The 72089-nt window shown below is 32.8% G+C and overlaps 8 protein-coding genes across 8 annotated transcripts; 4 read left to right on the top strand and 4 right to left on the bottom strand.

Moving 5' to 3' along the window:
- The first annotated feature begins 3320 nt into the window (after positions 1-3320).
- On the top strand, positions 3321-6719 carry LOC122586837 (auxin-induced protein IAA6). The gene is made up of 3 exons (XM_043758835.1): positions 3321-3767; positions 4294-4390; positions 6276-6719. The coding sequence occupies exons 1-3, from the start codon at positions 3428-3430 to the stop codon at positions 6373-6375; spliced, it is 537 nt and encodes a 178-aa protein (XP_043614770.1). The 5' UTR covers positions 3321-3427; the 3' UTR covers positions 6376-6719.
- A 24522-nt stretch (positions 6720-31241) lies between these two features.
- LOC122587339 (protein CDI-like) lies at positions 31242-32461 on the top strand. The gene has a single exon (XM_043759473.1). It carries the CDS (start codon positions 31504-31506, stop codon positions 32269-32271), a length of 768 nt encoding a protein of 255 aa, XP_043615408.1. The 5' UTR covers positions 31242-31503; the 3' UTR covers positions 32272-32461.
- A 434-nt stretch (positions 32462-32895) lies between these two features.
- On the bottom strand, positions 32896-37001 carry LOC122589385 (cyclin-A2-1). The gene is made up of 12 exons (XM_043761678.1): positions 36947-37001; positions 35716-36046; positions 35382-35598; positions 35164-35297; positions 34990-35082; positions 34516-34649; positions 34350-34425; positions 34188-34264; positions 34076-34109; positions 33848-33997; positions 33363-33497; positions 32896-33278 (listed from the first exon to the last, which is right to left on the bottom strand). Exons 2-12 carry the CDS (start codon positions 35989-35991, stop codon positions 33201-33203), a joined length of 1404 nt encoding a protein of 467 aa, XP_043617613.1. The 5' UTR covers positions 35992-36046; positions 36947-37001; the 3' UTR covers positions 32896-33200.
- Positions 37002-44167: 7166 nt separating this feature from the next.
- On the top strand, positions 44168-48739 carry LOC122588475 (aromatic aminotransferase ISS1). Its single transcript, XM_043760601.1, has 9 exons — positions 44168-44411; positions 44612-44659; positions 45151-45279; positions 45353-45412; positions 45512-45668; positions 46420-46526; positions 46615-46673; positions 47485-47593; positions 48079-48739. The coding sequence occupies exons 1-9, from the start codon at positions 44349-44351 to the stop codon at positions 48526-48528; spliced, it is 1182 nt and encodes a 393-aa protein (XP_043616536.1). The 5' UTR covers positions 44168-44348; the 3' UTR covers positions 48529-48739.
- Positions 48740-49803: 1064 nt separating this feature from the next.
- On the top strand, positions 49804-50925 carry LOC122586570 (probable 2-oxoglutarate-dependent dioxygenase AOP1). The gene is made up of 3 exons (XM_043758553.1): positions 49804-50180; positions 50270-50591; positions 50671-50925. The coding sequence occupies exons 1-3, from the start codon at positions 49804-49806 to the stop codon at positions 50923-50925; spliced, it is 954 nt and encodes a 317-aa protein (XP_043614488.1).
- Positions 50926-51297: 372 nt separating this feature from the next.
- LOC122590235 (deoxypodophyllotoxin synthase-like) lies at positions 51298-52502 on the bottom strand. Its single transcript, XM_043762566.1, has 3 exons — positions 52132-52502; positions 51723-52044; positions 51298-51629 (listed from the first exon to the last, which is right to left on the bottom strand). The coding sequence occupies exons 1-3, from the start codon at positions 52500-52502 to the stop codon at positions 51384-51386; spliced, it is 939 nt and encodes a 312-aa protein (XP_043618501.1). The 3' UTR covers positions 51298-51383.
- A 1625-nt stretch (positions 52503-54127) lies between these two features.
- Positions 54128-55828, bottom strand: LOC122590240 (probable 2-oxoglutarate-dependent dioxygenase AOP1). Its single transcript, XM_043762570.1, has 3 exons — positions 55467-55828; positions 54764-55085; positions 54128-54536 (listed from the first exon to the last, which is right to left on the bottom strand). The coding sequence occupies exons 1-3, from the start codon at positions 55826-55828 to the stop codon at positions 54294-54296; spliced, it is 927 nt and encodes a 308-aa protein (XP_043618505.1). The 3' UTR covers positions 54128-54293.
- Positions 55829-56783: 955 nt separating this feature from the next.
- LOC122586821 (pleiotropic drug resistance protein 1-like) lies at positions 56784-65337 on the bottom strand. Its single transcript, XM_043758815.1, has 20 exons — positions 64784-65337; positions 64535-64655; positions 64346-64434; positions 64155-64239; positions 62323-62482; positions 62158-62234; positions 62016-62069; positions 61126-61518; positions 60735-61016; positions 60323-60636; positions 60055-60215; positions 59860-59963; positions 59606-59756; positions 59278-59462; positions 58854-59186; positions 58382-58672; positions 58090-58307; positions 57785-58012; positions 57258-57684; positions 56784-57167 (listed from the first exon to the last, which is right to left on the bottom strand). The coding sequence occupies exons 1-20, from the start codon at positions 65158-65160 to the stop codon at positions 56910-56912; spliced, it is 4308 nt and encodes a 1435-aa protein (XP_043614750.1). The 5' UTR covers positions 65161-65337; the 3' UTR covers positions 56784-56909.
- Positions 65338-72089: the final 6752 nt, after the last annotated feature.

Genomic DNA, 72089 nt, shown 5'->3' with positions numbered 1-72089 from the left:
AATGCTTTTGCGATAAAACCATAACAACCGCCTCAAAAAGTTTTTAATATGGAATACATATATTTCATTAGTTTGTGCATAAAAAACCAAAAATATTAAACGAAGAAAACAGATACAAAATATCATAATAAGAAGCTCATGTTTTAGATAAGTATGACTACATTTGAAATATGGAAAGGGTACATTAATCGGATACTTCATAATATAATCCATCAATACAATTCATATATAAAGCGGGCATCAAACTACCAATAACAAGGAATTATTGTTAGGCTAAATTAAATAAACCTCAATCCATCATCACGAAGGCCCTTGATAATTAAGTCATAAAAACACTAAGGGAAGTTGATGTGTCTAGACAGTATACACATTGAAGCAATTACATTTTTAGTCCAATCATTGCACATGCTCTAGAAAAATGTTCTACATGGTTCTTGTTAACTAGTACTACTGTATTATATGGACACATATATCTTAGACAGATTTCCACCTTTTCTGTTAATTAAACGACGTGGACGTGTTATTAATTTATTATATAGTATGTATATATATATATATGTGTGTGTATAAATAGTAATTTGATATGATGAAGATCGATGCGTGTGTTTTTAATTTTATTCCCTGTCACATTCATGCATTAAGAAAATATAGGGACGTGTTAATTTGACAAAAAGAACGTACATGAAAAAAACGACCGTTAATGAATGGTACTAAATTTTCCATTTTAATTTGTATCTCCAGACGATTAGATTTCAATTTTGAATTTCACTTTCAGGCTATATATCATGTTTTTTTTTAAGTATGCATATACATAGTTCATTAGGACGTCGGTAGGGTGGTGTAAGTTGAACATGTTATATGAGCTCTGTTATAGGAACACCTTAATTGAATATAAACACTCAAATATTTACCGTACAAGAACTATAAATTGATATTTTCCATTTGAAACTTTGACTTTTCTGGTCAAAGCAAATATACCTCTTATGTAAGAGCATATTCGTGTATAATAACTGATGGATGTGTATAGACGTTCCCTACATCAATAAACATCTTTACAACAACGAACTCTAAATATTTTCTAAAATGAACTGATATTATCAATCAATATCCACTGATATCATATGAAATATTTAGATTACATTATTGAAATGGAAGTGATCCCTATATATATAAGATATTTTAATAAAGTCATTCACAAAAAGTACGAACAACATACAATGTAAAGAGCAAGGATGTAATTGGTGTTTTTTTATCAGTTTGTTAATTAATCGGCACATTTTGATACATTAGTTTCCATACACCCTATTTTGTGACACATTTTGATCGGCCTAGTGGAGCCGATACACATAACCATTGGGAGCATGCAAAGTATTTTTTTTTTGTTTTGTTTTTGTTTTTTTGTTTTGTTTTTTGTTTGTGTTTTGTCCTTTTTTTTGGCAACTTATAAATAGGAGCACATACTTGTGTACTACACATTTTTATTAATACACCACACTATATAATTGATATAACAGACAATACAAATATGTAATGTATAATTGTGATACTTTTATAAATATGTAGTACGATTATTAATTCCCTTCATAAATTGGCTAGTTTTGGTACATTTTCGCAATGTTAAGTGTCAAGTTATCATTGGATGAAAGTTATTGCCAAAATTTACTAATTAATACGTAATGTACAACTCTATCATGCATAAGGTTTTATGTGTACTCAAAATATTTTTGTGAATGATCACATATTCTGATATTCACATCCCTTAACGAAATGATAGTTTTTTAAAAGTCGTATCTACGTTTAAAATAGTTTAAATCACCTTTAAATAACTTAGGTAACTCTGGTCTGTTAAAGGTAGAAAGAGGCAAGAACTTGGACGAGATGGGCTTATCCGTCATTGTCACATCCTAAGCTACAAGACGGAAAATTACACAAGAGTTCAATCGTACGTAAATAATCATCACGATCCCATTTGCTTTTGCTTTCTTTTGGTGAATCATGGTGTTTTGTATTTATACTACTTCCCTTTTCAACACTTGACAACTACAACTTTAATCTTATATTTTTGAATGACGGAACAAATAAATGGTGCAGCTAGCGGTTTATTATTTATAGTTACGCGCGTACATATAAGATATAACCATTCCATCATTTTGAATCTAACTACAATCTATCTTCTATATCTATATATCAATAACTAATCACATCCTCCTGTTGATTATTATATTTTTAAAATATGCGATTTTACCAAATTCTTCTAAATGATCTATCTTCTATACTATCAGTTGCTTATATATTAAAATATTTCTATTAACCTTTTTACATTAATTATATTACTACCACCAAATCGACGTTGTCACCAAATCGACGCTGTCACCAAATTACATTATTTGTGAATGATCACATATTCACATCACACACACACACACATATATATATATATGGGTTGGGTATTGCAAAATAAGTATTAAAGTAAAATAAATAAGACAACATCTTGATTTTTAGATCATGGTTAAATTGATGCATAAAGATTCACAAAGCACAATAAATTTGAGTAAAGGAAAACTTATTGTTTTATTTGTTTTACCTTAATACTTGTTTTATTTTACCTAAAACATATATATATATATATATATGGTAGAGTTATTTTGAAAATCTTTTTTTTTTCAAAACCTTTGAGAACTTTTCGAATCAAGCCCAACCGATGATTGTTCTTTACGTTAAAATTGTTTTTTGATTGTTTTCTGAATAAATTATGTGTAATTTTGAAGTTTATAATTGTGTGGAGCCATGGATTATCATCCGTTATACAATTATATAGAGATTTGGATTCTTGATCACACATGTGCACGAATATTGCTATGATCACATGTGATCATAGCAATATTCGTGCACATATGTGATCAAGAATCCAAATCTCCACATAATTGTATAACGGATGATAATCCATGGCTCCACACAATTATAAACTTCAAAATTACACATAATTTATTCAGAAAACAATCAAAAAATAATTTTAACGTAAAGAACAATCATCGGTTGGGCTTGATTCGAAAAGTTCTCAAAAATTCTTGAAAAAAAAAGGTTTTCAAAATAACTTTACCATATATATATATATATATATATATATATTATCTTAAATCTTTGCCGGCCTTTAATTAGTGTTAATGTGTTGTTGGTTGCAATTTAGTATAAGTGCACCCCCACCATCACCTTCATGTGACCGACCATCGACATGAATGACCCCCTTTGCTCTTTCCATGTCTAGCTCCTTTATATATGTGTGTGTGCATATATATATATATATATATATATAAGCAAACTATGCAAAAAAACATCTAGCTCAACCTCTCTAATTGTTTCTCTAAGAAGCAGAGAAAATATTATTTCATATATCTGTTGAGAAAAAAAAAAGATTAACAAAATAATAATGGGACCTCAAGGGCTAGGGCTCGAGATTACTACTGAACTTAGGCTTGGGCTACCAGGCACCGGTAGTCGAGAGACAAGCGACAAGAATAGGGTGTTTTCGGGTAAGCATGAAGGTGGTGAAAGGATGACTAGGAATAATGTGGACTTGTTAGTAGGGTGGCCACCGGTATGTGTGTATAGGAAGAATAGTAGTAGTGTACTACGCGATGTGACAAAAACGTACGTGAAAGTTAGCATGGATGGTGCACCAATTCTTCGTAAAATCGATTTGAGTTGTTTCAAAGGGTATTCGGATCTTGGAATGGCTCTAGAGAAGCTCTTTGATTGTTGTGGAATTGGTACGTACGTACGTATATATGTATGTACCCTTTTTATTAATTACTCGTATAACTTAATTAAAGCCCGGCCATTATATACCACTGATCAGAATGGACGTAAATTTCACCAATAAATCGGAAACTAAATTAATCGCGCGATATATGTGCTACTTACAAACAATTAAATGTTTACAAATGCGTGCAGTATGCACGTACTTCAGAGATGAAGAAAATGCTATTCACTTTACACATACGTACACTTTCCATAAGAAATTGACATTGCAAATTATAAGGTTTAATAAGTTCATTAATGGTACGTTGACATGCAACATTATAGTAGTTAAGACTTCAATTCAATCTTTCAAACAATATATATATATATATTTTTCCACAAGTCATAATGCATGAAGCTCTTAATTTTATAGCTAGGTATTAGTTATTACTTTAATTAACTTGTTTCTAATTATTTACTACTCGTATAAGATACTATAAATAATTAATTGGAAGGAAAAGGAAAATGAAAATGAAAAATGTATGTACCACGTAGGTGAAGCAATGATGGAAGAAAGTGAGAGTTGTGAATACGTAGCAATATATGAAGACAAAGATGGGGACTGGATGCTTGTTGGCGACGTCCCTTGGATGTAAGTGTAATTTCATATGATTCGTATTCAATATTCTCTTTATGATCATGATATATAATCATATATTTTTTGTTCTCAACCTTGCTACGTCCAAACAGTCTCGATCCCACTTTTGTACGCGAACATTATATTCGATTCCAGCCGTTGAAATCCTTAATAAATGATCACTACGTACCCTGGTATAGTGGTATAGTAGATAAGTTTTGAAACCCGGCCCGTTTATATATGGTTTTCATGAATAATGATCATGACCAAAATTTTTGTTAGTTTAATTGTACGTGTATATATATATATATATATATATATAGCTCGCACGAATATAATATCGTAATTGTAATTAATTAATAGGATATAAAAGTAATAGTATTACATCAATGATATGATAAAACTGGTATAATGAGATCGAGTTGGATTAAGAAATAGTGTGGTTGTTCTACGTACATATGACACAACATATATATGGATTAATATAAAGGAGTTTAATTAGTTACCATATAATGTGATGGATATATACAAGTACAATATATAAGTTTTAAGGCCTAATATACATACTTACATACAATCATGCAATGTACGGTTTGTGATAAATTAAATAATATATATGTGATCAATTCCCTTATATCTATTAATAAACTAAAACATGATTGATATATTTCTGAAATGATACGTGTCTTTTTAATTTATTTATTTTATAATTTAGTTTTTTTTATTTATATATAGATTCAATTTCATTATTAGACTTAGAATTAAACTCTAACTCTTTATTGGCTTATAGATACAAACACATTATAACCTTATTTGATTGATTGTTTTTCTCATTAATAAAATTGTTTTTTTCCCCTCAATTCTTCAACTCCTATTACTTATATTATTTATCGTCATCCACTATACTTATAAGTTCCGATTTTGATGTGACTGTAAAAATTTAAGATAAATCAAACACTCTAACTAAACATATATTATCTTTATCATTAATATTTATTAAAATTTATCTTCGATCATTAATTAGTTTAGTTTAACCACAATTTATTTGATACTCACGAAATCATGTACATAGTGTATTCGAATTTCCTTATCATATAATTTATATAACTATCATACATCATGCGAGTATTAGGACTAGTAAAACAATATATTGTTATAGCTACCTAGCTAGCTTGTGGAGATCGAGTTTGATTGAAAAGGGGTTTTAATTGCTTAAGAGGCTGGGCTTTAATGTCACTTACGTTTGCTTGTTTTTTTTTGCTCCCAACAATTCTCAATTGCTTGTTGCCGACAAACGACTAACGATAATTAAACGCCTAGCTAGCTAGTTAGTTGAAACATGGAAATATATTTTGCCCAAATGTCGCCCTCCACACCACCCCCTATTGCCGATTGAGCCCAAATTACCTTTCAAGCGGAAAATATATTTCGTTCAAAAATTTCTTGTGAGTGTATCTTGTTTTATGAGTGTGGCCAATCAAAATGCTAGTTTTGCCTCCATTTCACCCACTACACCATCCCCTTTTTTTTCTAACAAATTCTTGATAATGACATGACGCCACATGGCGGATATCCCCACCCTTTGAATATGCCCCATTTCAGATAGCCTAACTGAATTGACAAATTTGTCCCTTAATTTGTAGAATCATTAGTGGAGGTCACGAATATTCATGACTCGTTGGTGTGCGCAATCTAGCTGATTAACTTACAAAGTTACAATATATATACACTAGTGAGAAAACCAAAAAGTTTATATTAAGGTTTTGTTTTTTTAAAAAAAAAAAATCTTGGAGATCGACTAATCTAATATGCCATGAAATTCCTTTCTTTCGTTTCATCAATTATATATAATTCGACTGTGAATTCAAACAATTTAATTACCACCATGATGTAATTGCAGGATGTTTACAGAAACATGCCGAAGACTTAGGATAAAGAAATCGGCGGATGCCACAGGAATTGGATTGCATTCACATCGTGAAATGCCGAATACAGATTGAGAGTTAACGATGCGCGCTACTTTAATTAGATGAATGAAGCTTATTTGCCTCTAGCAACTTGCTCGAGTGCTTCATAAACAATTGATTGTTTGAAAAACAATGATGTCATATATAAGTAAGTTTATCGTGTATGTTTAAATTTTTCATCATTATTAATATCGATATAATTCCAAGATAATGAGCATCTTACCGATGTTCTTGTGGTTGAAGTTGGATGCACGTGAACCGTTGAATCCTAGAGATTGGGTATGATATTTGTACTTTTAGTATCCGATTTGTAGTCAAGCTCGATAATCACTATTGTCTTATTGATGGTTAATTATATTCATAATTAAGTTTTAGTATGTTACTAATTTCAAGATTTCTTATTTTCTGCTAATACTTACAAGATTTCTTATTTTCTGCTAATCGTTGACTACCGATTTTGATTGTTTAACACGTGTACATGAGTATTCAAAAATTATGTTTCTTATTTTGCTAGTGGCATCTATCTATAATATAAGGGTTGAAGGTATATTTGGCACCTTTAATCCCCTCCTTTAACTTAATACTTCTTTTTTATTAATCCTTTATTTTTTAAATATTTATTTAATAGAAAATAGCCGACTTTTAATAAAAAAATCTTATAAAAAAACTTTATTATTATTATCTATATATATATATATACCACCTAGAAAAAACCCTCACATATTCTTAACCCTAAGAAAAACCTTATGACAAAAAAAAAAAAAAACTACGATCGACTACCAAAAAGATTTTTTAATTATATACTTTGTTCATATTATTATTTATTTATTTATTTATTTATTTATTATTATTATTATTATTATTATTATTTAACATTGAATTCGTATGTTATTATTATTATTATTATTATTTAACATTGAATTCGTATGTTATTATTATTATTATCTCTTTTAATTTAATCTATTGTCCATTATAGGTTCATTATGACTTCTTCTTCAACAACAAAAAATAAGACCATATTAATTCATCTTGAAAATCTTATACCAACACATGTTAAACATGATCTACGACTCTGTGTTGTACATGTATGAATTGTTTCGGATTAGAACAACCCGAAGAAAAATCAAAACGTGTGAGATGGTCTTTGTTGATGAATTGGTATGTATTTTTCAAATTATATACTCTACACTTTTTGTTTCTCTTTTTTTTTTAAAAAGACTACAGTTGAAAAAAAAAAGGTAAACTGAAATCACTATTTATATGGAGTTAATTTTCATATGTTTCTTCTTTATCTTTCGTATTGATTAAGTTGTGATATTAATGATACACTTTTTGTTTCACAATTATTATAAGATTTATATATCTTAAGACTACTCGTCCAATGGACAGGCTTGAGCACTAGTATTTAGATATAAAAATGATTTGATAGAATAATCTAGACTTTTCACTATAATTTAAATATTTTAGAAATAAGACTTATTCAAATGCATCGTATTATATAAGATGTTTTAACTAACAGATACATCAATTATTCCATTTATTCATGTTTTATAATGCTATTCTTCAGATTTGAATTTTTAAGTTCGCATATATCTTTGTTAGTGATGGACGCATATAAATGGAGCAATAAGCAAGAGCATCTAATACAAGTGCATGCATTGTTTAGCCAATTCCGGAATGTGTTAAAAAGAAAATAAAACCATGTGCATTGTGACTGATTGATAAATCGAAAACCAGCATGTGTCATAACTAGTCTAATTTGGTCATGGCATGAATATATCCAAACATATTGAATCTCTCTTAAGAAAAACTTGTTGAATCGATTCAACTCTTTGTAAATTTATGGTTCATCAAGTTGGTGTGCGGTTAAAAGCTCAAATAATTATTAGAAGCAAATGTCTATGGAGTGTTTTCTTTTCTTGTTACTGACCTACGTCCATGTGATCCAATTCACTTGATTAGTCCCTCATGAATGCTATCAAGTTTATGTTACAAACTGTGCCTTTCTTTAAAAGGAACTTGCAAAAAAGTATACTTATTGCATGTGTACTGTTTTTTTCACCGTTTGAAATAGGAGTGTCTATGACAATTTATAAGGTTATATATATGTTTTACACACGGATGTTTAGGATTGAGTTTTAAAGTGATTACTTGGTTATTACGTTTACATAATAAAATTAATGAAAAAATGTTTGGCAAAAAAGATGATTATTAACATTTCACAAAAACAAAATGTAGTTTAAAAAAAATATATTAATACATGCTTTTTTCAAAACGCAATTTTTAAACGTTAAATCTATTTTAAATAATCAATCCCAAACACTTTCAAAGCTAAAATTTCAACAATGCAAAATAAATTGTTTGTATATTTTGGATTATAATATGTGAATTTACAAAATGTTTATGTATAAATCATTTATTAATACATGTACTCTTGAAAAGAATTTGAGCTGCTATGTTTATTAACTGTGTAAATTTATTTAAAGGAACGTCTATACACATCCAACAATTCAACATAAACACTCATTATATTAGGGGTGTTCACGGACCGGTTTGGTCCGGTTTTGACTAAATCTCAAACCATACCGGTATTCCCGGTTTTAATATACATTAAACCAAGTCAGACCAACTATGTTGTCAAACCGAACCAGACCAGACCATGTGAGCCGGTCCAGTTTGGTCGGTTTGACGGTTTTAAATTCTTATTTCCCTTTCTTCTATTTCCATATAATCTTTGTGTATATTTATGACAAAGAGTCATAACAAACACTTAAAATTAGGACATTTATGAAACTATTAAAACATAATATATGTTTGAGTCAGCAATTAAAAGACATTCGATCATATAATATTTTCATATAGATTCCACATCATTTAATATACATGAGAAAGATTAATTTCTTTAAAAACATACAAGATCGAAACAAAATATTTACATAATGTATATTATATTCATTGTAGTACAACACATTATCGTAAAAATACATGTATATGTATATGATTCCTTTTATTAATGGCTAGATATCATCAAAAGTCATATACTTTTGGTCTGGTCCGGTTTATGGCGGTTTTTTCTTTGTTGAAACTGTAACCGAACCGATGAACCCGGTTTTTCAAAACTTGAATTGTCAGACCAGACTTTAGTAACTCAATCCGACCAAACCAATCCATACATCCCGGATTGGTCCGGTTTTTGCAGTTTGACGGTTTGATGAAAACCCTTACATTATATGCTTGTATGTTCTTATACGGGATGGATACTCGCTTTGAACAGAAAAGTTAAAATACCATACAGGAAGTATCAATGTAAACTCTATGTATGTATGGTGAGTGTTACCATATATCATACTGTATACTTTCCGTATGATGGATGTTCAAATAGTCGTAAATTATAAATCCGTTGGAGTATCTGTGTGTGAAATGTTAGCCATTTACCCGCCGGTGTGTTGGAAAAAAAAAAAAACTAAAATTCTCCCAGCTTACCTTAAAAATCACCGGCTTTACCACAATCAAAATTCAAACATATACAGTAGACTTGTCAAAACAAATTCCACTCTCATTATTCAGGATTCCACAATCAAGAAGTACTGTTATGATTTACAGGCTAATGGTTTACCTTTTATTTTCGCATAAGCAAATCCATGGCTTAGTTATGTCTTTACATTTGTGTATATATGTTGCTTTATGATCTAAACATATGGGTTATTTGGGTTGTATATATATGTTGCTTCATGCTTCAAATTTATCTTTGCTATGTAAAAAGATGGTCACACAATGGTCAGTAAAAAAATTTCTTTTATTTTGCTTTCAATTTGCATATTGTGTACTCCTTTTTAGCACCCAGATTTTAATATAACGAAGCTTCTGCCCATTTTTAAAGCTACAAATTAAGAAATTCATATTAAGAATCTTATAGATAAAGACATGATTTTCTTTATAAATAACCGTCAATGTGTATATACAGATAATAGTCAATTATAAAAAATTATTTTTCAAACTATTTTTTTGATAAATTGGTTTTACATGACTTGTAATTGCTATATTTCAAAAAAAGTGCTATATTACCAAAATAACTATAAACAATTTTATTAAACTTACCCGCGTCTTAGAATTTCAAATATACCTTGTTATATTTTCAGTTCTTGCATGATGACGAGAAGAGATCAAAAAAAGATTCGTCAATCAATAACAACCATTTTGTTTGCTGGATATGGAAGGAGTCCGTCACAGCTCAACAGATTGGTTATCATCTTGGCAACCAGGTAGTGTTTTCAATCTTCGGGGTTTGCTTCTAAGCGAGGTTGCAGTAACTTTGGTTTGGAATCACTTTTGTGAGGCTTTCGTTATTTTTACTGCAACTCCGTTCATTGTTGTTAATAGAACGTCTTTTATGGGCATGCTACATATTTCGAGATTGGTAATTGTACATATATTGGTTGTGATTATGTAGTTGATATAGTGAATGAAACTTTGAGCACGACCAGTAGGGACTGAAAGCCTGGTGCTTGATGGTGGTTTTGAGCTCAATGGAAACATAGGCTAATTTTCCAGCTTAAGACATATAAAAATCTGATGGTGAACTAAGATAAGAACCTTTTTACTATATCTTTACTCTATAAACTACATACTTTGCGAGTCGTTTTCATAGTTGTATATTTTGCAGGGAAAAATTTGAGTCGAACGGGCTGGGTAATGTGTTACAATCATTTAGTTAGAATCATATATTATGTATGTAACTCTCACTGTATACTTAGCTGCGATATTAGTGTTGGGAAAAAGTGCATTTTTCCACCACTTTGGACATCAATAAATATATAGTCGTGTGACATATATTGCGAACCGTTTAGTGGGTTTTGTAGTCTCTGGCCAAGGCTACGTAACAAACTAAGATGCGTCCAAATTGGGTTAAAGGTGAATGAGATATCGAGTCTCAAAGTTGTGTGTTTGGTGCATAAGTTGGAGTTGGAAAAGCTTTGTCCCACATTGGTGTGGGATATAAACTTTTACTAGTTTATAAGTGGAGGTTTCTAAGCTATGTCAAGATCTTGTGTTGTGTTTTACTCTGGCTCCTACCCGCGCGCAGGGGGGGTGCAGAAAACGGGTTTCTGGGTCAAAATTCTCTGAATCAATGCGTGTACGCGCGACCTGCGGACACGAATGCAGCTCACCATTAGTGCTAGTTAATTATTTGGAGTTACAATTTTGTGTATATCAGGGACTTGAAAGATACAACAACAACTGAGGTTAGTTCCTCCATTCTGTTAACAAACTTAAACAGATTGGTATAATAACAATTCGTGTTATTAACTTGTTCTGTTCGTCTTTCAGAATGGAATCTCAACCCATGTTTTCTGCTATTCCCACTTCTGGTGTCTCGGCAGCTCCTGTTGTGTCTGCGATTATGACATCTGCTGTCTCTGTTACCTCCATGATGGTTCCACCATTGCCTACTGCGGTGGCAACTCAGGCTGAAAAGCCTCCAAAATTTGATGGTGGAAACTTCAAACGTTGGCAACAAAAGATGTTCTTTTACTTGACAACGTTGAACCTTGCGAGGTTCCTGACTGAAACCGCTCCCCAAGTCTCTGAAGGGGAGATGGATGCTCAAACTGTGAGCGCGATTCAAGCTTGGAATCATTCTGAATTTTTGTGCCGCAACTATGTCTTGAATGGCTTGGTTGACTCGCTCTATAATGTTTATTGCAAAATCAAGACTGCCAAAGAATTATGGGAGTCGTTAGAGCGAAAGTATAAAACAGAGGATGCTGGCACCAAGAAATTTGTGGTGGCTAAATTCTTGGATTTCAAGATGGTTGATTCAAAAACTGTCATGAGTCAAATTCAAGATTTGCAGATTATGCTCCATGAAATTCATGCTGAAGGAATGACACTGAGCGAGACATTCCAAGTTGCTTGCATGATAGAGAAACTGCCACCAAGTTGGATTGATTTCAAAAAATATCTCAAGCATAAGAGAAAGGAGATGACCATTGAAGATCTCGTTGTTTGTCTTCGTATTGAAGAAGACAACAAAATTGCTCAAAAGCAAAGCTATGTCCCAAACTCAGCAAAGGCTAATGTTGTTGAAAGTGGTCAATCTTCACGTGGTAACAAAGGCAAGGGATGGGTTGAGAGGAAAGGCAAAGGGAAAGGTCCAAATCTTGGAGCCAAAGGTGGAATTGTGAAAAAGAAATTCCAAGGCACTTGCTACAATTGTGACAAGCCTGGTCATAGGGCAAATGAATGCAAGCAGCCCAAAAGAGAGAATACTCGCCAAGCTAACATGGTTGATGTGGATAATCTGGTAGCTATGGTCTCTGATCTCACTATGATGATCTCTGAAGTTAACTTGGTTGGTTCTAATACCAAGGAATGGTGGGTTGATACTGGTGCCACCCGCCACGTCTGCTCTGATAAGAATCTGTTCAACACCTTCAAGGAGGTCACTAATGGTGAAAAGCTCTTTATGGGAAACTCCGCCACTGCTGATGTGAAAGGCGAGGGTAATGTGATCTTGAAGATGACTTCTGGAAAAGAACTCACTCTGCAGAATGTGTTGTATGTTCCAGAGATTCGCAAGAATCTTGTGTCTGGTTATCAGTTGAATAAGTTTGGTTTCAAAATTGTGTTTGAGTCTGATAAGGTCGTGTTGACCAAAAATGGTTTGTATGTTGGTAAGGGCTATGCCCTCAATGGTATGTTCAAAATGAATGTAATTGCTATCAATGGAATGAATAAGACCGGTACTAGTTCTGCTTACTTGCTTGAGTCTTCTAATATGTGGCATGGTCGACTTGGTCATGTCAATTTTAATTCCATTCGTCGTTTAATTAAATTGAATAGCATACCAAATTTTCATATTGACTCAAATCACAAATGTGAAACTTGTGTTGAAGCCAAATTAACAAGGGCACCATTTAAATCGGTTGAAAGAGCTACCGAACCGCTTGATATGATACACACAGACGTGTGTGATCTAAAATCCATTCCCACGAGACATGGATTTAAGTACTTCATTACGTTTATCGATGATAACACGAAGTATTGTTATGTTTACTTACTGAAAAGTAAGGATGAGGCAATTGAGACTTTTATTGCCTACAAGAATGAAGTTGAGAATCAACTTGAAAGGAAAATCAAGGTTGTACGAAGTGATAGAGGTGGTGAATATGTCTCACCTTTTGCTGAATTCTGTTCACAAAATGGAATACGACATGAGTTCACTGCACCTTATTCACCTCAATCAAATGGAATGGCTGAACGAAAGAATCGAACCTTGAAAGAAATGGTGAATGCCATGTTGGTGAGTTCTGGTGTCAATCAGAACATGTGGGGGGATGCCATTCTATCAGCAAATTATCTTTTGAATAAGATACCTCACAAGAAAAAGGATGTGACCCCATATGAGTTATGGTGGAAAAGGAAACCATCCTATGAATATCTAAAAGTGTGGGGGTGCCTAGCCAAGGTAGTTGTTCCACTACCTAAGGCCCTAAAGATAGGACCCAAAACTGTTGATTGCATTTTTATTGGATATGCTGATCAGAGTAGTGCATACCGTTTCCTTGTGCATGAATCCAAGATTCCAGATATACATAAAGGATCAATAATGGAATCAAGGAATGCCTCATTCTTTGAAAATATCTTTCCATGCGTTGCAAAAGAATCTGGAAATTCGTCTAGGGTAGTCAATGAAAGTGTCCAAGATGAGACACCTAATGAGCCAGTCCCAGAGGAACTGGAACAACCTGAGGAAGAAGAAATTGAGCCTAGACGAAGCAAAAGAGCTAGGACAGAAAAGTCTTTCGGTCCTGATTTCTACACTTATGTGGTGGAAAGTGAACCTCAAACTTACCGTGAAGCGGTAACTTCCTCAGAAGGGCCTCAATGGAAGGAAGCCATCAAAAGTGAAATAGATTCTATTTTACAAAACCATACTTGGGAGCTAGTGGATCTTCCTTCGGGATGTAATCCACTAGGTTATCGATGGATCTTCAAGAGGAAATTGAAGTCAGATGGCTCCATTGACAAATATAAGGCAAGATTGGTGATCAAGGGTTACAAACAGCGAAAGGACTTTGATTATTTTGATACATATTCGCCGGTAACTCGAATAACCTCGATCAGGTTGGTACTTGCCATTGCCGCCATTAGAAATTTGGAAGTTCACCAAATGGATGTGAAAACCGCTTTCTTGAATGGAAATCTTGAGGAAGAGATTTACATGGAGCAACCTGAGGGATTTATTGCTCCTGGGCAAGAAAAGAAAGTGTGTAAGCTTGTTAAGTCTTTGTATGGATTAAAACAAGCTCCCAAACAATGGCATGAAAAATTGATAATGTCATGCTTGAGTCTGGGTTCAAGATCAATGAATGTGACAAGTGTGTATATGTGAAAGACATACCAGATGGATATGTCATCTTGTGCCTATATGTAGATGATATGCTCATTGCTGGAAGTAATGACAAAATGATAAAGTCTACAAAAGATCTCCTAAAGGCAAGGTTTGACATGAAAGACATGGGTTTAGCAGATGTGATTTTAGGGGTTCAAATCACACGAACCCATGATGAACTTGTTTTAAGTCAGTCCCACTATGTGGACAAAATACTTGAGAAGTTCAATGCAAATGACTCTAATGTAGCAAGGACTCCTATTGACACGAGTCAACATCTTGCGAAGAACAGAGGAGGGCCAGTTGAACAATTACAGTACTCAAGAATTATTGGCAGCTTAATGTATTTGATGAGTTGTACAAGACCAGACTTGGCATATGCTGTTAGCAAGCTAAGTAGATATACAAGTAACCCAAGTTCAAGTCATTGGAACTGTATGATCAGGTTACTTCGGTATTTAAGGTACACTCGTGATTATGGCTTGCATTATGGCAGATATCCAGCAGTAATTGAAGGACATTGTGATGCAAATTGGATATCTGACACGAATGATTCCAGAGCAACAAGTGGGTATGTGTTTACACTTGGAGGGGCAGCCATATCGTGGAAATCGTCTAAGCAAACGGTTATTGCTAGATCCACGATGGAATCAGAGTTCATCGCTTTAGATAAAGCGGGTGAAGAGGCAGAATGGCTACGTCAGTTTATTGAGGATATACCAAGATGGCCTAGACCGGTGTCGGCCATATGTATACATTGTGATAGCCAATCGACAATTGGTAGAGCTCATAGCACAATGTACAATGGTAAGAATAGACATATCAGACGTAGACATAATACAGTACGACAACTAATCTCTACAGGAGTTATCACTGTTGACTATGTGAAGTCAAAGGATAATATCGCGGATCCGCTAACAAAAGGCTTAAGCAGAGAGTTAGTTCAGAAGTCGTCAATGGGAATGGGACTAAAGCCCATGAAAGGCTAAGCTTATATGAAGGAAAACCTAACTCAGCTGACTGGGATCCCAAGATCTGAGTTCAATAGGAAACCTAATTGTATGAGCTGGCGAGGTCACTGTGGGGGGATTTGATAAAACCCCACGCGTTACAAGGGAGTTTATTATAGGGCATAATAATCTTCCTAGTCATTCCTAAAAGTGACAAGTTATAAGGTTAAGCCTATGGCTTTTAATGATTCGGGTAGCCTACGTGGTGAATCACCTATGTGAGAGAGAAGTGGGGTCGCTTCTTAGGGTATTGATGGGGGCACAATACTTAACAGCTCTCGCAGAACCAGGCGCATGTCCAGGACCATAATGGACATAACTATGAGGACTTGACTTTGTCAGGGAGAGTCTTGTGTGAAGCGTATTGTCGCCTACACAAATGGCAGACGAGTTCAAAGACATCGCTGTCTACTCAGAGCCAGTAGACTAAGTGCGTTTCATGAGCAAAGGTTCAAAGGGTTACACCTACCTTCGTATGCAAGATTCAACTGTTGAAATTTGAATTGGACACTGTTGTTTCTGAGATCGACCTCCATTCATGTGGGGGACTGTTGGGAAAAAGTGCATTTTTCCACCACTTTGGACATCAATAAATATATAGTCGTGTGACATATATTGCGAACCGTTTAGTGGGTTTTGTAGTCTCTGGCCAAGGCTACGTAACAAACTAAGATGCGTCCAAATTGGGTTAAAGGTGAATGAGATATCGAGTCTCAAAGTTGTGTGTTTGGTGCATAAGTTGGAGTTGGAAAAACTTTGTCCCACATTGGTGTGGGATATAAACTTTTACTAGTTTATAAGTGGAGGTTTCTAAGCTATGTCAAGATCTTGTGTTGTGTTTTACTCTGGCTCCTACCCGCGCGCAGGGGGGGGGGTGCAGAAAACGGGTTTCTGGGTCAAAATTCTCTGAACCAATGCGTGTACGCGCGACCTGCGGACACGAATGCAGCTCGAAAAACTGGGGCCCGTGCGGGGCTCCTTTTTGCTGCGACCCGAGATAAACCCGACCCGGTTTTTGACCCGTTCAAGAATGATCTAGAAGAAGCTTTTGAAACTCCTGAAACTACTCATGAAACTGATAAATAATTAACTCACCATTAGTGTTAGTTAATTATTTGGAGTTACAATTTTGTGTATATAAGGTCCTATCAGGGACTTGAAAGATACAACAACAACAATACATTTCGTTCATACCACACACATATTCTCTGCAATTTCGGTCACGAAACAGCAACCATCCCTGTGCTCCGTTCGTCTTTCAGGCAAGTGTTCAACGTCCGGCAGTACGCTGCTTTTAACCGGTGTACCCTGGGAACAGACGGCGAATCTGTTTAAGGGAATTGTGTCAAACACAAGCCCGGTTCTACTTATTATTATTACATTTTCTTGTTTTGCAGGAACCTTTCAAATTGCCTCTTTTATTTAGTTCCTCCATTCTGTTCTTGTTTAATTCCTTTATCATTATTTAATCGTATTGTAATATATATATATATATATATTTAAGGAATTACATATTGTTATTATACTGTTATTTCCAACAATTAGTTGGTATAAATGGTTATATAAACCACATGATATTAGTTGGTACAATACTTCCAGCTATAACACACTGGAGACCCGGAGTCGCTCACTGGTAAACTTTGCTAGAGCATTAACTGGAGTGTCTTACTGGAGTATTATGACTGGAGCTTGTCATTGAAGTGTCTTCACTGGAGCCTTAACCTGGAGTCGCTTCACTGGGGCCTGGATCTGGAGGACCTTCACTAATGCATGAAGACTGGAGCATCTCACTGGAGTGCAACTAAAACATAGCTGGCAAGTTCACTGGTGGATGCTCGCTGAAGTGCAACTGACGGATACTCGCCGAAGTGTCACTGGCATGGTTCACTGGAATGACTGCTGAAGCTTGACTGGCTAGCTTCACTGCAAGTAGTCGCTGAAGTGTCGCTGCCACTTGCTCGCTGAAGGATTAGTTGCTGTTCCAGATACTTGCTGATAGAAGTTCTTGCTGACAGATTCCAGATTATCATCAGTAGCACTTATTTAACATGTTTTGCTACAAATACACTTAATGTCTTATATAAATTTCGGCTTAATATATTTTGTTACTATCTGTAATATCTAATGTACAACTCCTACTTTGTCCGATTTATATCTAATCCTATTTCATTACTTTCAGATTATATATAGCTAATATATTTTAGTGTTAAATTTCATTGTTTTAAAATCGATCCACGATTTTCCGCGGGTTTAAAATCTAGTATATATATATATAACACGCACGTGTCGGTTTGAAACAGTCGTAAATTCATAAAAGAGGGGTCTTTCTTGATATCAGACAAACAAACACGATCACATGCTTGTCTCTGGGATCCGTATCAACTTTACAATTAATAAATTCTTTCCTTCTACTAAATCTTTGTATCTTTGTATTAATTTCCTTTCAAACAATTATGTTAGACCATTGTTAAAGGCCTCCGGCCCATCAGTTAAAATTAGCAAGCTCGTCGTGCGGTTCATATATCATAAGGTCTTCGGATTCAAAAAATTAATGTTCACTTAATTAATCGACGATCGAGAGGAAAAACAAAATGGAGATCGAGGGAATTATATGCTGTTAATACTGGAGCATAAACAAAAGGAAATATTGTAGGCTTGTAGCATAAAATTACTTGTACATTTATAGATATGTAATCCGTCACATTTTAATTGTCATATTTTGACTGATTAAGTCTTTTTCTTCCAACTTTGATCGTAAATATCTTTGTTTGTGTTATATATTAGTTGATGAAATTTATATCAATTAAAAATATATTTAAAACTCAACCAATTCATATATGTTACATCGAGTGTTATATATTACAAACAAAAATATTTACCGTCAAAGTTGAAAGAAAAATACTTAATATCCAAACTAGGATACTTAATATGAGACGGAGAAAGTATAATTTTATGTTAGTCCACCTTAATTCTCACTAGCTATCTAGCTTAGAACAACTAGCGAATACTAACGTACATCGCATATATATCTCTAGATAGACTAATTAATGTCGTCTAATATAATTTTGCTTAATTAAGCTTATACACGCATACATTAAACATATACTATACGATACTTAATTAAGCTACATACATGCGTGCATTTAATTTATTCAACGGATACGTATTATTTTTGTTAGTTATACGAGCATGGTACCCGCGTAATGCGGCGGCGTTAGTGGGCACGACGGTCTAGTATTGTCCGTGACGGTATTATTTTTTGTGGTGGCAGTGTCAAGTCTCAAATGGTGTAAGTTGATGTAAAGGTGATAACGGAATATTTAAAAAGATAAAGGCTTAAAGCTAGTGTTAATTATTAAAATAAATGTAAAGGACAATTTTTGGTAATTTAAAGACAGAAATTACTAAAAATAGAAAGGGCCATTTTGCTTTATAGGGGAGTAGAGAAAAAAACAAAAAAGTCCAGGTGCAAATAAGATATTTTAAAGACATATATATATATATATATATATATTTAATTTGGGTGGATTGGGGGGATTTGATTTATTAGCGAGTAGAGATATCTCAAATAATCTTGTCTTATTCTACAACCTTAAACATAATATAAATGCAAAACGTATATCTTAAATTTCAGTTGTATGGAACATTGGAATTGAAGAGATATTTTGCTTAGGATTAGGGGCAAGAGTGTAGTGACAATAATTTGGCAAATTGGTTAAATTGACTAAATTTAAACCAATAAGGAGATGTCAATTGTGATAATAAAAACTTGTCAATACTAGCCGAAAACTTGCCAAATTTGTGGGTGTAATGCCAAAAATTGTCAATTTGCCAATTTAAAAAAAAAACGGTCACTTTGACCAAAAAAACAAAAAAAAAACACGCTCCCAACTTTCAAAAGTCCAGCCATAACGTTCACTGGTATCGGCCAAAACTAACCGATGAAACTTGTCAAACTTGCCGATGAAACTTGCCGAGCCATGTGCTATAGTATAGCCGATTCTTGCCAATGATTATTGCTGATGAAACAAGCCGAATACACCCTTGCCCCTTATATATATACATATACGATGAGATGATGAATTGATGATGATGCACCTTATATAATTAAATGTCAGCTAGATCGAGAAGCACACTAGCTACTATACTACATCATAATTAACCTTTTATTATATATGATGAAGCCGCAAGTAACATGGAAGAATTGTAACCACTCTTCAACATAACATATGTCGGCATTTTATTGGTTTGATGATACTTTTATATAAGTACCAGTATATAATTATAGTACGAAACACGTACCCCACCATCGAATAAAGTGTAATCCGACCCATCACTTTCCCCGGCGATGTCGCCGCGGAAAGTCGAATAGGACAAAACTGTGGGCCAACAACCCGCATTAATGACGCTGACTTTTGACCAGACTTTCCGCGGCGACATCGCCGGGGAAAGTAGCCTCGAAAACCGGGATTTGAATTAGACCGTCCGTTCCCCTAATCTCTTCACCTCTTTCTTTCTTCCTTCCTTAATCCCATATTTCCGTCGACTTCCACCCAAAAAAACCCCAAAACCCTCTCAAAAATCAAAAAATCACCCCATTTTCTTCATTAATTCCGGCCACCTTTTCGCGGCGACTTTGCTTACCACCATCCCCACCTCTCTTTTAAATACCAAACAAATCTCAATCCAAAACCCTATCTTCAAAAATCAAAACCGGTCGAAATTCCGGCCACCTATCCGGCCGTCGTCAAATATTCCGGCGTACGCCAATTTTTGGTATGTATTTTCTGATCATTACCCTTTTTTGTTTGCTTTAATTTGTTTTTTATAGTTTTGGTATATGTTTATGTTTGAATTTTTATAGATTTGTTAGGATTATTAGTATTGTAAATTGTTCTCCCTAAGATTTGTGGCTTGTAATTGTTGTTATTCTTGACCCCATAGGTACAAATTGTTAGTGTTAATATGTTAGTGTTGTCAAAAATCCCCAATAGTGTAAGAAAAACTTTATTAGAAAAAAATTTGTAAAAAAAATAAAGTATTATGTAGAAAAAAGTTATAAAAGATAGGTAGAAAAGATTATATAGAAAGAAATATTTTGTATGAAAATAAGTATAAAAGTTGATTATATAAGTATAAAAATCAAGTTTGACAAACTTAAAAAAAAATTTAAAAAACAAGGTATAAAAAAATAAAAATAAATAAATAAAATATATATAACTAGAGTAATTTATATAAAATATATATTAAAAATGAAGTATAAAAAGTATATATAAAAAATAACTATAAAAAGATATATATAAAACTAAGTATAAAAAGGTATTAAAAAATTTCGATTTACAGGTAACATTAATCATATTTTGGCTGGAAGCGAAGTAAAAAATGACTCCATTATAATAAAGATTGAAAATACAACAAAGTAAACATAAATTCGATTTATTGTTATTCAAAAGTATTTAACTTAGAAGGGATGTTTTTTAATGAATTGGTGTAGCTAGTTGGCTAAACATAACATTTATATCTATATCCATAATATATATATGTTTACGTAAGATAGATATATAAAGGTAGAAAAGAGTATGGAAATATATTACTAATAATATATATATGTATTATTAATATTTTTATACTATATATAAACATTTATATTATAAGTGTATGTACGGATATATTTTGTAAAATGAAATCATTTATACTATATATAAACATTTATATTATAAGTGTACATATAAACATTTATATTATAAGATAGATATATACCTGAAGATTAAGACTTGCAGGAAGAAGCGAAAGCGAATGTTGTTGTGAATAAGCTACTGAAAATAGATATCTATATTACAAATGTTGTAAATTGCAGGAAGATAGATACATACGGATATTTATATTGAATATGAAAACGAAAGCGCCTGCGAATGTTGTAAATGATCAATAGAAAACGAAAGCGAATGTTGAAAATAAAAGGAAATTCGACTGTTACTGCGACGTCGCCGCGGAAAGTCGAATAAGACAAAACTGGATGTCGACTGTTACTGTTGACTACGACATTCGATGTGACTTTTGTCTTTATTAGACTTTCCGCGGCGACTAAACTGGTCGGGATACCCTTTTTTGAGGTCGACTTACCCTCTGCCTTATAGTATAACATTATTTCCAATTCAATTGCCTAGCTATCTCGCTCTGATATACTATATATCAAACAACTATTAGCTAGCTAACTTTTTTCTTTCTAAACAATAAATATCTACCAATAAACTAAAACATGATTGTAATATCCTTTGATCAACACGTGGCGTTGTATTAAAACGACAAGTATCATTTTAATCATATTCATTAAAAATATCTACTTAATGAATAGTTTGTTTTTAATCTCATCTATCTGAATTAAACTACGAAATCTATCATAATAAGTTTATTATTAATTTATTAATAGATTAGTATACGAAACATATACATGATTAGCTACGATTAAATATAGTATTTATAATGAATCTTAGGTTGCGTTTGGTTCACATAATTTGATGGAATCGGATGGAATTGGAATTGAATTTCATTCCTTAGTGTGTTTGGTTGGTTAAAGATGGAGGAATCACATTCCGTTGGAACGTTAACATTCCCTCATTTGATGGAATCTCCATTCCTTGGGGATGGGGGAAAGAATCTCATTCCGTCCCTCACTCGAATCTTAAAAAAATCAAAAATATTTCGTCAAATTCCATTCCTTCAGATTCTAATTCCTTTGAAAGATTCCATTCATTCCAAAAACATTCCGCGAACCAAACGCGCCCTTAGATCTTCTACAATTCCTCATATGTTTCATAAAGTAACTTTTTTAAAAATTAACCTCAAAATAATAAAATTTTAATATATTAAAACACTAGATTATATCCCGCACGCGGATATGTATATCTACCAATAAACTAAAACAGGATTGAGATGTTCATGAAACGACACGTGACGTAATATTTGATCGATACATGTCATTTTAATTTATTTATTTTATTAAGTTAGCTTTTTTAATTGCATATAAATTCAATTTCCTTATTAGACTTATAATTAAATTCTAAATCTTGGCTAATAGATACAAAACACATCATAACATTATTTGATTGATCGTTTTCTCATTAATAAAATTGTCTACTTTTCCTTCTCATTCCTTCAACTCATATTACTTATATTACTTAAGATTTCAAAATTTTGAGTTTACAATATGAAATCACAAGGATATTTGTCATCATCCACCATGTTTACAAGTTTCGATTTTGATGTGATTGTAAAAATTTAAGGTAAATCCAAAACTTTAACTAAACATATACGAGTATTATATTTATCATTAATGTTTATTGTAATTTAGCTTCGATCATCGGTTTACTTTAACCACACTTTATTTCATACTCACCAATCATGTTTGAGACATATTCAAAATTATTTATAATACAATCTATATAATTACTGTACATCGTACGAGTATTAGGACTAGTATATATATATATTATATATATATACTAGTACTAATACACGTACGATATACGGTAGCTATATGGATGTATCATAAAGAAATTCGAATATGTCCCATACATGATTCGTGAGTATGAAATAATTTGTGGTTAAAGTAAACCGATGATCGAATCTAAACTATAATAAACAATATATAATGATAATATAATATATGTTTAGTTAAAGTTTTAGAAGTTTTAAATTTACATTAAATTTTTACAATCACATCAATATCGGAACTTGTAAACATAGTAAATGGCGGCAAATAACCTTGTGATATCGGATCGTAACCTCAGATTTTTTAAGTCTTTATGTTAATAACTTATTATAAGTCATATAAGTAATAGGATATGATGAATTGAGAAAGAAAATAGACAATGTTGTTAATGAGAAAACGATCAATCAAATAAGTTTATAATGTGTTTTGTAACTATGAACCAAGAGTTCTAGTTTAATTCTATGTCCAATTAGGAAATTGAGTCTATATAATTAAAAAAGTTAATTTAACATAAAATAAATAAATTAAAAGGACATGTGTCAATTAAAAATGTATATAATTAAAAGAGCTAATGTACATTTTTCTTTGATTAATGAGGAGTGTCACGAGAAGTTTATCGGCACGCAATACGTCTTCTAAAATATATGTTTCCTAGCTTAAAAACATTATTTTCAATTGTTAATCTATGTACATATCAAATGCATTGCATACTTTTGAAATGAAAAGAAAGGAACCGCAAACTGTTGTGTTTCTTGGGCTTTAAACTTCAATATCTCGACGGTCAGGGACGGTTCCAAAGTGGGGGTATTGGGGGTAATTGACCCCACCCCAAATTTTATATAATTTTTTATTTATTTAGGGGTATATTTAGAAATTTGCTCACACAAAATTATATATATCCTTATCAGTGTCACATACGGATTCCAATTTTCATTTAGATCTCAATCTTCTGATGATAGTAACTATGAGAGCAGCTAATATTCATTCTCCTTCTCCATAATATTTTCTTCTTCAACATATAATATTACCTTTATTTGTTCTATCTTAATAAAAATATCTATATATCAATATATGTTTTTCCCAATTATTAGGGTTTTTTTTATTTTCTTCCGACTTCAATTGAAAGGTGAACTGTGATGATCAAAAAGAAGGTCGAACAGTCAAAGGGGGGGGGGGTTTGGTTTTGGGGAATTTGAGTATCTCACACAGAACACACTGAGCAATATATTATATGTTATCTTTTATTGATTTTATAGAACTTATTATTAAATATATAAATGAGTAGATATATTATAATATAATATTATCAACTAGACAGCTAATTATCTAAAGGTTGTGTATGAACTTGGATCGTTGTTTTAGTGCAGTATTGATTTTTAAATGTATTCTTTTTTATATTTATTAATTTTACTTATGTGTATGTTTTATTGTTTATATTCTACAATAACTAGGTTAGTTTGGTTAGTGATGGATATATTTCTAGTTAAAATACCCATGACATATTCTGTACAAACACCAATTAATGAGGATAGTTTGAAAAGGACAGTAACGGTTATACGACGAAGTTGTAGTTGAATCATTATGTCGTCTTTTGGTATGGTTAAAGAAAATGTTGACATGGGTTGTCTAAGCTAGTGAACAGTTGGTGCTTTTGGTTATACGACGAATTGTAGTTGGATCGTTATATCGTCTTTTGGGTACGCATTTTGGTTGTAATTGGATGGTTATTATTTTTGCCATATATGAATTTATCGGAATTAGATCGTTATATCTAAAAAATTTTTTACCTACATAATATTTTAAATTTGCCCCCTTATAATAAAATTCCTGGTTCCGTCTTTGTCGACGGTGTATGCACATAGATATGAAGTAGTAAAAAATATTTTGCACCGACCCCCAATAACTCGCAGACTTTTGAAGCAATAAATGTGACTACGATGCATTCATATCAATCGAAGGATTACTCATACCACAATATCTTATTTTTTAAACAGAGTTTCACTACATCCAATGTTGAATAACCATGAAAAAAATAACCACACCAATAATCTTTATACGTCCAGAGGTTAGCAGGAATAAAACCTTTGTTAAAAAATTTTAATTGACAAAATCTAAACTTTTAGGGGCATTAACCCCCACCCCCACCCCACCCCTTTTCACATCTTTTCCCTCTTTTGGTACTGCCTATGTACATTAGTATGGTTTGGAAGTAAGTAGACTCGTGATAAACCACCTTTAATTTCAACCGGTGGTTAACATATTCTTTATCATGGAAAGGTTCAGACACAATACCCCAATTAAGCTACCATGTATCTGAGTAAAAAAGCTCTTATGCATTTACTAGACTTGTGACGGGCTTTTAAGTTTTAAGCAAGAAACTTGTGAGGTAACTCAAGTACTATACTTAAACAATTCAACCTTTAAAAGTACAAACAAAATGTTGTCCAATGAATTGAATGGCATGGCAGGCTTGTACAGGACAACTTTATTTGGGCCTAGTGGATAGCCAACTAAATTACACATTACCTATATATAGTTGGTTGATTTATTATATTCCTAATTAAATTGCCGTAAAGAACATAAAAATAAAAAGGGTGATGTTATTTATACCCTAAAGTCAATTCATTTTTCAATTTAAATATAATTTCTGACAATTTTTACTTTGGCAGGTTATTGTCATGACTTTTTAGTTTTTACTTTTTCAATTTTATTAAACATAAAATATTGTATTATCTTTTTAATTTATTTTTTCTATATACTTGTTAAAATATATAATTACAATCTTGAAACAATAAAATACAGTTTGAGACTTGAGAGATGACTTCAAAATTTTTAACAGCCTAGTTTTATACCAGTCCTTTCAGTCAAATTATTGAAAACATAATTTTGTTAAAAAGAGATTTAATTTAATTGAAATCTTGAAACAATACAATACAGTTAGTAAAAGGAATTAAATACAAAGATTAACCAACAAATAAAATACATTATAAATAATGAATTACAACTATCATTTCTACAGAACAAATTAACAGTAATAACAATTCTGGCAAGCATAAATTTCCCGGCGAAATTTCGGCAAACGTACTTTTTCCGGCGAAAACGTAAAGAAACACATAAATTTTCCGGCGAAAATTCCGGCAAGCATTCATTCCCAGCGATATAAAACTTGATCCTTATATATATTTTATAAATACATATATTCATATATGTAATAATCTTACTAAAAATCGGCCGCCCCCCTGTGACCACCTCTAACCGCCACTTTCAATTCTGAAAAACCAGCGACCACCACCAACCACAGCCACTTTCATCAACTACCACCGAACACCGCCACTTTCATCAACCACCGCCACTTTCATCAACCACCACCAACCACTTCCTGTTTCAGATCTAAACCGCCGCCATCTTCAGCAACCACCCCGTTTCAGATCTAAACCGCCGCCATCTTCAGCAACCACCACCAACTACCGTCGCTTTCAGATCTAAACCGCAGCCAAGACCAACCGCCACTTTACGAATATAAAATTAATCACCACCAACCGTCGGATGGAGGATTAAAAAGAGGGGCGGCAGTGGTTAGAGAAGAGAGAGGGTGGCGGCCATTGGAAGAGAAATAGCAGGATGTTTTGTGGAAGGGAGGGAGGAGACGTTTTTTTTTTTTTTTTTTTGGGGGGGGGGGGGGTGGAGGATTAAATAGCATGATGCTTTTTATTTTCGAAGAGAAAGAGTTTATTAAAACTGATTTTCTTTTTTGGGGGGAGGGAGGAGACGTCATTTTTTACTCATTTTTTAGTAAACTGATTTTTATATGTCAAACTCATTTTTTAGCATCCATTTTTTACTCTAAATATGGACACATTTTTGATATGTCATTTTTGGAGTCGTTTTTTAGGGGTTAATGAAGACAATTTTTATGAGTACATTCGGCAACAAATGAGAGAAGAGTTGCAAAATCGATATGATTTATACTCGAGGATTTTCGTTATCGATATAAATTTAATGTATCAAGACCTGTGTTTCTTTGGTTCCCCTTGTCCACCGGAACATTGGATGAAAACGCCCGAGGCATGTGTTTTAATTGCTAATAAGCTTGGTGTGATCGTCCATTCTTTAGACAAGAGAGGCAGTACGACAATTTTCCGTTTTGGTGTGGTCCGGAAGATGTTGAACATCACAGAGCTCTTACAATTGCCCTTGTAAATGGAGAATCACATTTTGTCATGGTGGAGTTACAAGGCGAGTACCCAATGCCTGTTATCACGCCATATTGGACATTTCACCATGGTCCGTGTGCAGCCGGATGGAAAATTATGTATAGGTCGCGTCTAGATCTATATATCAGTCTTTGTCGTCGTGAGAGTGGTGTTATTAATATATTTGATTAATTAAGTTAGTGTTTTTGTACTTTTATTATTTTATTACCAGAAATTTAAAATAAACCTTTGCATTTTGTTAATTATTTTAGTGTTTGTACTTTTATCTTGTTATTATTAGATATTAAAATAAATCTTACATTTTTATATTTTCATGTTATCATGTTGATATATAAATTATGGAAAAAAAAATGAAACATTAAAATATTAATTTTGGTTAAAGATAAATAAAAACATAATCATTACTTTAAAAAAACATAATTATTACATTTTATTATATCTAACTAAAAAATTAATAAAAGTTAATAATTATTATGAAAAGTTAGTCAAAGTTGAATTTTAGGTATAAATGGTTAAATTTTATGGGTCTAATTATCAATCTCCAATAAAAAACCAGGGGTAAGAGCAATAGCATTGGCGTCTATGTGCGGCTCGATATTTTCTATTGGTTGTGAACTTGTGAAACAATCTGCCACAATGGATATTCTGTTGAATGGACTATTTATATTCCCCTTGCAAAATTTAAAACCTCACACAACCGTATATTTTACATCTTTACTCCTTTAGCATAAGTAATTGTCTGTGAAATTTGTCATAGTTGTACTCAAGACCTTATGTAAGAGGGATATACTCATATTCAAATCTGAAGGGACAAGGTTTACCCTTATTAATCATCGTGCATTCGAGCGGATTAGTAGGGGGTTTTCCCTCCATCGAGTATTTAAAATAAACATTTTTACTTCAAATGAGCTCTCTAACGCGGACCCGGTTAAGACAACGTATGCTAGACCTCTCACTGTTGAATCGCGACACGAAGTTTACAGTGAAATTTGCCTTTAAAAAAAAGGTAATTGTCTGGATGACTGAATAAAAATCTAACATAAAAATATTTAAGAAACAGTATTTTATTTATTTTATACATATTGTCTAAAAGACTTTGAGAAAACTTTGTTTGCATTTGACCTCTTACCTGTGATATACCTTCTTATGACAAAATTTCATATTATGTTAATATTTCCAAATCTTTCTATAACTTGATAAAAGATATATCCTTTCCATCCCATAATCGATTTTTATTTGGATGGAAACTCATAGCTAAAAAAAATTATAATTTAATTTATATTATTTTTAGTGAAATTGGTAGTTCTACTCTTTTGTATCAAGTTTACACTTCTTTTATATAGTTCAGTGATTTGGTAATTTAACTACAGACAAATATACAAAGTATATCAGATAAATCTAACTTATACTGAAAAGAAATAATTGTAAAAAACTATTGTAGTTTACAAAGGATAATGATCTTTATTCCTTACACAAATTGATTTTACCAAATATAAAAATATATACATAACATAGTTATCTCTCTATATAACTAAGAGATGATAGAAAAATGCTTAGGTGGATATTTTTTTGGTTTGACAACTCATCTTCTATCCTAGGTGTAAATTTATGGTTAATTTTGAATTTTATAATAATAATTAATAATTAAGTACTTAAATTTATTTATAATGATAATTATAATTATAATATAATATCCTATCTCTATTAGAATTCCCAAACACTCTATAAACCCTAATAAACGTCCAACACAAAAAAAAAAAAAACACCATGTTTTATTCATAAAATCTTAATATCATTATTAAAACGCCTCGAGAATCCTATGCACTTTCAATTACATATTGTATAATTTTGAATTTATCATGTAGTTTGTATATCATATCTGATTTACGGTTATGCCATTCGAAGTTTGCAAATTATTTACAGTAAGGCGGGTCCACAGGATCACAGTCTTGTAATTGATTTATATTATTGGTCAGTGTATTTATTAATTTTTTTTTTTTCTCAGTCAATACAATTTTTTTTATATAAGAAAATGATTTTCTTAAAATTTTAGCCTAATAATCCTTTTAATATCGTAACATTTTATCATGTAGGTAAATATGGGAGTGGCTCAAAACGACGACATGGATAAGGGAATGCTCGAGATTAGAATGAGTAGGACTATGTATCATTAACATGTTTGCCCGTTTGGATCAAGTACATTATTATTGTTTCCAGAAAGATGGATATGAAAGAAAATATTTTATCTATGTATATTGGATTCATCGGGACGAATTTATATTTTTATATTTTTAAAATGATACAAATTGTAAATGATATGATCACTTTATTGATTGAATTCATTTCTCCAGTACGTTTAACTAACTGGTTGTATAGTTTGCATTTTAGTAGTTCTTATATATCAACACCAACGTCTATAATATATAAGAAGCATGCATATTTTCTTGGGAGCTTAGTATTAGTAATTTCAAGCATGTATTCTACACCAACATGATTTGATTTGTGTCCAAAAATGGGATGTAAGAACACGGGAATCGATAATCTGATTTGTGCCCAACATATACATGTCCAGTCTAATTTCAAAACTATGACTTTCTTAATTAGTCTTTTAGTTTTATAAAAATGCTTCATTGCTGATGAACAAAACGGTTCCTAAATTGGATAGCCTCCCCAATTGCATTGCCTAAATATTGGTCCTAAACTCCTAATTTGTAACTTTATATTGGAGGATGAGCTTCACATGAAAAATTGAAAATTAATTTATATCTTTCTTATTTAAAGTCATCTAAGCTTTTGGTTGTAGTATGATTCACTAATGAAACATAAATTTTATAAATCATAAATGTCTTTGAATAATTATCTTTTTCAAATGAGATTGTTTATTATATTATGTTCATTTTATTAAAAAGTATATATTATATTATATTTTAATAAATATATATCATAAAGAAGACATTTATGATTTATAAAATTTTTTGTTTCATTCATCATGCTTTAACATTGACGTACGTCATATATTTACGAGAGTAAGTATCCGCGCTTTGCAGCGGTGAGATGGTGGGGGTGATAGCTTAGTCAGAGAGTGTGATAGTCAAATGCCTACGGCCTCCGCCCTCCGCCCTTGGATTTAAAAATTCGTCGAAAGTATATCGAATGACATTTCTAATGAAAGAGCATGAAATTTTAAGAACACCCATACAATTTTTATAATTTATCGACCTATGATTTTTGAGATAAAAGATTTTGAATAAATTGGAGGAATAAATGATTTATGGAGGAGAAAAAAAAAAGATGATTGGTTGAGATTTGAGGAGAGAGAAAGGGTATTATGGTTATTTTAGATAAATATAAAATAGATGAGAGGAGTATTTTGGGGATGTACTTAAAATCAATATTGAAAATTTCAATTCAATGTTGAAAATCTGGAAGGAATCTGCTTTATAATATAGTATAGATAAGCTATAATTTTATTATTTGCGTCAGTCGTAATCTAACAGTTTTTATTATCATAAATTATGAATAATAATATGATTATCAGTTATTGTACTTTTTATTTATGTTCTCTCGTACAATGTATTTGCGTCATTCATGGACACATCTATCAAGGGTCCAGGCAAGGGAAATTGGTTGGATTCCCCTGTTATAACCATTTTCGATTGCGAGGGTCCGATTGCAGTAAAAGCATAGTTAAAGGTCCGAATATAAATCATCCCAAAAAATTTTATTAAAGAATTGGAAAAGGAAAGAAAAAAAATATCAATCAATCAATCAATAAATACACAACTGTATACATTGACGCGTTTCTTGATCCTTCAGCTTTTTTTCTCCGTTATCGATCTAATCTTAGATCTACAATCTTTATACATCATCATCATCTATACATACATATATACATTCATATTCTATCACATTACACTCTCAAAATCCAAACTTTATTGATACCCATTTCTTATTTCCCAATTTTAATCATACCCATTTGATTTTCTTGCAAGAACACTCTCAATTTCACTATCAATTCACTTTCCTTACATATTTACAAAACTGCCATCAATGTCGCCGGAATCTGAGAAAACCAACAACCATGTTAACGTTGATGATACTAAGAAACCATTCAGGATCTACATAGGTTATGATCCAAAAGAAGACGTGGCGTACGAGGTATGCCGTTATTCTATCTTAAAAAGATCTTCAATCCCTGTAGAGATAATACCCATTAAGCAATCTGAACTTAGGGAGAAAAAGTATTATTGGCGTGAACGGAATAACCTCGAAAGCACCGAGTTTTCGTTTACGAGATTCTTGACACCAATGCTGGCAGGGTATGAAGGGTGGGCAATGTTTGTAGATTGTGATTTTTTGTACTTAGGTGATATTAAGGAGCTATTTGATTTAGTTGATGATAAGTATGCTGTAATGTGTGTACAACATGACTATACACCGAAAGAAACCACGAAAATGGATGGTGTGGTTCAGACAGTGTACCCTAGGAAGAATTGGTCTTCAATGGTGTTGTACAATTGTGGGCATTTGAAAAACAAGGTTTTGACACCCGAGATTGTGAATACGGAGTCTGGCAAGTATTTGCATAGGTTTTCTTGGTTGGATGATGATGAGATTGGTTCGGTTCCTTTTGTTTGGAACTTTTTAGTTGGGCATAACAGGGTTGTCGAAGGGGATGTGAGTACGTATCCGAAAGCTATTCATTATACTCTAGGAGGGCCTTGGTTCGAGAGTTGGAAAGATTGTGAGTTTGGTGATTTGTGGTTGAAGGAATTGGAAGAGTTTGAGAAGGTTAAAAAGGATGGAAAAGTTGAGTGAGATGTAAGAATTTTTCAATGTTGTTTCATTGTTTTAGTGTATTGCTAATATCATATGTGTATGTGTTTTCGATTAAATGCCAAGTTTCATGTAACTTTGGTAGCAACTATGATTCGTTGTGTATGATTTACGCTGTAATATTAAGTTGAATTAATGATTGATCTATATGATAATGTCGGTTTTTGTTTAATTCTGTATGATCTTGGTTTCACTTGTGATTTGGATAAGCTGAACAGAGAACTCGTGTTATCATGGGTTAACATAGATTTAGCATTTTGCAATCTTTGCTTCAAATTGCCAAGGGACACTGTACTAACATAGCACATACAAGTAAATTGCTTCCAAACATTCTGTTTTTCTTTTCTTTTTCTGTCTCTGCCTGGTTTAATATGATTCGCTATTGATCTGTTCTTACTTTCTTAACAGAGTGAGTAATTTGAAACTTGCTTCTGTTTGGATACACTGTGTATTAATGAGTAAGTTCATAGCGAAATGAGTAAACTGGCATTCAAATGCATCTTTCTCAATGGGGGTTTCATTCAAGGTTCCATGTATTTGATTCTTTTGTTCATCCTCAAAAGTGGGATTGACTGATTGAACCAGATATTTGATAAGAGAATATGATCACACCAAAAACCAAATTAATATTCAAGGAACAAAAAAATATGCAAATGTTAGCCTCCTTGAGGTTTTTAACTTTGCCTTTTTCCGCCTACTACTAAACTCAACCCTGGAGGCTAAAAGTGGCTACACAGCCTCACTTTCTAAAATATAACCATTAGATATGGGTTTTCAAGAGCCAAAACCCCATTTCCCAACTCAGATTTCCCAAAAAATTATCAACAGATCTCCAAGAACAAAACTCCAACAGAAACAAAGATAGCGAAAACACAATACTAGCCTTTGAGGTACTCAACCAGCTGCATAAACTAGCACGAAATCCCTTGGGGCTTGTTAAAATAGCTTTCCGGTAGTTCACGAGAAGGCAAACTTGCAACACATTTGAACTGTAATGAACCACCAGATAAGGTTTGCAACTTGTGAGATAAATGGTTAACTGTAAACAAACAAAAGGGTCTCCTGATAAATACCTTTTCTTGCTTATACTTTGATCGTATAACAGTCAGAGGGGAGCTACTATCATTTAAATGTAAACCATGGAGCGCGAGAACTGTGTTCTTTAGATCCATTGCTTTGTAACTTGTGTAGTGCTCCAAGGTATCATTCTGCCATAATATTCAAGAAAAACTTGTTAAATTCCATTAGAGACCTTGAATGTCAAAAATGGCAAATCTCAGACTCATTTACTTATGAGTATAGGTTGATTCAGGAATCCAGATTATGTTATATCTTTAACATGTCAAATGAGTAAATAAGATAAAAATTACAAAGTCGTCCAAAGTTTATTTTCATAACTATTTTTATAGCAGAATTATTCGTAAAAGATTTAATAAGTGTTTCTGAAACTTGACCCTGGTCATTTTTCCAATACTAAAACTACCCAACACCTCCATATTTCCACTTCTATTGAGAAATCAAAGAAAATAACATGCACACAGAAAAAAGAGAGTCGAACCCAAGGGTGATGTGACTGATCTAGCATCCAAGTGGCAAGAAACACAACCGATGCAGCAATAGTTGAAGGAAGAAATACCAAGAAGTTATAGTCAATCAAAGTCAACTCCGCTAGATAATTTGCCAAAAACTCGAATTCAAGACCCAATATCTAACAAAATGTAGAGAACAACAATTAATCATATAAACAAAAGGGATTGACCCAAATTATAGTTACAACCAAGATCACCTGGTGAGAGGCGTTTGCTGCTCGTATGAATCTCCTGGAAAAAAAAAAAAGTTTTGTAAAAGCAATATCTTTACAATAAATGTATAAAAAATATCATAGAAATTGCATATGCCTGAGAAAGGTTAATGTTGTGGGTGCTGCAAGTTGAAAATTCAAATTATTTAGGACTTCACTCTCCATTGTCACAACCTGCACAACTTATGTATCTGAATATCTTGATGATCTAAATAGGCTCAATAAAGACCATATATTTATAATATTTTAGACATCAAACCTCTGATTTTGTGTAAGTGTTATCTGTGATGAAACAAAATTCCTCGAGAGCTGGTGCACACAGTTCTTCGTATTTCCTTTAAACAATAATAAGTCAACTTTGTCAACATTATATTATAAAATATAGAAAAACATTTTTTAAAAATAGAAAAGATGTGAGAGCTTACGAAGCAATAAGCATACAAGTGATGCCTAGTAGCTGAAGTCTTTGTCGTTCAATATAGTGTTGAGATAGAAACAGGTCAATAAGGTAAACTGTGAGATAGAGTGTGTCAAGCTCCAACTTATATTCCACACTTACCTGGAACAGAAAAGGTTACATGAGCACTTGAGCAGGGATTCTGACTGTTAGAGGTGGGATTTTCAGCCAGTTAACGTGAAAACAGGTCAATTCTTATTCTATCCATAATCATTCAAATGGGTAAAAAGAACATATAATGGCAGTAAACAATATGGGTCGGGCTGCTCAAAACCTCATACATTTTGCTTATAGAACTACATCACAATTCTGATAGTATAGAAATTTTAACATCTTCTGTTTTGGCCTGAACCCATTGATCCTATACTCAACCCTACCGACATGTCACCCTGTCTGTTCATCTGGATATTTGGCTGTTGATTAAAAGATCATTGTTACTAACCTCCACAAGCCAATCAACTAAAACTCCTCTCATACTCTGAGTTACATCTCTTTGTATTGTTTCCATGAAATTAAAATGTGGTCGATGCATTAGCTGAATGGCAACATACACAAAATAATCAGTATTAAGGTTTAGTATAACATGCAGATAAAGGTGTCAGGACATAAGACAAACCTCTGCTACACGTAGATTGCTATATATCTCGCCTGCATAGAGGCTGCAAATTTGAGGATCTTTCTGATCAGAATCTATATCAATTACATCTGGTTTGCTAGCGCTCATGAGCTTCTCATGAATCTTACTTTTCCCTGCATCATATTTGCCAAATTAAATTGCCATTTCAGTTTCATACAGGATTTTTGAAACGTTTTCTAATAAATACTACATCAAACCTTTCTTTGAAAAGCTTTGCAACTGCGAAACTACTCTTGTGTCAATTTGACCTGTGTTCAAATATCTTTCTCTTTCTGGAGCTTTCTGGGGCCTTTTGGTATTCTCCAAATCCATAACGTGCTCAACAGTAGCATTTTTATTTTGAGAAGAAACTGGTTGAGTTTTGACCTTTGATATATTGACTGCATTCCTTTTAGCCAGCATACTGGTCTTTTTCTGATCATAATTGACAAGAAAGTAGAAACAAAAAGGATTTAAGTGACAATGTTATGGAGCCATCAAACTTCATTATTAATCAAACTATCCAAGAGGTAATAATGAACTTTTACAAACCGGAATCTTAGTGGGAACTATGCAATTCTTAAAAGAGTTGTCACAGCAAATATTTGAGACATCTTTAAGCACTGCTCTCCTCTTATTTTGAGCACCGCCCATGACGCTAGCATTGTTGTTATTCTCATCTTGAACGGATCTTTTATGGTTGTTATTCATAGCTCGAGTCTGTACCAGCTCCTTTGGTAGTTCAGAACCCAAAGATGACTGGCAAGCAGCAGCTCGAGCTCTTGTTACTCGAAATGGGGGCTGTGCAGCAGTAGTTCCTTTCTTCATTATAAAACAGATAGAAACCAAAAAAAAGCTTTAACTTGAATTAGCTTCCTTCTGTCTGCAAAAATAACGAAATTCTTAAAACGAGAGATTACTAACAATGCACGCATTATGAAAATTCGATTATATTGGTTGTTCTACATAGATAATTTGGAAATATCTTCATCAAAACTTATTTTGTTAATAAAAAGCCTATCTCACCTTTTTGGATACAGTCGGTTTAAAACTATGATTAGAGCTCAATTAGTTCAAAATTTAAACTAAGCATATTTCTATCCCATAAATCCCTTTCCATAAAATTTCAATTCCTTTTGCTTTCTTAAAACATACCCTTGAGTCTTGGTTACTAGAAAAACTAGACATGAACAAAGATTCCCGAAATGGCCACAGAAAGATCGGTCAGGCCACATAAAGCAATTGTTACATTCGGAACAAGAAACCCTCCCGGCTTTTTACTAGAAATTGACAACATTGATTCATAAAAAAAAAAAAAAAAGTAAAAAAATCCCATAAAGGTGATTGATTTCACACTTTTCCTATTTAAAACCCTAAAGGAAAACTTTTTCAAAATCCATACAACAAATAAAATAAAAGTAAATAAATAAAGCAATTGTTACATTTGGTCATTTGGGTATGTCACATTTTGTAAATCTTGAATCAAGATTTTCCCTAAACTTATATTTTCTGAAAAATCAAGAATTTGATTTCTTTTATTACAATAACAACCAAGATTTCACAATGTACATCTGAAAACATGTCTAAAAACAAATACATTGTTAACTTTATGCTAAATTTGTCTCATTTTAATCAAACCTACTTTCTTGATTTCAAAAATTCAAGAAAATACGAAAACCCTAAATTGATCTAAAATCCAAGAACCATAAAATTGGACAAGAAAACATAATGTGACAAAACAAATTTATAAAATATAAAAAGGAGAGATAAAAGAATTACTAACATTATATAGATGAAATCAGCTCAAAAGATTGATTTGATTAATTCGAACATGAAGAACATAGAGACAGCTGAATTTATATTTATTTAATATAAAATTTTCTATTATTATTAGAGAGCGGGATGAACGTAGAGTTCAAACTACTATTTGTTAAGTGATTGTTTTTTAAAAACTATTTAATGATAAACAAATGTTGGTACGATAATTAAATAGCGAGGATTTTGGATTTTACTAAGATACCCTTTGACTGCTTTGACTGTCTTTTTTTTATGATGAAAAATCTCGAATGACAGTATGACACACTAGTTTCTGAATATCGTCAGTTTAGGATTTGTTTTAAAATTATTAATCAAAGAAATTTTTTTTATCTTTGAACGGCCTTAATTAAAGACCTTAAATGAGTGTTTTAATATATTAGGTTATTGTTATTGCATACGTCTTATCACTTGTTAAGTAAAAATTAATGTTTGAAACAAACTTATACACATAAAAACTAGTCATGGTGTCTGTGTAATAGAGCGGCGACGGTGACGGCAATACGGTGGTGGTAATAACAAGTGGTGTAGGCTATTGATATAAATGTAATTGATATAATGATTAGTGTATTTATTTTAAGAGTGAATGACTAGTGGTATACTTTATTTATTTACTAGTGCTTTAGGTATATTAGTGAAAATAATTAAATTAGTTAATAAATAATATGGTGATTTAGGGGGGAAAAAGACAAGGGTAATTCTGTAATATCGCCTAGACTAACTTTTAACATTTCTAAAAATAAAAGGGTTATTCTTTTTATAAATATGTTGTATAAATGTATAGATGTATAGATAAAGTTAGAAGTTATATATAAGTTACAATTTAATACTGTATATAACAATAATGGTACTCGATTCTGACATAAGCATAATGAAGATAAGTTACAACTTAATATGTGATAATAAAGTTAGAAGTTACGGAGTATATAACAAATTAGATATTTATTTTAAGAAATTTAAGCATTTTTTTTAATATCCCAAAAATACCCCAAATACATATATCTATACTATATTATAAAGCAAATCTACTTTTGATTTTTAACACTTAACTTAAATTCAATATTGATTTTAAGTTTCAACAATAGCATTGTACAAGTAGCATTTCAACTTAATATTTCTACAAGTAGCATTGTACCCGCACGATGCGGCGACGGTTAATTTGGTGGTGATGACGATTGGCGGTGGTGACGGTGGTCGTGGTAGTGTTGTTCATGGTGCGTGCAACTCTGTAAGTAATTTGTGTAAATGTAATTGATGTAAAGTGATAGAAGATAAAGGATTAATGATGTAAATTAATTTATAAAGGGTAAAATGGTAATTTTCCATCTAACACTTTTATCAGAGAGAAAGTGATAATTATTATAAGATAGTATTGATAAAGCAAATCTACTTTTGATTTTTAATACTTAACTTAAAATTTCAATATTGATTTTAAGTTTCAACAATATACACATTCTGATGCATGATGGACCACATATCATAGCCACATTACTTTAATATCTTGCACTACTCACAGCCGCCACAACCAATCTCCGTCGCCACCACCGTCGCTCGCCACCACCGCCGCTATTACATCACCACCCTGCTGTCACCTCTATCACCGTTGCAACGCGCGGGTACCTTTCTCTTGTATAGTTTAAAGTATTTTTAAATATTATAAGTTTTTTAAAAATAAAGTGAAATAAATATATGTTATTAGATACTCTCGTCCCATTAAATTTGTCCTTTTTTAAAATTTTAAAATCAAACTTTACAAACCTTTGCCATAAGTATTTTTGTTTGTGTCATATAATACTAGCACGGTAGCCGCGCAATGTGGCGTGGCCGCGACGGTGTGGTGGTGGGAGCGACTGTTGGTGGCGGATGCGACCTCAAGTGGTGTTGATAATTGATGTAAAAGTAATTAATTTAAAAGGTTAATGAAGATATTTTAAAAGATAAATGACTGGTAGTGTAATGCAATCATTAATGTTAATTTAGATAATATTCCCATATAACATTTAAAGAGATAGTTGTTTTTTTAGTTAGATAATATAAAGGTATAGATTAAGTGTATAGGGAAATTAGGATTAAGAAACAGGGGTATTTTTGGTATAAAAAATTGCTCAATATCTTAAAATAGGAGAATTCAATATGTTTTATAAGGGGTTATAGATTTGATGCAAGTTATATGATGGTGTTTTAAATGTGTGTTTCATTGATTTAACGTTTATCAATATTATATAACACAAACAATAATATTTATGGTCAAAGTTGGTAAAATTTGACTTTGAAATTTTAAAAGTTAACAAATTTAGTTGGATGGATTAATCAAAGATTACACTAAAACATTTTAAAAATAATGTCACTTATCTTAGGTGTTATATAAAGCCTTAAACAAATACTTATACCTACCAACTACCATGTCATATATTTACAAGAATAAGGTTCTAAAATGTTATAGAAGTTTAAAATCAGTGATAAATGTTGATAAAGCCATAAAGATTTTAAATAAATGATATAGTTGATCATTATCTTTACATGTTGGAGGTCTCGAGTTCAAGACATAGAAAGATATTTAAAGATATTTTACAAATAAAGTCTTTCAGTGAAGTAGGTAAGTCCTGCAGAGGGGGGCAATGTTTTATCCTAATTAAATGTCGTGCATTCGAGCGGTTTAATTGAAGGGTTTTCCTCATGCTAAGTATTGAGGGTGACAACGTAAGCTAAATCTCATGTTGCGAGCAAATGACCCACACCTTTCAAAAATAAAATAAAAAATTGTGAAAACAATAAGCGTTAACCCCACGCCATATATACTGAGGCTGACTTTGAACAACTCCATGCGACAAACTCACGTAGATTTAAGATTTAGGTCTCTCTTTCAAGCAATTATGTTATTTTATTGTTATTAAGTGTAATTAATAAAAATGTAATTAGACTTGAAAATAAGTTGTTGAATCACGAAGGTAATGCTAATTAGGACGTCAATGATATATGAGATTCCGACGATAACATCTAGAAGATTCGTAAACTAATAATAAACGAGATGATTTCTGTAAAGTTTGTAAGGTCACGACCTAATCATTAAAATTATTAACAAGCATTAGTTTTATATATCTTTGTGTAAGACAGCTTAAAGTCGAAGGTCAGCAAAGCCGATCGACGATAAACACCAATTACTAGTAGTTGAGGTATGTGGTTTTATCCATAAGATTGTGTTTTTGACCAGTGTCGTCCCTGATAATTTACAGACTTCGGATGAGCCAGAAAAAAGACCCTTAAGTTAGACTTTATATTACTAATTTTATTGAGGTTATTAAGTTGTCGAGTATGAATTTATAGAGGTTCTATCTACATAAACTATTTTTATAAAATGATGAAAAAAGTTATAGTATATTAATAAACATAACAAAAGTTATTCTCAATGACATGCGAAAAAATTTAAAAATAATATTAAAAAGGAGATTTAGTAGAATCCATATTTCATCACTTTGTAGTTTTATTGGATTTATTAAGATAATCTTTAAAAATATATATCACTTTACAAGTTATATTTAACGGAACAAAAAAATATTACAGTTCAATACATTCATTATATAAGTTGGATATACTTATACACTCTATACATTAAATCAAAAGATGTAATAGCATTTTATATTGTTACTTTATTAAAGAGTAGTCTAGGTTTACAAGGATATTAGAATAGCTTGTGACTACATTCCAAGATTGAAATATATAACTTTTTTTATCCATAAAAAGGTGTGTAAGTGGGCTTTTTTATGTAAGTTAAATTATATGGTTTAGTTTTTGGTTAATTGTTATAATTTGTAATGAGCTAAGTTAATTACATATATATTATTATATATATAAAAAAAAAATCGGCCTCCCTAAAAAATCGGGTCTCGGCCCGTCGTCCACTTTGTCCACCTCTATAACCAGCCTTGTTTTTGACTTTTGGAGTGACACATGTTGTGAGGTTTTTTACCGAGTTATCCTACTGATAAGGAAAACACTCGATGATTTTAAGGTCTGAGGTTCGATCCCCGCTTTACACAAAAAATAATTCTTTTAAGGTATCTGTTATCAATGAAGCCTATACCCACATCTGAAGTTTAAATATATGAGTTAACTCCTTCGGGGTGCCCAAATCATGTGGGGATTATGATGGAGGTATTGTATCGGCATCATATGGCTCATACAGAATGAGTCGATAGGTATCTAATTGTGGTACCAAGGCTAGAGTTCCTCTATTACCTTTTTTTGTTGTGAGATTTTTGTTAGTATGCTACTCTGTGTTAGGGCACTTGTGTTTTATCTGTAATAATTGGTGTTTGCAATGTGTTCTCATGGAAAATTCTCAAGCAGTAATATTACAATGAACATTATTGATTACTTATTACCGTTATACCATTTAATATATCTTCCTTTTTTTTTTGACTTGGTCGATTTAATAGGTCGAACAAGTATTTTGTCAAACAAACACTTTTTACTAAAGTCCAACTTTTGTTGAATTGACGTTAAATTGGTCGACTTTTTCTAGTTTTTTTTATCAATGAAAGAAAATGTGCTTTTTAAATGAAAAAAGTTTAAAGACAAAGTTTTCTACAAAATAAACTTAAGTTCTTAATTTTGTTTCTATTTAACTGTATTGTTAAATGTAAATTTTTTATTATTTTTTAATGGCATATTATTCTACTTCTACTCATATATTATATGAAAGTCTGGGATAAAACTTAAAATTCTCTAATACTTCCTATTAATCCACTCTCATAAATATAAAAAGTAAAACTCAAACCAAAATGGATATTTTACAAGCTAAAAATCTTACAAATGAGGCACAAACACATTGATATAATTAAATTTATTAGTGTTTACTTATTTCATATGATGATTTTTATACTTTTATGTTATTTTGAGTTATTTGTAAAATTTAAAATCTATATTGTCGTTAGATTGTTAATCTATACTCATATATAAAACATTTCAATTACCCCATTCAAAAAAATTAAGACTCATTCAGTTTTAAGTTTAGACAAAAAACTTAACCATTTATTTAAATACTCATAGATTGACATTGTGGTGATAACATAATATACATAATTTATTACCTGTTGAGTGAAGAGAAGATCCAGACCACTCATTCAAATCCATCCTCGTCTATCACTTTTTATATCACACTCTCACATACAATCTAAAAGTCACTCTCACTCACTCTCGCGCTCTCTCCAAACACTCTCACACACATAGATCTCAAACACACACACAAATCTCACCTCACAATTAATATGTAATCACGATGTGTTCACCCACAATTATGAGTGTGTATTATGCTAGTTATTATTATTATTATTATTATTTTATCTAGTGAAATTTAAAAGGTCATGTTTCATGAAAGGGAAACGATAAACATATTCTAGTTTTATACATTGTAAGCTAAGCTTTATGCACACTATTTGATTAGACGACTACTTAAGACAGTTTGGTTCACCGAATGTTTTTTAAGGAATTGAAATTTGTCAAAAGAATCAGAATTTGAAAGAATTAGAATATAAAAGATTTAAAATATGTTATGTATTTGGTTGACAGAGTTTAATAAAATTCAGTTTAAGGAATTCGATTATAAGTTATGTCAAATAAAAAAATCAACCGTTGTCGTATTTTATATGTATTCCTTTTCATTATAATAATATGTTATAATTACATTTTATATAATAATAATAATATGCTAGTAACCAACAAAAATAACAAATTGTCCGGTCCTATTTCAATCTTTTTCATGGTATGGGACTCACTTCATACCTACAACAGAGGAAAAACTGCGGTAATGTTTTCTCTCCGACCTTTGCTAAAAACGTTGGAAGGAAATATGTGCGAAGGCTTTCTGTGGGTAAGGCAAAGGTAGATGTAATATTGCGATATGTGTCTTACCTTGGTAATTCCTTTATTTACCTAGTGGGTCTAACTTTATGTCTAAGGAAGAAGAGAATTGCCACATAAGCCTTTTCTCAAAAAAAGCCTTTCTTTTAGGATAGATCTTTCTTATTTATACAATAAAAAGAGGAAAAATTGGATCTTGATTTGTGGTGCCCTAACGGAGAAAAAACCCTTCAAATCATTCATATATCTCATTTCACATGTCCATGAATCTCATTTCACACACGCTGTTGATATGCCTTTACTCAGTTAATACACACCCACATAAATGTTGTCGGGAAAAAAAAGTCGATACACAGAAGTCTTGATCATTTAAACTGTCTTGATCTGTTCAGAGTCTTTTTTTTTTCTTTTCTTTTTCCCCCAGTACAGAATCAATAAAAACCCCATTAAGAAAATTGATAGAAAAACAGGCTCCATCTTCATCATCTCCTTGAGCAACATCGACCGTCGGAATTTTAGTAAGCAGTAGCCGAAATAAACACCGTATAGAAAAACTTATTTGTTTATACGACGATAAAAAATTTAGCAGTGAAAATTACATTGACATTGTGTTCAAAAAAGAAATGATAAATCCTCTTAATTTATCATTCTAATAATCCTCATAATCACATAATAATCACATAGAAAGATCAAACGAGTGAGAAAATAAAAAAAAAATAAGTGTGTTATATATTTCAAATTTTAAAATATTTAAAAGAATTAAAGTTTAAATGTGAAATCATTTTACATTCAAAAATAAAAATATGAGCACCATCGTTCTTTACATACACCATCGTGACATCGTCGTTCTCAATTAGTATTTATCTTTAATCTTTAAAATTTAGTATTAAGTTTTTAATCTCTTTTTAATATAAAAAATTTAAGCTTAGTTTTAAGTTCATCATCACCAATACTTCCATCACATCACAAGAGATCATATATAAAAAACACAAAAAAAATACTCCAATTGAAGCGGAATCGTTGGAGATTCCATCATCAGTGTCACTCTGATTTTTTTTCTTCCTTTTTTTTTTTAATTGTAAAACAGAATGAGAGAGAAATATAAACACCAATAAAGCTATTAGTCAATAAAGCACATATTATTATTTAATTATTATATTACTATAAGTTAATTTTGATACTATTATTCATTCCAGATACATACAAATCCACACCAAAAGACTTGCTGTGTCTTGTGTGTGAAAGTGGCTAATCTTTTTTGGCATTCTCTGTTCACCAGAATAAAAAATTAAATTAAAAAAAAAATCCTAATTTCCATGTCATGAGCTCTTATCTTACCACCCATTTGAAAGGATCTCATTTTTATTGATCTTTAGCAAAGACCCATAAAAATTAGAGAATTTTTTAAAAAATATTCATTTCAGGGGTTGGTGAATCTTCACATATATATATATATATACACATGATATAGATATATAGATACAAAATTCAACTAGAAGAAGAATTGAAAGATGGGTTCATATGGAATGTTAGCAAAGAGGGTTGTGCTTACTGAAACACCTGTTATGGTTCAGGTCAATTTTTTCAATATTGTTTTTTTGCCCTAAATTTTGGGATTTTGATTATGGGGATTTGGGTGTTTCAAATTAAGGTTTTTTCTGATCTGGGTTTTATGTATTTTTGCTTTTTGTGTGGAAATTTGTGTGCTTTATTATGTTCTTGGAATTTGTGTATTGATTCTTTAAATGAAAAGATATTGTGTTTTGTTTTGCAGATACAAGAATTGCTTAGAGGTGTCAAAGGTGCTATCTCCCTAGCTCAGGTTGCATGTGTTTTCCTCTTGTTTGGTTTGTTTGTTATTCTATTTTTTTTACTTTTTGGAATGGTCTAAGTAAAGTAGGCCTATGGTTGTTTCCCTCTTGTTTCTAATATGGAGTAAGTGAGTAACTGATTTTTCTTTATATTTTACAATAGATTATTATTTGGTGTTTGATTTCAAGAAACTTTAGATTGAAAAATTTCACAAAGATCAATGACATATGTGGGCTCTCTGTTTGAGAACATCTTTTATATGTCCAATGGTTTTCCAATTGTTAATATTATGATAAACACATATCCCAAGTTTCTTGTAGAGTTGACTAGTTGAGTAACAATGTAACATATTTCAAGATTTATCGGTTTGAAGCATATTCTCCAAAAGTGGAATTAAATTGAAGTTCATATTGATATTTTGTTCAAGTTAGAAGTAATTTGTTGCAAAAAGTGAAATTTTTTACTATTCGTCTTTTTAAAATTTCTTTTATGAAAATGTAGGGTGTTGTGTACTGGCAACCACCCAAATCAGCATTAGAGAAAGTGCAAGACCTTGTATGGGAACCTTCAATCAGTCGATATGGTGCAGATGAAGGTCTTCCAGAGCTTAGGGAGGCATTGACTAAGAAGGTTTACTTAAAAAATTTATGAAATGCTTATCTTTCATATCAATATATTCTTAAGGTTTTATTTACTTCTGCAGTTGCAAGATGAAAATAAGTTATGCAAATCCTCAGTGATGGTTACTGCAGGTGCAAATCAGGTACAACAAGATATCTTTTTTTTTCTTTCTCTTTTTGATTACGATGATAATGTGTATATTTGAAGACATATTCAGTATTTAAACCATTATTTCTTGCAGGCATTTGTGAATATTGTTCTTACACTTTGTGATGCTGGGGATTCTGTTGTTATGTTTGCGCCATACTACTTCAACGCATATATGTCATTCCAGATGACAGGTGTCACTGACATTCTAGTTGGTCCCGGTGATCCAAAGACACTTCATCCAGATGCAGGTTGAAGGTCTACCAAATTTTTATGTGTTTTCATGTACTTTTGAATTGCTTAGGAGTCCTATTATAATTCGAGAAAGAGGTGTAGATACTTGATAGCTAGTAGAACAAAAGTCGGCCACTTGAAAGGTACTAAAACAGGATGTTAAATGATGGATGCTATGTAGCGTATTCTAGAGGTGGAAAAATGGTGGGTTGTTATGGGTTAAGATGGGTAACTTTCATATGTGTCAAAACTGAATTGTTTGGGTCAACCTGATCAGTTTTTGCCTAGTGCTAAAAGATGTGCAAATAGTTTGCATGGTAAAAATGACTAAATTAATACTTATTTGCTTAAGGGGATTAGTAGGTTGTTTGTATTCATAATACACTTCAGTTGACCTGTTCGACCCGTTTTGTTTTTTACCAAGTTTATGGAGTTAACCTGTTACAGATAGAACATTATCTAACATTATCTTAATTGACATTTATATAAGGAAATCGGCTTAAAATCGTCTCATTTAGTATATTCTATAATGTTTCTATAGCGACCATTTCATAACTTGCCACTTAAGCCCGATTGTAAGTCAAAATATCTTCATCTTCTGTTAATTGCTCTAGCTTTGATTCCACTTATTGTTCTGCTGTGTATTATACTATTATGTTCATGAAAGTTTGTATGTGACTTTTATTCCATGAAGTTGCTGTCTATTATTAATTTATGTCACTTGAATATGTGCATTGCCTCATTCATTTCCAAATTCATGAACTTTAGATTGGCTAGAAAGAACTTTGCGGGAAACCAAACCAACACCTAAGCTTGTTACAGTTGTTAATCCCGGCAACCCATCTGGAACTTACATCCCAGAACCCCTTCTGAAGGTGTTCTATTTTTCTCTCCCTCCCCCTTCTCTATCTAAATCATTCTCAATTATTCAAGTGCCACAATTTGTTCTCTTTGTTTTGCTAGAAAATATCAGATATCTGCAAAAATGCTGGATGCTGGCTTGTTGTAGATAACACATACGAGTAAGTTTTCATTGTCAGAGAATACATATACGGTTTAATGCTTTAAACACTTTTTGTTAGGTTACACACACACACACACACACAAGTCGACCAGAAGACAACTATCTGATTCAAAATTTCCACAGTTGTGGTCATTTGTGAATTCACTTGTAACTTCAGTAGCATGCACAAAAATGTTTTTATCCTAGTTGTGTCCAAGAAGTAAATGCTAATTTACGCAACAAGTCAGACTACTTATCCAACATTGCTTGCACTTGTCTTTTGACTTCAAGAAGTCATAGATATAGATGCAGAAATACTTAATTCTATCAATACCCGAATCATTTTTGGTGGCAAAATGGGCATGTTAAAAAGGGTCCGACTGACCCACCACCACTTTTTCTATTCTATTTACTTTCATAGATAATCAGTGTATTATTTTTTCCATCAAAATATTTCTATGATATTCTTTTGTTCTTTTTGGGAGAATGATAAATCCTCATAAAAATTAGCCTAAAAAAACCTCCTAAAACTATAAGAAGGTGACATGTGGAATCCACTAAATCTCTTTCCTAATCTTGCCCCATGATTTTTCCACATGTTATCATCTCATAGTTAGGAGGATTTTTAGGCTATTTAGTTAGGAGGATTAATCATCTCCCATTTACTTCCCTTTGACGTGCTATCTATAAATTATAACCCATATTGATCAATTTCACAAATTTTTTTTGATACATCCTCGTTTGATTTCATCGAATCTTGTTAGAGACAAAAATAATATTTATTTCCATACCTATGCAATTCATTTAATATTGTTCATGACAATAAACAGGTACTTTATGTATGATGGTCTGAAGCACTCTTGTATTGAAGGAAATCACATTGTCAACATTTTTTCTTTCTCTAAGGCTTACGGGATGATGGGTTGGCGAGTTGGATATGTAAGTATTACCTTGCTGTTACATGATATAAGTTGATAATTCAACCTAAGTCTTTGCTTGTTAAGTGGCAAATTGGCGGACCAAGAATGTTGGTTACAGCAAAAATGGGTTCGGTCAAAATGATTAATGGTTTACGGGTTGATTTGACCCAAAAAACTCTTGTCTAAGATTTATGTTTTATAACTTATGATATATAATAGGTCTCAAGTATGTTTTCAAACTTTATAAATTATTTCAAAAATGCTCTGTTTTGTTAAAATGATTTAGGAGGTTTTTTTTATAAAAGATACACACTGAGTGACTTTCCACCATTTTGACCGGATTCCTATGTTGCTTTTATTTTTAAATGTTTGACCTTTTAGAGAGAGAACATAACCTGAATGGACCAGTTTATACGCAAATGGGTTAAGATTCGTTGTAGAGTATGTTACAAATCTTTTCAATGGTTTGATACGGGCATAATCATTACTAATGTGTTACTGCAGATAGCATTTCCTTCAGAGGTTGAAGGTTTTGCATCACAACTCCTTAAAATCCAGGATAACATACCCATATGTGCTTCAATAATATCACAAAGACTAGCACTTCACTCGATGGAAGTGGGTTCACAATGGGTCAAAAATCAAGTTAAAGATCTTGTCAAAAACCGTGAACTTCTTATTGATGCGTTATCACCATTAGGGGAGGGTGCGATCAAAGGTGGAGAAGGGGCCATATACCTTTGGGCTAAGTTACCTGAGAAGTTCACAGATGCCTTTGAAGTGGTCCGTTGGCTTGCTAATAAGCATGGTGTGGTTCTAATCCCTGGTGGCCCGTGTGGGTGTCCTGGTCATCTTAGGATCTCATTTGGTGGTCTGATGGAGAAAGAATGCCGACTTGCATCTGAGAGGTTGAAGAAAGGGTTAGAAGAACTGGTGAAGGACGGAATGGTTTGACTCTGATCTATATAGCGGTCTCTAAAGTGTTATTGAAATTGAAGATATACAAGTTTAAAAGATTTAATTTTACAATAAGTGAAAGCAATAGGGCTGAAACCTAAAGGTTTTTTTTTTTTTGAGTGGATTTGTATCCATCATGTCTTGAAGATCAACTTATATCTCATCAACTATTGATTGATCATATGAATACAATGCGTTGTGGTTCACATGTTCACTGTGCTTATGGTAGTTCTCCAAACAACATGCATATAAAATTCGTGTTATTGGGTGTCAGCAATGCCAATGTAGAGTGTACCTGTAAATAATTCGCTATCAGACTGTTCGTCGTGAGAGTCATTAACTCATACTGAACAAACTGCCAATGTTATCGACAAAAAACTTGTTTTGGCCAAAGGAAGCTCAACTCTTAAACCTATTTTGCAACACTTTGCACCTTCATTTTTCTTCCGCTCAAACTGCAAGAGATTATTAGAGAACAAGCTAGGTGTAAATTATAGTATGACCCAATCCAATTATTTGAATGAGCTATATATGTTCCATTCATTAAGAGTTTTATGCTATAAGTCCTGTGAGGATTTATTAATGATCGCATGTTTTCTCTTTTGATCGATCAGTAAAGATGCAAGTCAGTTCGTTAGTCTACTATATCGACCATGGCTAGCGAACAGTGGACCTAATAATAGAACATTGTGTTTGTTGGTTTCTTTTATAAAAGTTGTTCCTGTAGTTTGTCCCTTTTACAGGATGCAACGATGATAACAAGTCCTGTTCTCTAAGTAAAACTATGTTATCAGCTGAACATACATTGCCGTATCACTATACATCGAGCATAATACTTGTAATAAGATGCCTGTTTACGTAATATTGATGCGACAAAAAAGGATTCTCAAAAAGACCAAGAATCTTGTGTATGTCATTGTTCATAATTGTCTTATACCGGCATTGTAAACAAGAGACTTCTTGCCTAATAAAATCGCCTAGAATGACAAATAATGGAAACCTACCCAGTATCCATGCATTGTTTTCTTAGATTATGACAAAATTATATGACTTATTTCTAATTTATCTAATTATTATATATAAATCGAAGGAACCAATAATATTGTGATTTCGAATGGAATTAAAGTATCTAGTTATTTAGTGTTTGTTTTTAAGCATAGAAATCGTCCCAAATCCACTTTATAAAGAGAGGGAGTTGTAGCGGTTTGAATATTCAGCCTCACTGTTTAGTTGTCCAAAACAAGGAAAAGAAAACAAGAGATTCAAACCAAAATGGGTTCCGAAGCACCATTTCAGCTCCCTGTGGTTGACTTCTCAGATCTTAACATAAAAGATCCCGACATGCTTATCTGGGAATCAGCTAAAATCAAAGCCCTCGAAGCCCTTCAAGAATACGGCTGCTTTGAAGCAACCTTTGCTCCTATCACGACGGACCTTCAAAAAACTGTATTTGATGAGCTTGAATGCCTTTTTAACCTCCCACTTGAAACCAAGCAAAGAAACGCTAACGACCGTGAGTTTCATGGATATATTGGTCAAATCCCATTCATGCCCCTCTATGAAAGCATGGGGATAGATACACCTTATAACCAAGAAACAGTTGACGCGTTTGCCAAACTTATGTGGCCCGAAGGAAATCCCAAGTTTTCGTATGTGCATAAATTCAAGTTTTGTATAATTATTGATAGTTTCGTTTTACAACTTGATTAATTACAAGTACTGATTTAAAATAATGCAGGAAAAGTATCCAGGCGTACTCAAAGAAGCTGTGGGAATTGGATGAAATGGTGAAAAAGATGGTATTTGAGGGGTTGAATTTGAGGAAGTATTTGGAAGAACATTTGGAAGCAACGAGTTACCATCTGAAGGTGATGAAATATCGTGTGGCAGATCCAAATGAAGACACTATGGGTTTGGATTCTCATGCCGATACAAGTATACTTACCATTTTGCATCAAAATGGTGTCCAAGGGCTAGAGATTCGGACCAAAGATGAGAATTGGGTCACTGTAAATGTTTCACCGAATTCATTCGTGGTCATGGCTGGGGAAAGCTTCAATGTAAGCATTCATTGGAATATGATGATTTTGTGAATGCAAATATGATTATTTACATGTGATGATATTGTGAATGGCGCAGGTTTTGTCTAACGGGCGATTGCATGCACCGTTTCATAGGGTGGTAATGAATGCAAACAGAACCAGGCTTTCGGTTGGTTTGTTTTCAATGCCGAAAGTTGGAAGCATTGTAAAACCTCCAAAAGAGATGGTGGATGAAGACCATCCATTGCTATTCAAGCCTTTTGATTATGGAGAGTTCATGGACTACTTCTGTATGTCTGGTGTTAAGAAAGATACTTATGGCCTCAAGAATTATTGTGGGTTATCTATCTGAAGTAAGTCAGATCAAGGCAGATGAAGTTCTTAATCATCTGTCTACAATATTGAAATTATATGTATACCTGTAAAATATATGTGAACTCTAATAAGCTCTTAATCATCCAGAAATAAGATATGGGTAAATTGATGAGGTTTTCCCTGTTTAAGTTACCCAGAGAGGATGATTGGTGCACGTTATTTTACGTTAATGATTATATATCCACGGTTTATATATATATATATATATGTATATAATTATACTTAATATTACATATGTTCATATGTCAATGGTCCTCACATAAATAAAATACACAACATCTATGCAATTATTTAGAATTCACGCTTTAAACATTAGCTAGGAAATCGAGAAACAAACGACACAGACGCAATTGAAGATGTGGTAGCACTTAACACTGTAACAATACACACCAAACATATGTATACAATAGACGTTCGCTCATAGGTTGCTTCAACTTAAAGTCCACAGTAGGATTTTAGGGGGAACTTTGATCTCAACCCTTCACTAGAGGCATAGTAATGAAGGTACTTGTAGTGATCAAAAGCATCATACTGTAGAGGATGATTTTCATCAATGAGTTCTTGAGGTGTTTGTATTTTGAGATCCCGGATAAAAGTAAATAGCCCGAGGGAATATCTGTCCTTGTCCCCTTGCATCATTACCCTGTGACATGATGGTTCAATTCTTCCATTTGTCCATGCCTAAGAAAAGGGAGAAATACCAACATAAATGTCAGACATTTCAAATTCTTGTACATACATCCAATCACGGTGAGATTAGTTAGCATAACTTACCATGCAAGCGTCGCCTGCCATGACAATGAAGGATGAAGGTAAAGGATCAATTTCAATCCATTCCCCACCCTTGGTCTGGATCTCCAGACCCTTTATTTCATGTTGATGAAGAATGGAAATGAGAGATTTATCCGTGTGTGGAATTAGTCCTACATTTGTATTATCTTCTTTAGGACTCGAGTATTTCATAAATTTAAGAAGATAAGTTGTTGACCCAAGCAAAGATTCATAGTGTTCCTCTATTCCATAACTTTTAGCAACCATTTTCATAACTACCTTGTCTAATTCAGATACAGCCTTTGAGTACATCAACACACTTCCACTGAAACATGCAATTCAAACAATATTATAAGTATGTGTTGAGCGCAAGTAATAAAACAGGACAGTCTGACAGATAAAAAAACCATACCAGAATCTTTCATTCCCGGCGGGCCACATGGTTTTTGTGAATCTTTCTGCTCCTTCTTTTGTGGTTGCATTCTCAATGCCCAAGCTTTCATAAAGAGGAACGAGGGGTGATTGCCCAACATAACCATGCATTGGTGTATCTGGTGTGTTTAAAATCTTCACTTCAGTGGGAAGATCAAACAATTCTTGTGATGCATGAAAAATTGCCTCATCGAGATCCTGAGACACTCCATCATAAATGGCTATGAAACACCCATATTCTTCAAGGGCACGCACCACTTCACCGCATGTTGTGACCCAAGAACTTGCGGACTTTATATTTTTGACAGACAAGTCAATAACAGGAAGACTGAGCTGTGGTAAGGAACCCATTATTTCACAATATTTTAGCTTTTTTCTTTATGTAACATATATGAGAGGCTTTTAGCGATATTATATATAATGGAGTACTAACCATCTAGGTTACAGCCCAGTGGCCACCTGCCCCCTTAAAAAGCGACTTGGTGGGAATACCACCTAGGTTCGAATCCCTGCAAAATCATATTCAACCAGCCAAGGTTTCTGGGGTTTCACCGTTAGACAGCGTTGTAGGGTCACTAGCTTGAGAGGAAAAATTGCTCTACGGGACTAAGGGGTTCCTGGACATTTACCCTTCGGAGTACTTGTCTTGTAGTGCATACAGAAAATGTAAATAATTTAGGAATAGTAGCATTTTATAGTGTATGCTTTGTCTTATCATGCATATTTTGTTAATTAATACCTCTTATGGTGTTATATAGCCTCCTATTATGACTTGAAACCATAAAATATTTCTTTAAAAATATTATCATGATTTGATAAATCATATATGTCATATATATATATATATAGACTGCAGTACATACATCAGTATGAACATGGACCCTTAACCCATTAAAAGATTTAAAAATGATACCATATGGATCACTCAAAAACTAATTGATAGTAACGTTAATTGCCCAATGTGGAGATATCCTCTTGTTTATTAGTTGAAGTGAATAAGCATTGATTTGGACTATTAGCTGATATATGTTATTTAAAATGATTGTCCTTTTTTTTTTCATTTGGTTGGTAATTTTGGCTTTCAGTCCTATTTTATTTCTCACGAGGTTATCATGACTCCAATTTTGGGTTTGTTTATTGCAAGGTATCTTCATTGTAATTTATCAGTTATAAAAGTACATATATGATAGTACATCAACATGAACTTGGTTCCACTTGAGTTGTCTAACAGCTAAATGATTGTACTTTTAAATTCGTAATTTGGAATGATTTTGTTGTTCTGTAGATAAACTGAATAAGCCTTGATGTGGATATCTTAGCCAATTGGCCATTCAAACTAATGTCCTTTTTCCAGATGATTGGTTGATGGCTTTCTGGCAATCTCATTTCCAAAATAAAGAAGCATGGAATAAATTGCTAATTCAAGAAGTGAATGGCTCTTATAGATCAATAATGATTAAATATTCCCCCTGAACCATCTGCAAAATGGCTTAGTGGTAAGAAGTCCTGAAGCTCTCATAATCTCATAAGAGACCCGAAACCGAACATTACTGAGTAAACATTGGGATGACCAGGGAAACAGTCAAGGAAGCGTCCACCAGAAATTGGTTTGGGGTTGGGCTACATACATAAGAGCTAAAGGCTCAACTTTCCGTTGGTATCCTGAATAAGGATCCCTCTTCGTTTACCATTCCATTTTATGCTTTCATTTTTCTAGTTTTTAAACATGATCCCCTTTGATGTTATTGGGTGCATGGCCATTACTTGTCACACTTCAATTTACTTGTTTTGACACTTACTAAAATTTAACCATTTTGATCCGGGCCTGTCTAACTTGCCCATGTTGTCTCGTCTACCATTGTCTGACCCAATAACTACCCTTTGGAATAGGGTCTCTTAAACAGATGTAACTTTTTTTTATTTCCTTTGATTTATCTCAACTTTATATGTAACTGAAGTTCACAAACACTTTTTATTCATTGTCACAGAAGTAAAAATAGCCATTAACTTAAGTTATTATTTAGGAAAGATTAGGATTATTGGCCCTAATACACATACACCAAATGAGATAATAAGAAATTTATTGTTCACACACTTAAACATCATCAACTTGAATAGGATGGAAGCATGTCTTTGCAAGTCTCACACTCCACAGTAGGTTCTTATAGCACATTCGAGTCTCCGGTTTTCCTCCTGGTTATAGAATTCGAGATACTTAAGGTGATCAAATGGCTTAAATTTCAAGGGATGCTCTTCATCAACAAACTCTTTTGGTGTCTCTATTATCCCTTCCAGAAATGAAAATTGGGCTATAGAATATCGGCTTTCTTTTCCATTCATAGTAACTCTGTGAAATGGTGAATGCAATCTTTCGTTACTCCATGCCTGGTCAAACGACAGTTTCAGTTATAGATTAGTTTTTACTGCAGAATAAGATAATTAACGGCTTGATTATTTGTTCTTAATTTTAGAAAGGCAAGGAATTCACACACATTCACACATCTTTATAATTTGTCCACCATGGGTCAAGACCAAGAACCTTTTTGTTGATCTGTCACCTCAATAATTGTCAAATAATTGTATATAAAAGGAACGATGGTTGCATGACTAACCATGGCTGCATCGCCTGACATAACTATGTATGACGAAGGCTTGAGCTCCACAGTGAACCACTCACCATCCCTTGCTTTGACCTCTAAACCGTTGACTCCATTTTGATGCAGAACGGTGATAAAGTCTTTATCGGTATGAGGAACAAAACCCATATTAGTTTCATTTTCCTCAGGTACTCTATACTTCATGCCCCTACAAAGGTATGTGACCATTTTCCTATGAGCATCCAAATACTTCTCCACACCATAGGTTTCAAACACCATTCTTGTCACCATTTCTTCCAACTCTGCCACTAGCTTGTTGTATGCTAGCACCGTTGCACTAACAGAAGATTGAGTAAAAGTTAATCCTGCATAAGTTTTAGTAGAGGTGGCAAGACCTTTTTCAGGCAGTCAAAGAGGGTCATTTTACGTACGTGACAGATATGGTTTCGTCGAGCTTTTAATGGCAAACTATTTACTTTCTTCTTTTATAAACTTTATTATCCCAATATCTTTCTAAATTTTTGAATAAAAAAAAAAAGATTTAGGATACTGTATTCATTAATATTAACCCATTTGACCAGTTTTTCTTTTCAGGTAATATTGATTTGATCCATTCGACCTATATGAGACAAATATAAACTCAACTCAAGTAGACTTAAACGGGTAATGGTGACATTCAAGATAATATGATAATATAAAGACTAAGAATGATTGTTACCTAAAAGCTTCATTTCCACCAGGCCACATGACATCAGTGAAACTTTTTACACCATCAAGGGTGTTGGAGTAATCAAACCCCATGCTTTCATATAGAGGAATGAATGGAATTTGACCAACATAGCCATACAAGGGTTTTGTGGACTTGTTTTGTACTTTGATTTCAGTCGGGATATCAAACAAGTCTTGCAATCCTTGAAACACAGCATCATTGAGCTCCAAAGTCACTTTATCATACTCTGCTATGAAACATCCGTATTCTTCAAGGGCATGTGTGGCTTCAACGGCAGTGGAGATCCATGAGGTTGAGCCGGGTTGTAAGTTTCTCTTGTTGGTGAAGTCAATAGTGGGAAGTTTATGCATTTTTAGCTGGATTTAGACTGAATATTTTGGTTGATTCGGTATGCGAATGATGCAATGCACATTCTACGCGTTCATTCATTTATAGAAGAATATTGCTGAAATGTCTATAGGAAAATTCCAAACACACTGCAGTTTGAAGTGCCTACAAGAAAATGACAAAAGCATCTATATGATAATGCAAAAACGCAATAATTTCATTAGGGAAGCTTGTATATTATAATCTCATGATGGTTCCATGTTAATGGCTGAATTCACTTAATTCTGACATATGTATATGTTTATTCAAAGCCCGCTTAAGACTAGTATGGGACTAGCTCAGCTTTAGTTAGGGCTGATGCTGGACATTATATCGACAACCATTCTGGCTTGCACTGGGCCTGTTAGGATCATCTGTACAGCAACTGATTGCTTTTAGTTGGCTAAGCTGTGGATTAAGCCCACTGTTTACAAATTTAAGTTTTTCTAGACAGATGTACACCAAAGTGTAATGTAATGACTTAATGAGAATTCTTGACCATTTTAATACACTCAACACTTAATGACTAAAAAAAACGGGCCTTAAATGTAGTTAATGAGACCGTAAAGAATAGGAAATTCTTAAATATTCAAAATTTAAGACAATGGGTCAAATGATTCATATAGTAGTTTCGATATAGATATAGATGATACATCGAACAGAAAACCGGGTGATCCATCTCCCGGAGCCAAATCTGCTACCTACGAAAAGGCACCATGAGTTGTAGTAATTCACATGTATCATAGTTTTGTTTTAGTGTTAGGCTAATTAAGCACTCACATACATCATGAGGATGATGTGAAGAGTCTGTATTGTAAGTTTGGCCCCATGATCCCTGCTATTTTGGTTCTGGGACGCACATTACTTTATACAGGCGTACACATACCTCATAATCTGTATAAAATACAATGAGCGTTACACTATGATATGAGCAACATGTTGGGAACATAAATATTTAAGCTTTTTATTGAATACAAATTACACATTTAATTGATATAAGCAGTTACACAGATTGATATAGTTTGTAAGTTTGTAACTACCAAAACAAACAAACAAAAAAACCAATTATCTCTTCTGGAAATTGAAGGTGCGAATTCCAAAAGCAAATATGGTAGCAAAGAAGAAAATCAATCCAACGTGCACACCAGCAATAGGGCCAAGAAAACTATGTTTGAAACCATAAAATCGGTCCAGGTATTCCTTAACAGTTTCACCGTTTGCAAGTACGTCATTGTAGTCCCCGAACTGTGAAACAACCATGCCGTAAATGGTCCATGCAATTGGATTTGCCCAGTAGTACCATTTCCACCAGACTGGAATGCTCTGTTTTAGATTCACATAACAAATATTTTAGTGCTTAAAAATATGTTACAAAGTTGAAAAGCAAGTGAAGTGATATTCAGTGAAACTTACGGGTCGTGGAATGATGAATCCAGAAAAGAGATTGAACATCCCGTAAAATGAAGCAGCAATGATCATAGAGATGTTGACATTGGGGGTCATGGCGACCGTCATCATACCATAGTAAGTCATGTATAGGAAACAACAAAATTGGAAGAAGATATTCCAAAGGAATTTAGAAACAGTCCATTCAAATCCAATCATGGCATACACTATCACACTGTATACTCCTGTTTGCACCAGCACATATGGTACCTCCACCAGAATTTGAGCAAAAGCATACGACAAAGCAGAATACATCCCAGCCGCTCTTTCTCTATAAAAGACTGTTCGTTCGACATCTACGACTGGTTGCACTATTGATGCGTTTTGAACTCCAATGAACAGAACAGCTGCATACATGGAACCCATCGCATTTGAAAGATCTAGTGTGCTTGTCCTGAAATACATAACTTAGTTTATTAATAATTGAGACGGACAATAAAATATTCCAAACATGTTACTGGGTGTATATATAGTTTAAATATGATGGTGCTTACTTTTTACTGCCAAGATCCCAAAACATGGTGCCGAACATGATCCCGATGAAGGTGGTGAAAACAAAACGTACAGCAGTGTATGACGTATTTCTCCAGTATGAACACCGTTGTTTCCACAAACATGCTATGCATTGGACAAGAAACTGCTGCGAGTATTGAGTTGGGTAGAACAAATCTTGTGAGCCAGGCCGTGGTACACTTAGTTCAGCAATTAAGGCTTTGTTTCTCCTGTAAATTAGACCCAGAGATCAGATAACTTATACAAAGAAAGATTGGCAGGGATCAAGGGAATATTGTGTACTCACTTTAAAAGTTCGGAACTCTTATAGATGGCAGTGAAATCAACTCCAGTAGACATTTCTTGTGCTGGAGTACTAACTTCCAGCATCCAGGTTGCAGGGTTATATCCGTCTGTAATCTTACTTACACCTTGGATAGCCTCAAAGTATTCGATTAGTTCACAAGAATTGCGACCTATGGGTCCAACATACAGTTCTTCTCCTCCTCTTTTCATTAAAAATAGCTGCATTATACCGTTAGTCATTAGATATATACGTTTGCTGCAAAATGTATCACATATGTAATGAAGTTGCAAACCTCATCAAAAGCTTCAAAAATGTCGATGCTGGGTTGATGGATTGTGCAAACAACTGTTCTTCCAGTGTCCACTGTGTTTCTAACAGCTCTCATCACAATGGCAGCCGCTCTAGCATCTAGCCCTGAGGTTGGCTCATCCATAAATATTATAGATGGGTTGGCAACGAGTTCAACTGCTATGGTTAACCTTTTACGCTGTTCTGTTGATAGACCGTTGACACCAGGTAATCCAACTAATGCATCCCTTAATGGGCTCAGTTCAACTAGGTTCATAACCTCCTCAACAAACAACTGTAGAAAACACCATTTTCAGCATTCTTCATAAACCATAACCGTAGGGGGGAAAAAGGGAGAAGGGAGGGGGGGGGGGGGGGGGGGGGGGGGGGCAAATAAATTAAACCGGGTCAATGTGTTTTGTTTGAGGGTTAAAATCATTGTTTTAGACTTCAAAAACATAAAGCTAATAGCTAACCTTTCTCTGGGTCTCATTAACATCCGATGGCAACCTGAGCCAAGCCGAGTAAAGCAATGACTCGTAGAGAGTAACATAAGGAGAATGGATATCGTTTTGCTCGCAATATCCAGAAATCCGAGAAAATGTTTCCTGTTTCTTTGGATACCCGGAAATTTTAATCTCGCCATCAATATACCCACCGGTTTTCCGACCTGCTAGCACGTCCATCAGAGTAGTTTTTCCAGCACCACTCACCCCCATTAGAGCTGTGAGAACACCGGGCCTGAAAGCTCCACTAACGCCCTTAAGCAACAGCAGTCGGTCGTCGCCCATTCCTTGATCTTTCATTTCCTACAAAAAAAGAAAAAAAAAAAAAAAAAACATATGATGAGTTCTAACTTTTTCATATGAGCTTAGCGATTCTTAAGTAAAATAACTTTACCTGTGGCATATCAACAGAGTATTTAATATCATCAAAGGTAATTGAATGTGGTTCGAATGGAAGAATCATTCCTTTCTTCTTGTTTTCACCTCCTGCATCTCCGGATTCCTTATTCATAGATGACATTTCAATGCTCTCATTACCTTCGTCCTCTGCTGATATACTAGCTTGAGCTTTATCAAAAGCTGTAGAAGCAGAAAAGGGAAGTTATGATCAAGTGACAAAAAGTTTTTCAAACATCAAAGTCCAAAATAGCACTTGTATGTGCTCAAACTTCTAACTTTTCTGACAAGACTTCAATGCGAAGAACAAAGATAGGAAGACTCGCCATCAAGATAGTCAAGGGCCACAGCGAAACTGAAATTGAAGCTGAAGATAAATCCGACCATAGCCCCGACTGCAAGCCAATACCAGTAAGCATCTGCAAAGAACCCTCTGGATACGGTAATCGCCTTCCCTAATGTTGTCCCGTTCACTTGCTATATATATGACACAGGAAAATATTTTAATATGTAAGCTTTAGTGATCACTTTGTAGAGAATGTGATAAACAAACAAACATTTCAAAGTGTGTGTAATTTACCATTCTCCAACTATGCCCAAGGAACTCGTTCACGTATATACCATTCATTGCATACATCATGGGGGATGTCCAGTATCCCCATATCCACCAACTCTTAATATCATCTTTGATAAGGCAAAACAGTTTGTTAATTAGTTGACAAAGTAAACAGTTAATATCCAATGTTATATGTGTACAAGCTAGTCAATATAGTACCTCGTGAAAGGACGAAACCACCCAATACAAATATCAAGAGAAGTGCAAATGCACCAAACGTGTTTGCAACAATCATGTTCCTACCCAATGCTGCAATGAACCGAAACAATCCAGAAGACATCTGGTTAACAAGAAAAAGCATCAAAAGCTGCTTCAAGAATCTGCAAGATTTTAAAAAAAGTTAGTATAAAAGATATAAAGTTGGATCATTCAGTGGTGGGGTGTTTGGATGTGCGCTGAAAGTTGAATATCCATGATAACTATTCACCTGAAGACGTTAGGATCGAATCCTATGATGTAGTAAGTTAAACACGTCCAACCCCCAGCTTCAATTAACGAGATGGGAATCTTCGTTACCCATGAGGGAATAGCATAAGCCCACGCTGGAAAGAAAAGGAAGTTCCGTTGCTTGTAGAATACAGGAAGCTTTGCAATGGTCATTGGAATCTCAGACAGCCCGTTAAACATGATCATAACCACACCGAAAAATAAAGCTCCCGCATACAGCCCTCCTTTTTCTATGCTTCTTTCCATCTCAGTTCGGAAAAACACAGTAAAAGAGACAAATGCCATCACAAATAGCTGAAAGCAACCAATGAAGAATGATATTAATAACTTTGAACATTTTATTACCAAGACATAAATCTAGCTCGAAACTTGTAAAGTATCACGACACTTACTTGGAATGATTTGAACAGATAGACAAATGAGTTTCTTTTCATGAGCAATAATTCTCTATCGATACAAGCTTTCAAGACCTCTTTCTTATTTAAACCATATTTTTCGGTAGTAAGTGCAGCAGGGTGGCTTTTACTTTTGTCATATGGAACAGCAATTTCACTTTGTATTTTCCGTCCAACATGGAATGATTGGTACGCATCTGCAAATTCTTTGGATGTCACAAATCTGTATGGTGCGTCTCTTCTCATCCAGTATTGCTCCTGATCTTTTTTTGAAGTCACCTGTAACACGGTTTAGATGTTAAGTTGGATTAAAATGATGTATAGTAGCTAGTATTCGAATTCTAGTATAATTTAGATTTTATAACTATTTATGAAATTTCATTCTTACTTCTTGTAAGAAATCAGCAACGCCTTTCCTTGCAGGGCATTTAAATCCCATTGACTCAAAAAACTCAAGGACGTGTTCACGTGGGCCTTGATATACAATTTTGCCATCAGTCAAGAGTATGATGTCATCAAACAAATTATATGTCTCGGGTGCAGGCTGAAGGAGTGAAATGATGGCAGTACTCTCAAGAATGTGAAGAATTTGTTTAAGTGAATTAACAATCTGGAAAGTTGTAGAACTGTCCAACCCTGTTGATATCTCGTCCATAAGAAGAACCTTTGATGGTCCGACAATCATTTCACCAGTTGTCACACGCTTCTTTTGTCCACCAGAGATACCCCTTAACATTTGATCCCCTACCATGGTATCGGCACATATATCTAACCCCAATAGCTGCACAATAAATCATAATATTCATAACATCTTATTTTGGTATTTCTCTCTGCAAAACATAAAGCATGCACGTATAGACATGTAATAGAGACCCTCAATGTTAGGTAAAGATTTCAATCCATCTACTTAAGTCGATTTATGTTATGCTTTATCTTTACTATCCGAAACATTTAACTATAGAAAGGTGAACTAATATGGATTAGGTAGTAGAGTTTAAACTAGTCATTAATCGCTTAAGTTGTATATTAAAATGTTAGATTACCATTGGAAAAATGTAATTTCTATATGCATATTGAACACGGTCATTACTTGTACAAAGTAAACAGAAAGTGTTCAGATTAACCGACCCATTCAAATCCGTGCTAAAACATGAGTCGTTTCAAACCCAACCCAACATGACCATACTAGCGAATGACTATTTTACCAAACCCATTTTGACCATTACCCAACCCACCTGACTTGCCCATCTTGCCACCTTTAAATATGCATCATCATACCTTGAGAGTATAATCTGTGACTACGCTAGCTTCTTGACCTTTGGTTGAAGCAGCCTGAATAACAATGATAAACAATTTAGATTTAGATCATGAAGGATTCAAAATGCTTAATTGTTATGTCACGCTACAAATCGTATCTTACCTTCATGAAAATATCAATGTCAGGATCAGGCTTAATATTTGCTTCTTTTTCTCTTCTAGCTAGTTCTACCAGCATATCTGCAAATTTTTTTGGATATGCATTGTGTTATATACAGCAATACTCTGGAAAAAATAACGAAGTAGATCAAAATGACTGCAAACTGACCGTAACGTGATCCAACGCCTTGACATCTTGCAGAGAAAGCCAATGTTTCTCTTACAGTCATTTCTCCAATATGGAGATCATTCTGGCTGATATAAGCAGCAGTTCTTTCAGGTACAAACTCATGTAACTCATGCCCATTATATGTTACTTTACCCGAACTCTGCATTTATAGTACATATATATCATCATTTTGAGCTTTAGTATATGGGAGAAAAAAATGGTTTTTCGGAAAAGCAAAAAAATGGAAGACCAAAATATTCATATAGGTGACATATGAACGTCATGTTTGGATTTGCATTTTGAAAGTGATAATCCATTATTATGAGTTTTGAAGTCGTAAAAATCAAATATAAATGTTTTGATGAACAAATTTCGTTTTTCTTAAAATAAGCATTCTCCTACATTAGCATGAGTTAATAAAATCTTATATATGTTCTACTTCATGTTTGTTATTAAGATAGAACGGTACCCACGCGATGCAGCGGTGGTCGTGTGCGGCGGGGGTGGTGTATTATTAAGAGGGGGTGGTGTGTTATTAAGATAATACTCGTAACTATATTAGTTTGAAACTTTGGCAATGCTCTAACATAGAAGAGTAGGGGAAAAAAACCCTACTAAATTGGTACTTGCTAAGATGTTCTATTTTCACAAAATCCAGTGAGTCAAAGATTTTGATATAAATAGTTTATCTTTATTATTTTGTTAAATAAAAATTCTCCACAAAATAATTTTACTTCTAAAATATATTTATTATTGCTTTTACATTAAGTATATTTGCATCAACCTACACCACTCGTCGTCGCCATCACCATCAATAGTCACCGTCATTACCACCGATCACCCCATCACCAAACTGGCGCCACTACCACCACCACATCATGTTAGTTTGTTAAATATAAAATTCGAGTATAGTACGCAGGCACAAGGCTAAAGCCATTAATTAATTATTGGAGTTGTTAATATGGCCATCAAGATCTAACAAATGAAGAAAAGTTATTATTTTGAGTAGTCAAAATATATACCTATATGAAAGAGAAAAAACTTACAGTAAAATATACTATCGTTGGTCGTTACTGTATTTTTTTTTTCTAATTGGGTCATGGTCAATCATACTCTTTGCATGGCCCCACCCCTTACAAATCTTGATAATTACTTATTTTTATTATGTTAAAAAGGACAATTATTCTAACATCCACTAGCATTATACATAAATAAAATTAGGTAGTTGGTAAGATGTTCTATTATTATACAGTAAATTATTATTATTTCGTAATTTTTACTTTTGGGTTTTGGTTTTTTAAATAAATGTAATGACCCATCAACCGAAATATTTGATTTAGTCACTTTTTTACAAAATTTTTTTGAAAGGTGAATTTCGTGTCAAGATTCGACAGCTGGAGGTCTAGCATACGTTGTCTTAACCGGTCTGTGATATAGAGTTCTTTCAAAGTAGAAATGTCTACTTCAAATACCCAATGGAGGGAAAATCCCTTACTAATCCGCCCAAAGTCACAACAATTATTAGAGGTAAACTCTGCCCTTTCAGACTTGAAGCTAAGTATACCCAAACCAAACTCTCATAAAAGGACTTAATTCTCATATCATTTTCAAAGCTTGAACACAAGACCTCATACAAGGGGGTGTTTTTTCTTCAAAAATAGAAGATATTGTGTGGATTTGTATAATTATGGTCTTTCTAGAAAAAGACGTTCTACATTTACAAATCCCAAATGTATTTTTCACAGCTGGTTTTACTACCCCTGATTATGTATATCATATAATCATTGTCAGATATGTTCGAAATAAATTTAGGATCTCAATATTAATTATACCTTAAGCTCTTTTGCAAGTGTGCCAGCCAAGGCCATCAAAAGTGTTGTCTTTCCCGAACTTGGAGGACCCAAAAGTAATGTCATTCTACAAAATTATACATAGTTATATCCAAAAAAAAAAAGTCAGTATGAGTATTTTGAAAACATTCAAAGAAAGTTTTCTATATTGTTATTTTTTTAAAATATCTCACCTGCTAGGCTTGATGACACCACTAGCATCATCAAGGATAGTAATATGTTTTTTCTTATTCGGAAGCAGATTAGTTAAGCTTAGTACCCACTACAATGACATATAAACATGAACAAAAGCTAAGAAAATAGATAAAAATTTTAAAAGTACTTTGAGAATTATGAAATACTTATATATCGATCGTTTCTACCTCTAAGAACTCGAGGTGAAAGTTAATAAAACTAGGTAACGCCCGACTTCCTGTATTGATATCTGCCTCCACAGTTAGATGCTCGAACTTGACTTCGATTGTTGGCATATCAATTCCAACCCTATATATAAACATTATAATTAAGTCGATCTATTGAACAATTTATCACGACGACAACAACAACGACAAACTTGATGTATAGATATTGAAATGTAATAAAAATCGTCAAATATTACGTATATATAGTACCTATCAATTCGATCCCTGAGCTTCAACAAGAACCTTTCGTTATCTTCATCAGCGACTTTCACAAGTCTATCAAGTAAATGCCTTCTATCATCTGGGCCAAGATTGTCAACATCAACTTCACTTGACGGCCCAGTTGACCCAAAAAGCAAACCTTTTCTCAAACGATCGAAAGTTGGCAGCTTCTCGAGAGAAGCCCATTTAAGTGCCTCTTCGTCATCTTCTTCATGAAGAGACTTTGAAAACATTTCGGCACCCGAATTGCGCCATACGGAGCTACTTCCGGATCTTAAACTTGGTGCTCTTGTAGTGCTACCTTGTCTTAGACTCCCTAATCTTATGCTATGAACTGCCCTGTATATGTCACTTCCATCCGCCATTAATTAATTCTTACTACAAACTAACACACACACACTAATCAAAACCTATAACTAAATGAAATTTCGTATTTTTGACACTTTTAAGAAAAATTTCATATTTTTCTAGCTTAACTAGTGAAAGTGAGAAAGAGAAGAATAATGCATTTTGGTATAGCTGATGTGTATCATGTATGTGTTTCTCATGTAGTAGAGAAATAACTTTCTTTATATTGAACAAAATTAGAAGATGCTTCCTATGTAGAAAGCAAAGTTTCCATTATAATATTTCACGTGGTCAAGTTCCTGTATTGACGACGAACACCAATTATTCGCGTGGCCAATTCGAATATAAACAAATCTTATAAATAAATAATAATAATCCTTTTTGTTTTTCCCTTCTAGAAATCAAAATTCAATATACATAAACACAAAATATTATCAATTGGTAAATGCATATATACGTTTTCAGATAAATGTTGAGTTTGACTCTTTATAATGACAACTTTTTGAGGTTTTTTTCTTGAAATATCTACTTATCTCACTCTTAGTTTTTTTGTTTTTGTTTTTTTTTTTAACCAATTTCTCTTTATTAAAGTGCATATAATATTATAATTTATAGCAACTAAAGTGAAAAATTACGATATATATAGAGATTCATGTTAGTAAAAGGAACTATTTGGTATATGGGTTGAGGCACACACACATACGGACGAGGGCGGCGTTACCTTTTTGGCTCTATCTTTATTACTGTATAATTTATAAAGTCCCGTAAATAAAAGAACAAAAATATATACAAACAGCTAATTAATTTCAGATATTTGGAACCCCTCATGATTCTAGTACATCGATCCCGCCCCTGTTGATTATGACGGCTGGGTCAAACCATCGAAGCCTGTTTAAACAGCACGTGTAGTAGTCTGTTTAACTTGATGGCTGCGCATATCAAAAATTATCAAAACTGAAATAAAAAAATCATATAAACGATTATTTTCATCTTTACAAAGATTGCAATTACTTTGAATTTATTTATTTTTTGTTTACTGCTGTTCAAAAAAAAAAAGTTATCATGAAATTTAAACGCATAACTTACAGATTAATGTATCACACATTCGCAAATATTACATTAGTCAAAGTTTGAAGACTCTTTCGACAAAAAGTTACTGTATGTCTATAGAAAATCAGCACATAAATGAAATACACAAGTAACATACAGATAAAACTACTAGCCACCATCAATTATTGTTTATCAAATACTCTTGGCCGTCGTCTAATTAAAAAACTATTAATTTATAATAGTACCTACACTTGCATGTTTTATTCTATTTAAAACAACTTGAATTAATGGGAGACACCCGACCCTAGTACTGACAAACAAAGGCGTCTAATCATGCATTTTGTTATTGATTGTTGAATTTATTATCATTATTTATTTTCGACTTTGGACTTTTTTTTATCACTAAGTGTCCCTGGGCCTTTCCATTTCATTGTCAGATGTCCTTTCTACAAACGGTCGTTCCTTTTTAGCCGTTAAGCCTTCCACGTGAGGGTAAAATCGTCTACCTACACTAAAAACAAACCACAGGCTGTTCTTCATTCTATTCTTTAATAATAATAATAATAATAATAAAACAAAAGAAATTTGGCTTTCCTCTGTTCGAAAATGGCGATCATCGAAGGTGTGGATCTCTTCTTCTTCCCATCTTTGATCTGCCATTCTTTCTTTATTAAACTAATTAACTTTGCCAAATCTTTTAATGATGACATTTTCTTCTCACATCTCAATCCATTTCTAAACCCATATTCCAACCAATCACTACTTTCTTCACATCTCTAATCTGACTTTCGTTTATCAAAATCACTTCAATCACTTTATGTATAATGATAACTTCAGATCTAAAGGCCATCATGATGTGCGTTCAATATCCCCTAATTTCTACAACTTTATCAAAATCAATTTAATCAAATAATAATAATTTTAAGCAGGCTTGTGTTCTTCTTATTGTTCTTCTGCTCCTGGATTCAAGCTCGTTGTCTCTCGCGTACGTACATCACAACACAACTTTCACCTGGTGATTTAATCTAACAAAAAGATGTTGATAAATGATAATGATGGATTTGTGTTAAGATGAAGAGAGTTTTTTAATTATGAAATTGGGAATGAATAAAATATTGGGAAGAAGAAATAGTTCCTGTCGGTTGTGTTCATTAAAGCTGGACGACTTTACCCTCCAAGAACGTGAGTGGCTTAACGGCTAAAAAGGGACGAACATTTGTAGAAGGGACGTCTGATAATGAAATAGAAAAGCCCAGGGACACTTGGTGATAAAAAAAAAGTCCAAAGACAAAAATGCAAATCAAGCAAACCACATGGACGATTTGTGATAATTTTTTTTTTCAATTTGTTTGGCCATGAATACATCAATAAAATGTATTGTTAAAATCTGGTGATATATATATATATATCGTTTCTTCTATATAATCTACCTATATATATATATAACAAGGTGATAAATTCATTCCTAAACAAACAAGAACCTTTAGATGAATTTCATCTTTGATTTAGAGCCATTAGATCAAATTTAATTATTTTATCTTTTTTAAATGACAATATTAATACTTATACTTTTATGATTATACAAAAAATACCCCTTTAAATTTAATTTACAGTTTTGATTTTCCATCACAAATTTACACTTTTTACCCAACAATTTTAATCAAAAAATTAAAAATAATAGTTAACATATATATATATACCCTTTTAAATTTAATTTACACTTTTTGGTTTTCCATCATAAATTTACACTTTTTACCCAATAATTTTAATCAAGAAATCAAAAATAGTAGATAATATTTATATATCTAATAGAATAATTGTTAATATTATTTTTTTAATATATTATTATATTAAATATAATTAATGACATTTTAAATTTTTAAATTTTAACCAGGTAAGAATTAAACCACTAGAAAACATGAAGTTACATTAGTCGTCGATTAGATTTCTCTTTACAGTGACCAAACACTTTTGTAACAAACCTTAGTCATTGTTTCTTATATATATTTATGTGTTATTTAACCACACTTTTGAAAAAAGGATACATCATCTATCATAGGTCTCGCTAAGTAAAATTTTCGTTTTTTTTGGATAACATTTATTCATCCGGATATGTCTACATTTGTCAATGCACTTGTGTTTTAACGTTTTGCTCGAATAGTTTAGTTATACACTAAAATTTCTAAGCAATTTAATTGTTAATCTATATATTCCAATAAAATAATAGTCAGCATATTTTAATTGAAATATTTGAGATATGTTTCATTTAAAATATATAAATCAACTTTCTATAAAAATAGTAAGCTACTCCATCCGTTCTATCAAAAGTGTCCACTTTTGAATTTTTAAAGTCTTTGTCTCGCAACTTTAACCTTAAATATTTTTATTTATAATGTATAATATTTGATGAAAGTTATATGAGTTATAGAGGTTTTGATATGTTTTCACTGAGTATAACTTATCAAATATTATATAATGCAATAAAGAATATTTGTAGTTAAAGATACAAAGAAAGACTTTGACAAAATAAAAGTGGACACTTTTAATGGGATGGAGGGAGTATATTTTAAATCATGAAAAGGTAAAATTGAATATTAATAATGTTGTAACACCCTATATCTACAATATTATATTATATATATATAATGTCTGGTTTAGTCAAATTATCAACGGCAGTGTTTAGAATGCCGAGTTTAGCTTAGGTGAGTGACAACTTTGAGAACATCAACTTTTAACATCGATCTGCAATTTTGGAACATGTGGCGACAGAGAAGTTGCACTCTATTAAACAAAATAAAATAAATTATCGAAATTAATGATATATAATTTAGCTTGTAAATATGCGTGACTATTGTGATTAATATTATAAAAGAATTTGAAAAAAAAACATAACGTTTTTATATACAACTATATCATCAATGTACTGTACATTCACCTAAACAAAAAAAAAACAATTTTCCAACCTGTTTTTTTTCTTATTCTATTAAAAATCAAAACAACTTAAAAATTTTGCTCTACCAATAGAGAGGTTTATCTTAAGACTATTGTTTCCAACCAAGTGATGTACTTTTAAAGAAGAGACTTATGACAACAAAGTCAACGTTTGTATGTATTCTTTATTTATTAATATTTTACAGGAACAAAATTACAAATATACCCTTAAAAAGGTTTACATTATACAATTATTGGAGTCATACTCCATCCATGGTTATATTTCATAAATTTTGCAAAGTTATTATACAATAAAATCTACACTCAATACTAATGTGTTGTCTATGATGGATTCTAACTCGGCAATTCAAAATATTTATGATATATTATTTTTCTTTATTTCGATTGATAAAGATCACAATTTCATTTTTTTTGTGTGTGGAAGGGGTAAGGGAGGAGGGGGAGGGGGGGTCGAACTCGGAAAATGAAATGTAATGGATCTACTAGAAGACAATTGTCAGGTTAAAAAGTGGGTGGTTTAGGTTTTGGTGGTCTATATACTCTTAATTTAGCATTGATATGTACAAATTGATATATGACATGTGGTTCAAAATCTGAATTACGTTAGGTTTAAAATCATCAATGTGATTCATGGTTCTGAGAGTCTGCGTTCTTGTATAAAACAAATGGTAATAATATATGGGCAAATATATGTTCCTCATTCTCTGAGGCACACTCGATTGCTAGCCCCCTTAGGATGTTATTAAAAAACAGTTGGGAGTGAAAATAAGACAAGATTCACCAAATTATAGTGAGACTCCATCCAAGGTTATATTTCAAAAAGTTTGCAAAGTTATTATAGAATAAAATCTAAACTCAATACTAATGCGTTGTCAATGATATATTCTAACTCGGTAATTCAAAGTATTTAGGATATATTATTTTTCTATCTTTCGATTGATAAAGATTACAACTTCATTTTTTTGGTGGAAGGGGTAAGGGAGGAAAGGGGGGGGGGGTCGAACTCGGAAAAGGTAATGGATCTACTAGAAGACAATTGTCAGGTAAAAAAGTGGATGATTTAGGTTTTGGTAGTCTGGACACTCTCAATTTAGCATTGATATGTACAAATGAATATGACATGTGATTTAAAATCTGAATTACGTGAGGTTTAAAATCATCAATGTGATTCGATGTTATGAGTCTGCGTTCCCGTGTAAACAAATGGTAATAATATATGGAAAAATATATGTTCCTCATTCTCTGGGACAAACCCGATTGCTAGCCCCCTTAGGATGTTACTAAAGAACAGTTGGGAGTGAAAATAAAACAAGATTTTGGAATGTTATTGGCTTGATGATGGCAATCTTGCAACTCGATTTAGAAGGTTGTATGCCTTGGCACCATCTAAAGAATGTGTCGTGTGATATTTTTTATGATTTGAAATGAAAATTCGAATGACATTGAGATATTTGTGATGACATGGATAAACAATAACTTTTGGCATTGAATACTTTATTTAATCAGTAAGACTTAATGAGCAACAAGTGTTTGTGAAATTATCAAGGTAAAAAAAACAAATGTTAATAAAGTGAAATTGAATATTTTAATTTGTTAACTATTAATTAAGAAAATAGTATTTTAGATATATATAAGTATAAAAATATATTTACCCGCGTATTACGCGAGACAATACTCTAGTATTGCAAGATAATAAGGGTAAATAATACACGAAAAGAAAAAAACAAATGCAAGTTAATTGATATGATCGGTTATTCTAACAGGTCTTCTATTTAATATTACTTCACACACTCACAAAAAAAATACAAATGCAAATTAATCGATGTGATCAGTTTAATCTTTTTATTAATTGATAGAAGTAATATTAAATAGAAGACTTGCTGGCATGGTTGTAAGATTGCAAATCTATAACACAAATTACACAATTAAATTTATCCTGAAATTTTAACTGTTAAAACTGTCAAAAAGTTGAAAAAAACTTATGATATTTACAACTTTTCGAGTTGCAGGAAAAAACCTCACAATAAAAAACGAGCCACCGGTTTTCAATTTGAGATATACTCGAAAAGAAAAAAACAAATGCAAGTTAATTGATATGATCGGTTATTCTAACAGGTCTTCTATTTAATATTACTTCACACACACACACAAAAAATACAAATGCAAATTAATCGATGTGATCAGTTTAATCTTTTTATTAATCGATAGAAGTAAATTAAATAGAAGACTTGCTGGCATGGTTGTAAGATTGCAAATCTAGAACACAAATTACACAATTAAATTTATCCTGAAATTTTAACTGTTAAAACTGTCAAAAAGTTGAAAAAAACTTATGATATTTACAACTTTTCGAGTTGCAGGAAAAAACCTCACAATAAAAAACGAGCCACCGGTTTTCAATTTGAGATATACTCGTATATATTTTTTGTTTAGTAAACACATAATCTATACCATCTAATAAAATAAACTACCTCCTTTTATCCTTAAACTTTCTATCTTTGAAAACCAAAAATACCATTCTCTTTTATTCACCAATTTAAACAACTCCATATAGTATACGTATAATATCCTTAATGAAATAATTTATAGTATAGATTCTACAACACTTAAAATAACTACAGTACCACCTTTAATATCAATTACTTTTACATTAACCACCATCGTCGCTCTTATCACCGTCGTCACTGTCGTCCCCCACTGCCAATATGTACCACAAGATTTGATATATCTACAACCAATATGCAGTATTGATTTGTACAAATCAGTTATAAAATTTATACCTTATGGTAGATAAATTAAAAACAATGGTACATTTATCATTTCTTTTAACAATTTGTAGATTTAATATCTATTGTACAATATTATATTATGTATATTTATATTTATGTATGTTGTACTCAAGCGATTGTTAAGTACGATCGACTGTACATATGGCATATGCTTA

Source organism: Erigeron canadensis, chromosome 2 (assembly GCF_010389155.1).
Source record: "Erigeron canadensis isolate Cc75 chromosome 2, C_canadensis_v1, whole genome shotgun sequence".
NCBI classification, from domain to species: domain Eukaryota; kingdom Viridiplantae; phylum Streptophyta; class Magnoliopsida; order Asterales; family Asteraceae; genus Erigeron; species Erigeron canadensis.
Note: the sequence above shows the minus strand (reverse complement) of the source record. Positions and strands in the feature narration are given on the sequence as shown.

Excerpts from the sequence above, each read along its gene's own strand:
- LOC122586837 (XM_043758835.1), top strand. The coding sequence starts at position 3,428 with ATGGGACCTCAAGGGCTAGGGCTCGAGATTACTACTGAACTTAGGCTT. Across the intron at positions 3,768-4,293 it reads CTTTGATTGTTGTGGAATTG|GTGAAGCAATGATGGAAGAA; the intron begins GTACGTACGTAC and ends TGTACCACGTAG. Across the intron at positions 4,391-6,275 it reads GTTGGCGACGTCCCTTGGAT|GATGTTTACAGAAACATGCC; the intron begins GTAAGTGTAATT and ends ATGTAATTGCAG.
- LOC122587339 (XM_043759473.1), top strand. The coding sequence starts at position 31,504 with ATGTCGCCGGAATCTGAGAAAACCAACAACCATGTTAACGTTGATGAT.
- LOC122589385 (XM_043761678.1), bottom strand. The coding sequence starts at position 35,991 with ATGAAGAAAGGAACTACTGCTGCACAGCCCCCATTTCGAGTAACAAGA. Across the intron at positions 34,650-34,989 it reads TAGTTGATTGGCTTGTGGAG|GTAAGTGTGGAATATAAGTT; the intron begins GTTAGTAACAAT and ends TTTCTGTTCCAG. Across the intron at positions 33,498-33,847 it reads ATCAGTCACATCACCCTTGG|AATGATACCTTGGAGCACTA; the intron begins GTTCGACTCTCT and ends ATATTATGGCAG.
- LOC122588475 (XM_043760601.1), top strand. The coding sequence starts at position 44,349 with ATGGGTTCATATGGAATGTTAGCAAAGAGGGTTGTGCTTACTGAAACA. Across the intron at positions 45,669-46,419 it reads GACACTTCATCCAGATGCAG|ATTGGCTAGAAAGAACTTTG; the intron begins GTTGAAGGTCTA and ends CATGAACTTTAG. Across the intron at positions 47,594-48,078 it reads TGGGTTGGCGAGTTGGATAT|ATAGCATTTCCTTCAGAGGT; the intron begins GTAAGTATTACC and ends GTGTTACTGCAG.
- LOC122586570 (XM_043758553.1), top strand. The coding sequence starts at position 49,804 with ATGGGTTCCGAAGCACCATTTCAGCTCCCTGTGGTTGACTTCTCAGAT. Across the intron at positions 50,181-50,269 it reads GAAGGAAATCCCAAGTTTTC|GAAAAGTATCCAGGCGTACT; the intron begins GTATGTGCATAA and ends AAAATAATGCAG. Across the intron at positions 50,592-50,670 it reads TGGCTGGGGAAAGCTTCAAT|GTTTTGTCTAACGGGCGATT; the intron begins GTAAGCATTCAT and ends TGAATGGCGCAG.
- LOC122590235 (XM_043762566.1), bottom strand. The coding sequence starts at position 52,502 with ATGGGTTCCTTACCACAGCTCAGTCTTCCTGTTATTGACTTGTCTGTC. Across the intron at positions 52,045-52,131 it reads GCCGGGAATGAAAGATTCTG|TGGAAGTGTGTTGATGTACT; the intron begins GTATGGTTTTTT and ends TGCATGTTTCAG. Across the intron at positions 51,630-51,722 it reads TGGCAGGCGACGCTTGCATG|GCATGGACAAATGGAAGAAT; the intron begins GTAAGTTATGCT and ends CCCTTTTCTTAG.
- LOC122590240 (XM_043762570.1), bottom strand. The coding sequence starts at position 55,828 with ATGCATAAACTTCCCACTATTGACTTCACCAACAAGAGAAACTTACAA. Across the intron at positions 55,086-55,466 it reads GGTGGAAATGAAGCTTTTAG|TGCAACGGTGCTAGCATACA; the intron begins GTAACAATCATT and ends ATCTTCTGTTAG. Across the intron at positions 54,537-54,763 it reads TGTCAGGCGATGCAGCCATG|GCATGGAGTAACGAAAGATT; the intron begins GTTAGTCATGCA and ends TCGTTTGACCAG.
- LOC122586821 (XM_043758815.1), bottom strand. The coding sequence starts at position 65,160 with ATGGCGGATGGAAGTGACATATACAGGGCAGTTCATAGCATAAGATTA. Across the intron at positions 64,240-64,345 it reads GGTGTCATCAAGCCTAGCAG|AATGACATTACTTTTGGGTC; the intron begins GTGAGATATTTT and ends ATAATTTTGTAG. Across the intron at positions 60,637-60,734 it reads ATCTGTTCAAATCATTCCAA|CTATTTGTGATGGCATTTGT; the intron begins GTAAGTGTCGTG and ends GGTTGCTTTCAG.